This window comes from Nicotiana tabacum, chromosome 18, assembly GCF_000715075.1.
Source record: "Nicotiana tabacum cultivar K326 chromosome 18, ASM71507v2, whole genome shotgun sequence".
Classification (NCBI taxonomy): Eukaryota; Viridiplantae; Streptophyta; class Magnoliopsida; order Solanales; family Solanaceae; genus Nicotiana; species Nicotiana tabacum.
In genome coordinates this window covers 645550-717638 of record NC_134097.1, presented here as the reverse complement: position 1 = coordinate 717638, position 72089 = coordinate 645550, and the positions used below count along the sequence as shown (strand labels likewise).

The window sequence follows — 72089 nt, the reverse complement described above, 5'->3', positions numbered from 1 at the left end:
TGTTCATAATCAAATATTATTCAGGCACTACTTGTGTCATGTGTCTTCTAGACAAACAGTTAGCTTTTCAGGAGCTTTAGATAAATTTTGTACTACCAAATATCTCTCGGACACTTCTGGTATCATGAGAGAAAATTTCTTCAAAATGACATAAACAAAATAAATATAATAGTAAACATCATTATCAAAGCATAACTTTTATTTATGTACAACAATTACATAACTATACTATCTACTATAAACAACAAAAATTAAAATATTTATATTTCTACAGATTCATCACCGGTGGCATGACTTGTTTCTCCTTCCGGGAGTGCAAAATAATCGGCTACATCCAAATGCATGAAATCTAAAATTTGCTTCAGCATTTTTCTCTGTATTCTTCAGGGAGGCTTGATACAGCTCAACCAGGTGCTTTGGCGTACGATATGTACGTGACCGGTGGCCTTTTTCTCTACATCTATAGCATGCATTTTCTGCCTTTGCTGCTTGCACCGCTTCATGCTTTTGTTCCTTCCTTTTCCACTGCTGGTGGTGAGGAGGGTTCTTTGGTGCATTATTATTACCATGATTAGAGTTTCTTCCCCGACCACGGCCATGATCACAACTGGGGCCACGACGTCTTCCACGCTTAACTTGGTGGAAGTTTATCTAATTTACTTCAGGAAATGGACAAGAACCAGTAGGTCGGCTTTCATAGTTTTTCATTAATAGCCCATTATGTTGCTCGGCTACAAGAAGATGTGAGATAAGTTCAGAATACGTTTTGAATCCCACATCTTGATATTGCTGCTGCAGGAGCATATTCGATGCATGAAAAGTTGTGAAAGTTTTTTCCAACATATCATGATTAGTAATATTATCACTACATAATTTCAATTGGGAAATAATTCTGAACATAGCAGAATTATACTCACTGATAGATTTAAAATCTTGTAGCCTTAGATGAGTCCAATCATAACGTGCTTGTGGAAGAACGACCATCTTTAGGTGGTCATATCTATCTTTCACATTATTCCACTGTATGACTGGATCTTTAATAGTGAGATATTGCATTTTCAATCCTTCATCAAGGTGATGGCATAGGAATATCATTGCTTTGGCATGGTCTTGGTTTGATGCTTGATTTTTGTCCTTGACGGTATCTGTCATACCCATCGCATCAAGATGAATTTCAGTATCAGGCACCCAAGACATGTAGCTTTTGCCCGATATATCCATGGCTACAAATTGAAGTTTAGAAACATTTGACATTATTTAGAAAAAGAAAGTTCGTACCTCCGATACTTTCAAAGTATTTGCTCGAGATGGCAGAGTCTCGTGTTGATAACGTGTTATAAATTAAAGAATATTAAGTAAAGACAAGTATAGAGAGAAACTGATATATTATTCAAACTTCAAATTTATATTCATAATGAACTGAAATCTCCTCTATTTATAGAAGAAAGCAAGATGTTGTGTAAGTTGCTTCTGCAAGCTGCTGTGTAAGTTGCTACTGTATCAGATATAGATAATCTTCTACCGGAGGTAATGTTTATCCATAACGGAGTACCGACAGGATAAGCTCATTGTACGAGATATAGATAATCTTTTACCATGGGTGATGTTTATTCATAACGGGGTACCGAAAGCATAAGCTCATTGCACCATATATAGACAATCTTCTACCGGGGGTGATGTTTATCCATAACGGGGTACTGAAAGGATAAGCTCATTGTACCAGATATGGATAATCTTCTACCGGGGGTGATATTTATCCATAACGGGGTACTGAAATGATAAGCTCATTGTACCAGATATGGATAATCTTCTACCGGGGGTGATGTTTATCCATAATGGAGTACCGAAAGGATAAGCTTCTTCAGGAGACTTATTTCCAATAGAGTACTAAATAGATAAACATATTTACGGCAGAGTCTCATATAGATAAGTTTCTTCAGAAAGCTTATTTACAACATAGTACTAAATGAACATCCATAATATAATATATTTAAAACAAAAGTAAAGGAAAGTGGGGAATTTATTTTTTAAAAATAAGAAAAATGGGAAGTGAGAATTTTTTTTAATTAAAAAAATAATTAAAAAATTTAAAAATTAAAAAATAAAATATGAAAAATTCCGAATTTTTTTTCTATAAATAGAATAAAAAATGTGAGGAAAGAAGGAGAAGGGAAAAATAGAGGGGAGAGAAAAAATAGAGAAGGAGAAAAAAAAAGGGAGGAGGGAATTGAGAGAAATTTATTTTCTTCTTCTAGGATAAGAAAATTTCTACTCGTGTCATTCTTTTTTCGTCTTTCTTTCGAAAAATCCAGCAAAATCACCTTCCAAAAATAGCTTTAAACCCAGCAAAAACAAGCCACTAAATCACCGATTTTGCAAGGTCGATCGGGGTTGCAAGTCGCGATTTTTCGTTCGAGGTTCCGTGGCTGGTGAAAGCTCCAGTCAACACTCGTCGAATTGTTTAACACTCTTGTAATTTCAACTCTGTTAATTTATATCAAAGGTCTGTTGTTTCCCTTTCTTCACTGATTATTTTATCCATTTACCTTCTTGTCTGTTTGTGTGATTATTGGGTAGCATGAAGTAGTAGTTCACTCTATTGATATTTGGATCATTTGAATCTGATTGTTTCCTTGTTCATATGTTTATTGGACCATGATGTTAATTTTAGAGTTGCAAAGTTTTGTTCTGAGTTGATTTAACCGGATAAAGGGTCTATTTAACCAGATAATTTGCTTGGGCCACGATTTGTTTCTAAGGAAATTAATTTTTGGGCTGTTGGAGAAGAAACAATTTTGGGCCAAAAGATTTAGTCTCATTAGGCCCAAAGTAATAAATAACATAACTAGCACATCTTTCTCTAAGCTAGCCCACTTTTCTATAAATAATAAATTCAACTCTTCCACAAATAATTTCATAATTCATGAACTTACAACAATTTCAAAATAGTTTGAGTCAACAATCTTATAAATATCCGTAGCTTGCTTCAGGCGCGATTAATAAATCATTGTGATTATAGGTACGGTTCTCGTAGCATAGTCACGATACGTAACTCAAAATTCAAGTGCGTGTTTCACACGACTTGACCCCAACTTCAAATAATAAAAATCAACATGTCATAGATCGCGGGTGCGTTTCACGTGACGCGATTTACAATATGTACAAAAATAAGCGAGTGCGCGACATCGCGTCTTGTTTAAATAAATTCCATAATTGTTTAAAATAATAAAAAAAGGTAAAAGATAAAATGCACAAAAGGATTTTTAAACATGTAATAAATCAAATAATCGGGCCAATTATTAATAGTTGAGCGACCGTGCTAAAATCACGGAACTCGGGAGTGCCTCACATCTTTTCCTAGGTTAACAGAATTTCTTAACCGGTCTTTTATGTTCGCGGACCATTAAATAGAGTCAATTTCCTCGATTTGGGATTTTAAAATAAACTGGTGACTTGGGATACCATAAATATTCCAAGTGGCGACTCTGAACTAAATAAATAATTTTATTTCGAATAATGTCACTTTAATTGGAAAAACTCTCTATCCCCTCGGAAAAAAGGAGGCGTGACAGCTCTGGCGACTCTGTTGGGGACACGAACCCTGAACTTCTGGTTCAGGGTTCAGAATTCGAGCTTAGATGACTTTTATACTTGGCTTTTATTTATTATCTGATTTTTTACGTGTTTGAGCCTAAGGTGCTAATTGTCGCCCTTTAACGCTTTGATATTGCCGTGAATTGTATATAAACTGTTACGACACCCTTCTTCTCTCTGAGTCTTCTAAATCTTTTGGGAAGCGTGTGCTTCGCGTGGCTTCTTTTCTATTAGAGTCACCCCTAATTCTAGAATCAAGATCGGATAAGTTTCAAAGCCGGTGAAGCTTCTGTGTTCCCGGTATGCTGCCTCCTTCCCCCCCTCCCCCCCAATCTCGAGTTGTCCGCTCGAAAAAGCCAGGTCTAGAACAACATACCCAGAATTTAAACCTAGAGTAACATAGCCTCATGCCGGATCCCTAGTAGGAACATTTGTTTGCATCACATGCATTTGACTTTGGAGACTCAACACAGGGGTTGGGTCCGTCTAGGACAGGTGTACCCAATATAAAAGACCATCCTGATACATTTTTACGTGCTACTTGTGTATATGTTTGTTTCGGCTTGCATGTTGACCTGCTTCTAGAATAGGGAAAGAAAATCAAGAAAAAACCAAGAGTGAGGCAAGAGAGATAAATTTACCTGATTTTTGAAAATCCAGGTATTTGAAAATCCCAAAACTCTGCCGAAATTTTGAAAAACATGGAGTCATTTCAAAAATACGCCAAATATTTTCAAAAACAAAGTCATGCTTTTCTGATCAAACTACGCAGGTCTGATTCTCACAGGATGTGAGATACGTAGGCAAACCTCATCGGTTCCGGCCCCCAATTTTCAAAAAATCCAAAAATATTTTTCCTTTCCTTAATTCCTTCTTAGAATTCTCTCCTTAGAAAATTCAAAAAAACAAAAATAAAAATTACTAAATCCAAAAATATTTTCCTTCTTTTCCGAAGTCTTTCATTCGAAAAAAAAAAGAAAGAAAAAAAATTCAAATCAAAATCCAAAATATTTTCTTTCTTCTTTAGAATTCGTTCTTTTGGAAACTTAAAGGCAAAAATATCAAAATCCAAAAAATATTTTCTTTTTCATTAGAAGTCTTGTCTTTCAAAAATTCCCAAAGAACAAATAAAAATAAATAGCTTATGTACTTTGTTCCCGGTATCCTGAACTACGTAATGATCTGATTTATGCAACGCCATGATACGTAGGCAATCCCCATCGAATTTGATCATAACCATTAATAAACCGAGTGAAAAAAAAAGAGAAAAAGAAAAAGAAAGAAAGGAGCGACAAAAAATAACAAAGAAAAACAAAGAGCGAAAAAAAAAGAAAGAAAAAAAAAATCAAGAGTGAAAAATCAAAAAAAAAAAGAACTCTTTGTCTGCGAAAAAGAAAACCGCGAAAAACCTCTATGGGTATGCTGTCAAATGGCGCGAGCAAGCCTCCAGGGTAAAGCCACCAATGGGCGAAGCAAAAATGGTTACGGTCTTTCTACAGGCCCAAGAGGCGGACTACTTTCAGAACATGATGTCTGCTATGGGTAATCCGTTCGCCGAAGCTATCGAAATTGGAAAGATGGAAAATGGTTTTAAAACAGGCCGAATCTTGAGTCATGCTGTCTTTAAGGCCACATCACAGACCGTTCAGAATGGTTCGGGGTGTTTGATGAACATAAACAGGAAGGAAGAGGGAGCCATGATGGTTTCGAACTAGAGGGGCCCCCGCAAGTCATTCAACCAATCATATATGCTTCCTAAGGTCCCACATCACTATTATCCCTATCAAGATGATGCTTATGACGTGGCACCGCCTTCCTATGCAGTGATGAATATGCAACCTAACACGCGGCTAGAGCATTATACATAAAACTAAGCTCCACATCCCAGAAATGTTCGTCCCTACCAAGCTCCATATAATCCCCAACCAAATATTTCCCAATGCAATCCTCGCCCAAGAAAGCGCCTCAGAGAGAATCAGTTCACTCATATTAGTGAATCATATTCAAGTTTATTTCAAAAGCTAATCGGGCTAGGTCTGCTGCAGCCAGTGACCCCGAACCGGCCAAACCCCGAGTCCCCCTCGCACCAAGCTGATGCTAGATGTGATTACCACTCTGGAGCAGTGGGACATGATATTGAGGACTGTTTGGACCCTCAAGAGGGCATTTGAAGACTTGATTGAAGCCGAAAGAATCGTTCTTGGGGACGAAGAAGCTTTTGATATGACAAACAATCTGTTGCCTGCTCACAACACTGGGCCAGTCGTTAGAATGATCTGTGATGATGAGGAATTTGATCCGGCACTGAAGGCCATGGTTACCATTGCCGAGATAGAAGAAAATCCAAAAAACGGTCGCTAAACCTGAAAGTTCCCTGTCAGACGGGAGACTCGGTAGCCGGTCTTGCTATCCTTTCTGCGTACGGATTATTTGAGGGTGTAATACGGATATTTTACTTTATTGTCTTACTTTCTGATGTAAAACCTTCTATCTTAAAAATTAAAAAAATCAAATAAAATTAATATTATGTCTCTTTTCTTAATCTTGTCACTTTTCTTATTCTCTTTTCAATTCTGTTAATGCAGATTTTAATGACATGACATTCTTGCGAACTTCATGCCCAGATCCTAAAACGTTGTCAGGCCTCTAAATAATGAATCAAGAAAATAAATGTTTTGAAGACAAGGCTTGTAAAAAAATAAATAGAAAATTGGAATGAAGTTAAGATTCCCTCTCTTCGGATCATTGTTGAAGCCGAGATCGAGGATGATGAATGGGTCAAAACCTGTTTGGAACAGTTGACTATGATTAATGAAAAGCGGATGGCCGCAGTTTGCCACGGGTAGTTGTACCAACAAAGAATGGCATGTGCCTACAACAAGAAAGTGCGGCCCAGAAAACTTGAAGTGGGGCAACTCATTCTGAGACGTATCCTCCCGCATCATGAAGAAGCCAAAGGGAAATTTGCTCCAAATTGGAAAGGTCCTTACATTATAAGAAAAATGTTGCCAAAGGGAGCACTGTATTTGGGAGATATCGAAGGAAATGATCCCGAGACAGCTGTCAATGCAGATATGGTCAAAACATATTACGTTTGACTACTTTCATAGCTTTGACATGCTCCGATTGGGATGACGAAGGTTTTCTTTCTTACTATCCAAACACTACCAATCCTTTGCAAACCCTTTGAGTCGGTTCCCTCTCTTTGATTACCCTCTTTGGAACCTGAAAGTGTTATTGAAAAGAAAAATCAGAAACAAAGTTCATTGAACTACGTTCGATTTGATTCCGAAAGGATACGTAGGTAGCCTCTCTCTAGAGTTCAGTCACACCAAAATAAAAATCCACATTCCCCCAAAAGTTGAAACTGGGACAAATGTTATAATGGATCGGCGATGGTTTCGCCTAAAAGGTTCCAAAGTTGTAATTCAATCCAAATCCGTTTTACCCAAATCCTTTTCAAGTCTTCCGATCAGTCAACAAAAATGTTCAAGAATTGGATGATACAGTTACTTGGATCTGATACAACAAAATGAGAGAAATAAAATGAGAGAGTCTTATTGGTGAAAACTCTCACGGGCACTGCAAGGCGATGGTAAGTAAAGAAACCAAAATGAGAGTCTTGTTAGTGAAAACTCGCAAAGAGCACTATAAGGCGATGGTGAGAAGAGAAATGAGAGAGGTCAGCTGGTGAAAACCCGCAAAGGGCACTACTGATCGAAAAGAGGAACTTCACAGCCATTGGTATTGACAGTCATGGCCAAGGTTTCTCAGTTTCAAGGCAAAAGTTGTGATGAATTTCTGAGAGTCGGACGGTTTACGCAGGTCAGGCATCCAGTCCAAAAGGCATGTCATGTTCATTGAAATCCGCATGCACTTCAGATAAGTCCTTCTTTTCCTTTTCCCGAAAGGTATACCTTTTGTTTCAAAATCATTCTTCATTCCATTATTTGTTTTTTTTTTAATCCCTTTCTGTCTAACTCTGTTCCAAAACTAAGGCAAAGAAGGGATGGCAAGACTGATTTATAGGGCTCTCGTTTGATGCAAGCTAATATGCAAAAAAGGGCACCCAACCTCGGCAGGGACATCAAGTCGACCCCGACTGGCTGTGGCACCCGATGCTTCGAAATCAAAAGCTCTTGGAAAAAGGAAATAAAATTGATAGTTTTTACAAGGGAAAAATAAAATTGAAAAGGTTAAGTCCCACGCGACCAACCGTCCTGTAAAAGTTTGAAAAGTCAAAGGCTCTCTGGGGCCAGGAATACAAGTGGTATTCAGGAAATAACTAGTGGTAGGTTGAAATCATCATCAAAAGAAGATGTGCCATGATCAAGTGGTTGAAACACTCAAGGTCACAAAACCAACCACCGTTTCAAATTAACAATTGTTCTTTGTTTGAAAAAACAGGAAACAAGCACAATCCAAAAGCAACCTTGCAATAAGCAGGTGAAGAACTCCAAAAGAACAACTAAAAAAAAGGAAAAAAAAATGCGCGGGAGCTAGAAACAGCTCTGTTGCAACAACAACTCCAAAAGAGAAGTCTTCTTCAAATTCTTTCATGCATTTACTCATTCTCTAAAAAAAAAAAATTTAAAAAAATTCAAATGAAAAAATAAATAAATTAAAATGATGAAAAAGAAAGAAAGTACCAAATCATGGTAGTATAGGGTCTCCAATCCCTAGCTGCATTTTCCAACATAGGGTCTCCACTCCCTAGTCTCTTTTCCAATATAGGGTCTCCACTCCCTAGTTAATTTTATTTTAGACATAGGGTCTCCACTCCCTAGTTGATTTTATTTTAGACATAGGGTCTCCACTCCCTAGTCTCCTTTCCAACATAGTGTCTCCACTCCCTAGTTGATGTTTCCAACATAGGGTCTCCATTCCCTAGTTGAAGATTTTATTTTATACGTAGGGTCTCCACTCCCTAGTCTCTTTTCCAACATAGGGTCTCCACTCCCTAGTTGATGTTATTTTAGACATAGGGTCTCCACTCCCTAGTCTTTTTTCAAACATAGAGTCTCCACTCCCTAGTTTATTTTATTTTAGACATAGGGTCTCCACCTCCACTCCCTAGTCTCTTTTCCAACATAGGGTCTCCACTCCCTAGTTGATATTATTTTAGACATAGTGTCTCCACTCTCTAGTCTTTTTTTTAACATAGGGTCTTCACTCCCTAGTTTAGTTTATTTTAGACATAGGGTCTCCACTCACTAGTTGCTTTTCCAACATAGGGTCTCCACTCACTAGTTGGTGTTATTTTAGACACAGGGTCTCCACTCCCTAGTCGTTTTTCCAACACAGGGTCTTTAACTCCTTAGTTGATTTTATTTTAGACCATAGCATCTCCACTCCCTAGTCGCCTTTCCAACATAGGGTCTCCACTCCCTAGTTGAAATTATTTTAGACTTAGGGTCTCCACTCCCTAGTCTCTTTTCCAACACAGGGTCTCCACTCCCTAGTTGATATTATTTTAGATATAGGGTCACCACTCCCTAGTCTCTTTTACAACATAGGGTCTTCACTTCCTAGTTTATTTTATTTTAGTCATAGGGTCTCCACTCCCTAGTCTCTTTTCCAACATAGGGTCTCCACTCCCTAGTTGATTTTATTTCAGACATAGGGTCTCCATTCCCGAGTATTTTCCAACATAGGGTCTCCACTCCCTATTTGATGTTATTTTAGACATAGGGTCTCCACTCCCTAGTCTCTTTTCTAACATAGGGTCTCCACTCCTTCGTTGACGTTATCTTACACATAGGGTCTCCTCTCCCTAGTCTTTTTTATAATATAGGGTCTCCACTCCCTAGTTGATGATATTTTAGACATATGGTCTCTACTCCCTAGTCGCTTTTCTAACATAGGGTCTCCACTCCCTAGTTGATTTTATTAGACATAGGGTCTCCACTCCCTAGTTGATGTTATTTGTGACATAGGGTCTCCACTCCTTAGTTGAAATTATTTTAGACATAGGGTCTCCACTCCCTAGTCTCTTTTCCAACATAGGGTCTTCACTCTCTAGTTGATTTTATTTTAGACATAGGGTCTCCACTCCCTAGTCTCTTTCCCATAATAGGGTCTCTACTCCCTAGTTGATGTTTCCATCATAGGGTCTTCACTCCCTAGTTGATGATTTTATTTTATACGTAGGGTTTCTACTCCCTAGTCTCTTTTCCAACATAGGGTCTGCACTCCCTAGTTGATTTTTATTTTAGACATAGGGTCTCCACTCCCTAGTCTCTTTTCCAACATAGGGTATCCACTCCCTAGTCTCTTTTCCAACATAGGGTCTCCACTCCCTAGTTGATGCTATTTTAGACATAGGATCTCCACTCCCTAGTCGTTTTTCCAACATAGGGTCTCCGCTCTCTAGTTGGTGTTATTTTAGACATAGGGTCTCCACTCCCTAGTCGCTTTTCCAACATAGGGTCTCCAACTCCTTAGTTGATTTTATTTTAGACATAGGGTCTCCACTCCCTAGTCGTTTTTCCATCATAGGGTCTCAACTTCCTAGTTGATTTTATTTTAGACATAGGGTCTCCACTCCCTAGTCTCCTTTTCCAACACAAGGTTTTCACTCCCTAGTTGGGGCACCATTTTGTCAATCAAGGTACAACATTCCCAAAGAATCATGTTTTCTCCGGATACACCATTCCCGACCCTTTTATTGTTTACAATAATGAAATAGTATACAGTTTTTGTTACAATAACTCACGAAATTTTTCTAGTGCAAACTGGGGCAGAAAAATTTTGTTCGTTTGATTGTTTTGGTGTCTGAGTAGGTTTTACCTCGAGGCACAGGGTTTGAGACGACCAAAAGAAGAAGTCTCAATTCAGAATAAAAGAAAAGAAAAAATAAGTGAATCCAAAATGCAAAAAGATGTGGAATGCTCAAGACATGACTAAAGCCACGAGCATTGGAGTCCCGTTTTGATTAGAAGAAGCTATAGAATAATGAACTAACACCTACAACTAGCGAGCATCAAGGTTTAGATCAGAGTCTGCATGAAGAACAAGTCAAGACTCAAGATCAAGTTTAGAAGACTCATAGATAGGAATTTTGTAATTCATAACTGATATGCCTGTTTAGTTTCTTTTTTATTTTTGATATAATAGCAGGCCTGCGGATCGGAGCCTCGACGAAACCTCACTCGACTCCTCAACTCATCATTCCACCATTCTCCTTGAACTACACGCGACCTGATTCTCCTATAACCCGGGATATATAGGCTGTCCAAAATCAGGACTCGGTTGCAGCCTATCTTTTATTTCTTTTCCTTTTGATTACGGTTTGGTAAAAAATTAGTCACATGGCTCACCTAGTCATTGCCTGAAAACTCTTCATGTTTCCAAGCAAAGAGGGGTAGTTGTGACCACCTAATTGTTGACTATATTTGAATTTTTATCACCTTCTACTGTGTAATTATTTTTAGAAATTTAATATATATATTTTTTAGTTTTGTTACATTTTTTTATATAGGGTCAAAATTAAAAATAATTTAAAAGGTCAATTATTACTATTAATATTATTTTTCTATTTATCTTTATTTTAAAATAAAATTAATATTTTTTTAAAATTTTTGGATGCGAATAAAAAAATAAAAAAAGTAGAAGTATGGAATTAAAAAGCAAAAGTAAAAGTAGGTGGAAATTGTTTAATAAAAAAGTAAAAGAAAGTGGAAAATTAAAAAAATAAAAGTAAAAGAATGTGAAAATTTAAAAAATGAAAAGTAAAAGAAAGTGGAAATTAAAAAAAAAGTAAAATAAGTGAAAAATAAAAAAAGTGAGAATTTAAATATAATAAAAGTAAAAAGTAAAAAATTAAAAAATAAAAGTAAAGGAAAGTGGGAATTTATTTTTTTTTTAAAATAAGAAAGATGGAAAGTGGGAATTATTTTTAATTAAAAAAATAATATAATAATTAAAAAGAAAATCTGAAAAATTCCGACACTTTTACTATAAATAGAAGAGAAAATGTGAGGAAAGAAGGAGGAGGGAAAAATAGAGGGGAGAGAAAAAAGTGAGAAAGAGAAAAAAAGAGAGAGGAGGGAATTGAGAGAAATTTATTTTCTTCTTCTAGGATAAGGCAATTTTTACTCGTGTCGTTCTTTCTTCGTCTTTCTTTCGAAAAATTCAGTAAAATCATCCCCCAAAAATAGATTTAAACCCAACAAAAACAAGTCACTAAATCACTGGTTTTGCAAGGTCGATCGGGGTTGCAAGTCGCGATTTTTCGTTCGAGGTTCCGTGGCTGATGAAAGCTTCAGTCAACACTCGTCGAATTGTTTAACGCTCTTGTAATTTCAACTCTGTTAATTTATATCAAAGGTCCGTTGTTTTCCTTTTTTCACTGATTATTTTGTCCATTTACCTTCTTGTTTGTTGGTGTGATTATTGGGTAGCATGAAATAGTAGTTCACTCTATTGATATTTGGATCATTTGAATATGATTGTTTCCTTGTTCATATGTTTATTGGACCATGATGGTAATTTTAGAGTTGCAAAGTTTTGTTCTCAGTTGATTTAACCGGATAAAAGATCTATTGAATCACTATAATTTGGCTTGTTTACTAATTTTGTTCATGAGATTGTGGTGTCATTAGTTTTGTTTATGAAATGTACATAATATGGGATATTGGGTTGGATAATTTGCTTGGGCCACGATTTATTTCTAAGGAAATTGGTTTTTGGGCTGTTGGAGAAGAAAAGATTTTAGGCCAAAGATTTAGTCTCATTAGGCCCAAAGTAATAAATAACATAGCTGCCCCATCTTTCTCTAAGCTAACCCACTTTTCTATAAATAATAAATTCAATTCTTCCACAAATAATTTCATAATTCATGACCTTACAACAATTTTAAAATAGTTTGAGTCAACAATCTTATAAACAATCGTAACTTGCTTCAGGCGCGATTAATAAATCATTGTGATTATAGGTACGGTTCTCGTAGCATAGTCACGATACGTAACTCAAAATTCAAGTGCGTGTTTCACGCGACTTGACCCCAACTTCAAATAATAAAAATCAACATGTCGTAGATCGCGGGTGCGTTTCACGTGACGCGATTCGCAATATGTACAAAAACAAGCGAGTGCGCGACATCACGTCTTGTTTAAATAAATTCCATAATTGTTTAAAATAATAAAAAAGCGGTAAAAGATAAAGTGCACAAAAGGATTTTTAAACATGTAATAAATCAGATAATCGGACCAATTATTAATAGTTTAGCAACCGTGCTAAAATCACGAAACTCGGGAGTGCCTCACACCTTCTCCTGGGTTAATAGAATTCCTTAACCGGTCTTCTGTGTTCGCGGACTATTAAATAGAGTCAATTTTCTTGATTTTGGATTTTAAAATAAATCGGTGATTTGGGACACCATAAATATTCCAAGTGGCGACTCTGAACTAAATAGATAATCCCATTTCGAATAATGTCACTTTAATTGGAAAAATTCCATATCCCATCGGGAATAAGGAAGTGTGATAGCACATGTATATGAACTTTCAGCATATTATGCTGGACCAGTATATTATGCTGGAAGTTCACACGTAAAAAATTCAAACTCCAGTATATTATCCAGGAATATTTTTCGGATTTTAAACAGTGTTTTCGTTCGGATTTATCTTTACATGAAAAGTGGCTAAATTTCGATTACTTCTGAAACTGTCGCTATTTTTCAATTACCATTTATAAATCTGGCTATTTTTGAATTTCACCCAACATTTTGGTCCTCTTTAGAACTTAAAAGTTATTGGGCCATTGGGCCTAGAACTATGGTGCGTAAATGTTTTTGGGATATTTACATAAATAGCCGATTTTATTCAATTTACTTTTTTTTTAGCCATATATAGATTATATATTGATTATACATAATTATACATATATAATGCATATATTATACCTCCACCACTATTTCTAGTTTAAGCCGTTGGGTGGACGGTTATTTGGGTTAATTCTTCAAATGTGTTTTCTGGGGTTGAATATCTCATAAGCCCAATCCAACTGATTAAGGAATAATTATCAATCTTTTTTTACTTCATTTATTTCTTTATTTTGATTTTTTATTTGAACATTTAAACAGTCAACATACTAATGGCTATATCTCGGCAAAACAAAAAGACTCATGGTTATTTCAGTTAGACAAAAAGACATTTCCCAGAAATGTCACGTTAATGATTTCGGTAAAGTTTTATCATGAGCTAAGAAATATATTAATCAAAAGAACTTTGACGAATTTACGTATAGAAAATTTATCCTTCACTCTCAGAACAGTGCATAAATACTGCAGTTACTTGTATCTCTTTACGTGGAAAAAGGTCCAACATTGTCCTTTCGAAATTACTTAATTCATAACATTTTTGGTTCACTAGTATATTATTAGTTCGAAAAGAACCATGTATCATTCATCGACTTGCGTGCGCAGTCCATACAATTATCCAAAAAGTTTTTATATGAAAAATTGATTAAAATGTGAAAGAGAGCTTTAAAACTCAACTGAGTTGACTTTGGTCAACATTTTGAGCAAACGAACCCGGATCAGTATTTTGACAATTTCGGTAGGTCCGTATCGTGATTTGGGACTTGGGCGTATGCCCGGAATCGAATTCTAAGGTCCCTAGCCCGAGATATGAAATTTTGATGAAAAATTAAAAGTTTGAAAGCTTAATGATTTTTAAGAAATTACTGATGTTGGATTTATTGACCTTGGGTCCGTATTTTGGTTTCGGATCCCGGTATAGGTCCACTATAATATTTATGACTTGTCTGCAGAATTTGGTGAGAATCGGAGTTGATTTGATGTGATTCGGACGTCCGGTTGTAAAAATATAAGTTTTAAAGTTTTCTTAAAAATTTCCTTTGATTTGGTGTCCGATTCATAGTTCTAGGTGTTATTTTGGCGATTTGATCGCGCGAGCAAGTTCATATGAGATTTTTGGACTTGTGTGCATGTTTGGTTTGGAGCCCCGAGGGCTCGAGTGAGTTTCGGGTAGGCTACGGGATGATTTTGAACTTAGAAAATCTGATTTTTCTGCAACTTCAAGCTTCTGGTATTTCCCTCATCGCGTTCGCGAATGTACTCTCGCGAACGCGAAGAGCAAACTGGGCTGGCTGAATCTTCCTTCTTCGTGAACGCGAAGATTGGGTCGCGAACGCGAAGCTATGAGGACTTCACCCTTCGCGAACGCGACCAACTCAACGCGAACGCGAAGCTTTAGAGGCCTGGGGGAGGGGTCTGTTGTCCTTCTACGTGAACGCGAGCACTGGCACGCGAACGCGAAGGCCAGGAGGGAAAAAGCCTTCGCGAATGCGAAGGAGGACTCGCAAACGCGAAAGCCACAGGCTGCTATTCATCGCGAACGTGACAGGCTCTTCGCGAACGCGAAGAAGACCTGACGCCTGTGACTTAAAACAGAACCAGAATGAGATTTTTCCCATTTTTCACAAACCCTCAATTAGAACTCGATTTAGGGGCGATATCAAAGGAGTTTTTCACGATTTCGAACTGGGTAAGTGTTCTTTATCATATAGTAATTCTATTTCATAAATCTAAGTCTATATTCATCGTTTATTTCGGATTTAGATGAAATAAATTGGAATCTTTGTAAAACTTTTCAAAAACGAAAAAATTAGATTTGAAGGTCCATTTGACATCAGAATTGGATAATATTTGTATGGGTGGACTCGTCTCGAAATGGGTGTTCGAATTTCGTAAGTTTTTCCGAGATGAGATGTGGGTCCCACTGCCGAATATTTTAATGAATTTCATACTTTTATCCGAAAAATTTATAAATTCATATGAAATTAATTCATATGATTCGTATTGAGTATATCGAATTGTTTGTGAATAGATTTGAAGCTTTTGGAGATAAATTTAAAAGAAAAGGCTGTGGTCGAGTAATTGATTGGAATTTGCAAAGCGAGGTAAGTGTCGTGGTTAACCTTGACTTGAGGGAATAGAACCCTTAAATTATTTGTTATATAAATTGCATGTGAACGACGTATAGGCGAGGTGACGAGTGTCTATACGCCGTCAAATTAATTGTTTGTCTGCTTACTTGAAAAATCATAAATTATTTTAAATCATAAATTAATTATTATAATAATTGTTTCTCTCCTATTCTTTGTCAAATATTAATTCTTGAATTCCTGCATTAATTGTTACATGCTATTTGAATTATGTGCCTTAATTGTTATTTGACATTTAGCATATTAAATATTAAACTGCATATTTTCTCTCTGATTTCCATAATAATTTGCTATTTGCCTTTGTTTGTTTCATAATTAAATCATAATTATTGTATGCTTATTGTCTTATAATTTTATATTAATTATTACAATTACTGGGGAAATTTCTTGTATAAGAATTGGTTAATGAATATGTTGGAGGATCGGGTTGCACGCCGCAACAGAATTGAGTGTAATAAATATATTGGAGGATCGGGTTTCACGCCGCAACATAATTAATTATAATGAATATATTGGAGGATCGGGTTGCACGCCGCAACAAACTTATTAAAAAGTCTATATTGGAGGATCGGATTGCACGCCGCAACAGACTTATTTAAAAGTTGACATACATATATATATATATATTGGGGGATCGGGTTGTACGCCGCAACAGACTTGATTAAAATGAATATATTGGAGGAGTGGGTTGCACGCCGCAATAGAACCGAATGTGAATATATTGTGAGAGCGGGTTGCACGCTGCAACAGAATTGAATGTGAATATATTGTGAGAGCGAGTTGCACGCTGCAATAGAATTGATGGAAATGATTATTGGTTATGACTGCTGAGTTGGCTTCAATTATTATAAACGAGTTACCTGATTTATTTCAATTATTGTTGTTGTTACTAATATTGCGTACAGGTTATGTAGGTGACCCGCCTTATCCTTGTCACTACTTCGTCGAGGTTAGGTTTGCACTTACCAGTACATGGGGTCGGTTGTACTGATACTATACTCTGCACTTCTTGTGCAGATTTTGGAGTTGGTCCCAGCGGCGTACCATAGACTTGCTCGGATTTTAGCTACTCAGAGGAGACTTGAGGTATAACTGCACGGCGTTCGCAGTTCTGAAGTCCCTGTCTACTTTACTTTAGCTATGTGTTTATTTTCAGACAGCTTTATTTTATTCAGACCTTTATTTGTATTTATTCTAGAAGCTCGTGCACTTGTGACACCAATTGTAGGATGGTATTTAGACACCGTTATTTTTATGGATTAATCACTATATTTCAGACCTTACTTCCGCGTTTATTTCTTTATTATTAATAAATTTAAAGATTGTTTAAAAATTGGTTAATATCATTCTAACGTTGGCTTGCCTAGCAAGTGAAATGTTAGGCGCCATCACGGTCCGAAGGTGAGAATTTCGGGTCGTGACAGGTGGTCAGTTCGAGTTCGGAGAGATTTCGGAATGAATTGAGACACTTAGTCTCAAGGTTGAAAATGTAAGTTGAAAAGGCTGACCGGATATTGACTTATATGTAGGAATAGAATTTTAATGATTTCAACAGCTCCATATGGTGATTTTGGACTTAGGAGCGTGTCCAGAATTGTATTTGAAAATCCGTAGTTAAATCAGGCTTGAAATGGCTAAAATAGAAATTAAAGTTTGGAAGTTTGACAGAGGAGTTGGCTTTTTGATATCGGGATTGAAATCCAGTTCTTAAAATTTTCATAGTTCCGTTATGTTGTTTCGCCATCGAATATAAAAGTTGGAAATACTTAAGTTTCATTAAACTTGAATTGGAGTATGATTCATGGTTTTAGCGCTGTTTGATGTGATTTGAGGCTTCGACTAAGTTCGTATGTTGTTTTAGGACTTGTTGGTGTATTTGGTTGAGGTCCCGGGGGCCTCGGGTGAGTTTCGGATGGCTAACGGATCGAAATTTGAACTTAAAGAATTGCTGGAAATTTTTGCCTTATGGTGCAATCGCACCTGTAGAATTTAGCTCTCAAGTATGGATTGAGGCGGAGGTCTCAACCAGGCATGGGTCGAGGTCTAGGTCGCAGAAGCAAGCAGATGGACCGAAGAAGCGACCAGGCATGGGTCGAGATCGAGGTCGCAAAAGCGAGCAGATGGTCCGAAGAAGAGACCAGGCATGGGTCAAGGTCGAGGACGCAGAAGCGACCAGACATGGGTCGAGGCCGAGGTCGCAGAAGCGACTGCTCGACCGCAGAATTGGCTAAGTTAGTCGCAGGTGCGAAAAGCCGTGGACAGAACATATAAATTCAGGGGTTCACCATTTTTACCCATTTTTGGGTATTAAGAGCTCGGGTGAGGCGATTGCTCAAGAAAAATATTGGGGTAAGTGTTCTTAACTCAATTTTGGTCAAATTACCCGAATCCATAATTGTTTTTAACATTTAATTGGTAATTTAAGTTGGAAGATTTAGAAAACCCTCTTGGGTTAAATTGAAGATTTGAGGATCGAGATGATGTCGGAATTTTGTAAAACTAGTATGGTTGGACTCGTAATTGAATGGGTTATCGGATTTTATTAGTTTCGTCGGATTTCGAGATGTGGGCCCCACAGGCAATTTTTGGGTTAAATTTCGGATTTTGTTAGAAAATTTGTATTTTCATGTGAAATTTATTTCTTTAATTTGTATTGATTGAATCGAATTAATTATGACTAGATTCGAGCCGATCAGAGTTGGAAAATCGTGGAAAAGGCATACTACTTGACTGATTAAGCGTGGTTTGAGGTAAGTGACTTGTCTAACCTTGTGTGGGAGAAATTTTTCTTAGGATATGTATTGATATGATAATTGTGATTATGTTGAAAGTCATGTACACGAAGTGACGAGTATGTACACGAGCTAAATGTGAAAGATTATGTCCTTAAATTGTGTAGATCACTATTGCATATTAATTAAATTATGTTATTCTGTTATATTCATCATCATTGATCTATTTTTATATTTTAAATTTGCTTGATATTTTTCTTGCTAATTGCTTTACCTGTTTAGTTGAAACTTTGTTTCTTTTATTCTGTGCTCAATATTTGAAGGTTGGATTTCTTAATTTAAATTTTATTAAAAAATGAAGTATTTTATATTTAAAATTTTGATGTTAAGTCAAGATGTTAAATTTGTAAAATATTATTTTTGATAAATATTTTGTGAGATTTTTGTATTCATTGTGATTGAGCCGTGAGCTCCGTATTGTGAAAATAATGGATATTATTTTTGCTGAATATTTTATGAGATTTTTGTATTCATTGTGATTGAGCCGTGAACTCCGTATTGTGAAAATAATATTGTTGTTGATTTATTTTGGCAAGTTGAAATATTTGGGCACTTGAGGTGCAAATTATGATCTATTGTGATATTGATACGCATGCAGAGGTATAAGGTCTGGGTGTTGAAACGCATGCGGTGAGATAAGGAAGGCTTGATACTCGTGGCTAGTAGGGGAACTACTAGAAGTTATGCGGTGTGATATGGGTGGCTAAAACACGTAATGCTATTTCGGAAAAAATATTTTCTTTAAAATTAAATGTGAAGGCTCCTGCGGTAATATAAAGAAATGAGATATTGTGAATTTATTTATGATTTGGGACTATGAGGCCGTATCTCGGGAGTGCCCTTGTTGATATTTCTTTATGGCTGCATTTGCCTTTGGTTATTTTGGCGATTTCCTTAAAGTTGTAAATTTAAGTTTTTCCTACCGCGAGTTATTATTTGCCCTTATTCTGTGTAGTTAAATCGTGACATACTAATTACTTGATTCATTCTCTTTGTCATTTTTATTATTATATTGTTAATCTTTTTGCCATGTCTTTTATTATTTATAGTAGGGCCCTGACCTGATCTCGTCACTACTCTACCGAGGTTAGGCTTGGCACTTACTGGGTACCGCTGTGGTGTACTCATACTACACGTCTGCACATCTTTTTGTGCTGATCCAGATACTTCCTATCAGACCAGGTATCAATGAACTAGCTGCACGCAGAGACTTCAAGGTATATCTGCCAGCGTCCGCAAACCTCAGAGTCCCCTTCTATCCTTATTGTGTTGCTTCCCTTATTCTCTTTAGAGTCTGATGTATAGAGACACTTAGAATAAATTTTTAGAAGCTTGTGACTTATTTTTATCGGGTTTTGGGAGTTATGACTATTTGAATCGCGGTCTAATTTATTTTATATGTTGAGATTTGAGTTTCAATCTTGTATTCCGCATAATTGATAGGCTTACCTAGTCTTAGAGACTAGGTGCCATCACGACATCCTATCAGAGCTCTAGGTTCATAGGTGTTATGAGTCACAAGCAGGTTTAGTAGAGTCTCGCGGATCGGTACAGAGACGTCTGTACTTATCTTCGAGAGGCTATGAAACTGTTAGGAAAATGTTCACTTCTTTGATTCCTTATCGTGCGCATTTGTTGACTTCAAAATTCTAAACTCTTGTCCTTCTATTCTCTCACTGATGGTGAGAACACGCACAACTGGATCCGATGATCAGACACCCATGCCCTCTGTTGGAGCCGCAAGAGGCCGGGGCCGGGGCCGGGGCCGGGATAGAGGTCGAGCCAGAGGCCGAGGAAGACCACGTAGTGCAGCCAGAGCACCCGCATGAGCTACTGCAGAGGAACCACCAATAGCTCCAGTTGGAGAACAGGCACCTGAGACACTTGTTACTACCCTTGCACTTCACGAGACTCTTGCCCAATTTTTGAGCATGTTTGGCACTCCAGCTTAGGCACGGTTAATTCCACTTGCTCCTGCCACATCTCAGGCCGGGGGAGGAGCACAGACTCCCGCGGCCCGTACCCCAGAGCCACGGGCCCAAGTTGACCATGCTCCAAAGGTTATACCAGTGCATCCAGTTATCCCAGTTCGGCCCGAGGCTAGGGCAGCGGTTTTGGAGGGGGAGCAACTCAGGCTCGAGAGGTACAAGAAGTACCACCCTCCCACTTTCAGCGGGCTGGCTTCAGAGGATGCTCAGGATTTTCTTGACGAATATCATTGTATCCTCCGTACTATAGGTATTGTGGATTCCAGTGGGGTTTCTTTCATGGCATTCCAGCTTAGAGGAGCGACATACCAGTGGTGGCGGGCATACGAGTTGGATAGTACGACTGAGGCAGCTTCACTCACTTGGACTCAATTTTCAGATATGTTCTTGAGGGAGTATCTTTCTCAGAGTCTCAGAGATGCATGGCGCGTAGAGTTTGAATAGTTGTGCCAGGGTTCTATGACCGTGTCAGAGTATGTGGTCCGATTCAGTGATTTGGCTAGGCATGCACCAGCCTTGGTTGCTACTGTTCGAGAGCGGGTTCGTCGATTTATTAAAGGGCTCCATCCTAGTATCAGATTCAGTATGGCCCGAGAGCTGTAGATGGACATCACATACCAACAGGTGGTGTTAATTGCTAGGAAATTATAAGGTATGTGGTTTCGGGGGAGAGAAGAGAGGGAATCTAAGAGAGCCCGAGATTCTGGCACATATAACACTTCTCGTGCCCCAGCTGCAGCCCGTCATGGTAGAGGCTATGTGAGCCGTCCTATTCATTCAGCACTTCCAGCTTCCAACAGTATTTCGGCTAGTCCCAGACCTCAGGTTCCATATTATGCACTTCCAGTGTCTCTTGTACCTCCTGTACGGGGTACTTTCTGCGGGCAGTTCAGCAGATCAGGCCCGAGCCAGTCCCAGCAGCTACGTCCTCTGAGGGCTTGTTTTGAGTATGGTGACACTCATCATATATTGAGGGATTGCCCCAGATTTAGGAGGGGAGTACCTCAACAGATTTCTCAGGCCCCACCTATTCCACAGGGCCCTCAAGCTTCTCAGGACATAATTACTGCACCAGTTACCACTCCTCCAACACAGCCAGCTAGAGGTGGAGGTCGAACAGGTAGAGGTCGCCCTAGAGGGGGAGGCCAGGCCAGATATTATGCCTTTCCTACTAGGACGGAGGCAGTCGCATTCGATTCTGTTATCACATGTATTGTTCCGGTCTATCATAGAGATGCATCAGTCTTATTTGATCTAGGCTCCACTTATTCTTATGTGTCATCTTATTTTGCCCCGTATTTGGGCATATCCCGTGATTCTTTGAGTTCTTCTATTTATGTACCTACACCCGTGGGTGAATCTATTATTGTTGACAGCATGTATCGGTCGTGTTTGATTGTTATTAGTGGTTTTGAGACCAGAGCTAATTTATTATTGCTCAGTATGGTAGATTTCGATATTATTTTTGGCATGGACTGGTTGTTGCCCTATCACTCTATCCATGATTATTACGCCAAGACAGTGACGTTGGCTATGGCAGGTCTACCACGGCTAGAGTAGAGAGGTACCTTGGATTATGTTCCTAGTAGGGTTGTTTCATTTCTTAAGGCTCAACGAATTGTTGAGAATGGGTGTGATGTGTATCTGAGCCTATGTGAGAGATGCTAATATTGAGACTCCTACCGTGGAGTCAGTTCCTGTAGTAAGGGATTTTCCTGATATATTTCCAGCGGATCTTCCGAGTATGCCACCCGACAGAGATATTGACTTTGGCATTGATTTGTTACCGGGCACCCAGCCCATTTCTATTCCACCATATTGTATGTCCCCATCATAATTGAAAGAATTAAAAGATCAGTTACATGAGCTGCTTGATAAGGGTTTTGTTCGGCCCAGTGTATCGCCTTGGGGTACTCCTGTCTTAGTTGTGAAGAAGAAGGATGATTTTATGCGGATGTGTATTGATTACCGCCAGTTGAACAAGGTTACAGTGAAGAACATGTATCAATTATCACGCATTGATGACCTATTTGATCAACTTCAGGGTGCCAGAGTGTTCTCTAAATTGACTTGCGTTCAGTCTATCATCAGTTGAAGATTCGGGAGCCAGATATCCCGAAGACTACTTTCAGGACTCGGTATGGTCATTATGAGTTCCTTGTAATGTCATTTGGGCTGACCAACGCCCCATCAACATTTATGCGCTTAATGAATAGTGTATTCAGCCCTATCTTGATTCTTTCATCATTGTGTTTATTGACGACATTCTGGGGTATTCCCAGAGCCGGAAAGATCATGAGCAGCACCTGAGGACTGTGCTTCAGACTTTGAGTGAAAAGAAGTTGTATGCAAAATTTTCAAAGTGTGAATTCTGTCTTGATTTAGTAGGATTTTTGGGTCATGTGGTAACGAACAAGGGGATCCAGATATATCCGAAGAAAATTGAAGCAGTGCAGAGTTGGCCTAGACCGTCATCAGCTAATGGGATCCGGTATTTTCTTGGTTTGGCGGGGTATTATCGCCGATTTGTAGAGGGTTTCTCTTCTATTGCCGCACCTATGACCAAATTGACCCAGAAGGGTGCTCCGTTCAGGTGGACCTAGGAATGTGAGGAGAGATTTCAAAATCTCAAGACAACTTTGACTACAACCCCAGTATTGGTATTGCCTACAGGTTCAGGGTCTTATTCTGTAATGTGATGTGTAGCGCATTGGTCTCGATGCAGTGTTAATGCAAGACGGTAGGGTGATTGTCTATGCATCCATGCAGTTAAAGGTACATGAGAAGAATTATCTGGTCCACGACCTTGAGTTAGCAGCTATTGTTCATGCCTTGAAGATTTGGCAACATTATTTGTATGGTGTCCATTGTGAGGTTTATACCAATCATTGGAGTCTACAACATCCGTTTAAACAAAAGGATCTTAATTTGCGACAGCGGAGGTAGTTGGAGTTGCTTAAGGATTATGATATCACCATTCTCTATCATCCCAGAAAGGATAATGTAGTGGTCGATGCCTTGAGTCGTAAGGCGGAGAGTTTGGGCAGCTCAGCAGACTTACCGGTAGCAGAGAGGCCTTTAGCGTTGGATGTTCAGGCCTTGGCCAACCAGTTTGTTAGATTGGATGTTTCTGAGCCAAGCCGAGTTTTGGCTTGTGTGGTTTCTCAGTCTTCTCTATATGATCGTATGAGGGAGTGTTAGTATGATGACCCCTATCTGGTTGTCCTTAAGGACATAGTTCAGCATGATGGTGCCAAAGAAGTCACTATTGGAGATGACATTGTATTACGGATGCAGGGCAGGCTATGTGTGCCTAATGCAGATGGTTTGCATGAGTTGATTCTCCAGGAGACTCATAGTTCGCGGTACTCCAATCATCCAGGTACCGCGAAGATGTATCAGGATTTGAGAAATATTGGTAGAGGCGGATGAGGAAAGACATAGTGGAATATGTAGCTCGGTGCCTAAATTGTCAGCAGGTGAAGTATGAGCATCAACGACCGGGTGAATTGCTTCAGAAGTTAGAGATTTCAAAGATGAAATGGGAGCGGATCACTATGGATTTCGTTGTTGGGCTCCCATGGACTCAGAGGAAGTGCGATGCAGTTTGGGTGATTGTGGATAAATTGACCAAGTCAGCTCATTTTATTCATGTGGTTACTACTTACTTTTCGGAGCAGTTGGATCAGGTTTACATTCGCGAGATTGTTAGGCTTCATGGCATACCGGTATCTATCATCTTTGACCGGGGTACACAGTTTACATCACAGTTCCGGAGAGCCGTACAACGAGAGTTGGGTACTCGTGTGGAGTTGAGTACATCATTTCACCCTCACACAGATGGACAATCCGACCGTACTATCCAGATATTGGAGGATATGCTTCGTGCGTGTGTGATGGATTTTGGGGGTGCATAGTATGAATTCTTGCCACTTGGGGAGTTTGCTTACAACAATAGCTACCAGTCGAGCATTCAGATAGCGCCGTATGAGGCCCTATATGGTAGGCAGTGCCAGACTCTAGTAGGTTAGTTCGAGCCGGGCGAAGCTAGACTATTGGGTACGGACTTAGTTCAAGATGCTTTGGAAACGGTTAAATTGATTGAGGATCGGCTTTGTACAGCCTAATCTAGACAAAAGAGTTATGTAGATCGGAAGGTTCGTGATATTTCATTCATGGTTGGTGAGCGGGTCTTGCTCCGGGTTTTGCTCATGAAGGGTGTTATGAGACTTGGGAAGAAGGGCAAGTTGAGGCCTAGGTATATTGGGCCTTTTGAAATTCTCGAGAGAGCTGGAGATGTGGCTTATAGACTTGAACTACCACCTAATCTCTCTGCAGTTCATCCAGTGTTCTATGTTTCCATGCTCCGGAAGTATCACGGCGATCCGTCTCATGTGTTATACTTCAGCTTAGTCCAGTTGGACAATGATCTATCTTATGGCGAGGAGCCAGAGGCCATTTTGGACAGATAGGTTAGAAAGCTAAGATCGAAGAGCATTACTTCAGTAAAAGTACAGTGGAGGGGTCATCCGGTCGAGGAGGTGACTTGGGAGACCAAGCATGATATGTATAGCTGCTATCCTCATCTTTTCACCACTCGAGGTATAATTCTAAACTCGTTCGAGGACGAACGTTTGCTTAAGAGGGGGAGGATGTAATGACCCGGCTGGTTGTTTTGAGAATTGTAGCCCTATTCCCCCATTTACTGCTCATTTTGTACTTTATAGCTGCATTGTGACTTTTTGGGGTAGTCAGTTCAAGTCAGGAGAGATTTCAGAATGAATTGAGACACTTAGTATCAAGGTTGAAAACTTAAGTTGAAAAGGATGACCGAATATTGACTTATGTGTAAACGACTCCGAAATAGAATTTTGATGATATCAACAACTTCGTGTGGTGATTTTGGACTTAGGAGCGTGTCCGGAATTTTATTTGGAAGCCCGTAGTTAAATTAGGCTTGAAATGGCAAAAATATGAATTTAAGTTTGGAAGTTTGATCGGGGAGTTGACTTTTTAATATCGGGGTCGAAATTCAGTTCTGAAAATTTTTATAGCTCCATTATGTCATTTATGACCTGTGTGCAAAATTTGAGGTCAATCAGAAATTATTTGTTTGGTTTCGGCGTCAAATGTAGAAGTTGGAAATTCTTAAGTTTCATTAAGCTTGAATTGGGGTATGATTCGTAGTTTTAGCGTTGTTTGATGTGATTTGAGGTTTCAACTAAGCTCGTATGTTGTTTAAGGACTTGTTGGTGTATTTGGTTGAGGTCCCGGGGGCCTCGGGTGAGTTTCGGATGGCTAACGGATCGAAATTTGGACTTAAATAGATGCTGAAAATTTTGGCTTTCTGGTGCAATCGCACCTGCAGAATTTAGCTCGCAAGTATGGGTTGAAGGCGAGGTCGCGACCAGGCATGGGTCGAGGTCGCAGAAGCGAGCAAATGGTCCGAAAAAAAGACCAGGCATGGGTCGAGGTCGACGTCGTAGAAGCGAGCAGATGGTCCGAAGAAGCGACCAGGCATGGGTCGAGGTCGAGGTTGCATAAGCGACTAGACATGGGTCGAGATCGCAGAAGCGACTGCTCGACCGCAGAAATGGCTAAGTTAGTCGCATGTGCGAAAAGCCGTGGACAGAACATATAAATTCGGGGGTTGACCATTTTTACCCATTTTTGGATTTTAAGAGCTCGGGTGAGGCGATCTTTCAAGAAAAATATTGGGGTAAGTGTTCTTAACTTAATTTTGGTCAAATTACCCGAATCCATGATTGTTTTTAATATTTAATTGGTAAATTAAGTTGGAAGATTTAGAAAACCCTCTTGGGTTAAATTGAAGATTTGAGGATCGAAATGATGTCGGAAATTGGTGAAACTAGTATGGTTGGACTCATAATTGAATGGGTTATCGGATTTTATGAGTTTCGTCGGATTCCGAGATATGGGCCCACGAGCGATTTTGGGTTAAATTTCGAATTTTGTTAGAAAATTTATATTTTCATAAGGAATATATTCTTATAATTTGTATTGATTGAATCAAATTAATTATGACTAGATTTAAGCCGATCAGAGTCTATAATCGAGGAAAAGGCATACTACTTGACTGATTGAGTGTGGTTTGAGGTAAGTGACTTGTCTATCCTTGTGTGGGAAAAATTCCTCTTAGGATTGATATTGATATGATAATTATGATGTGTTGAAAGTCGTGTACACGAGGTGATGAGTGTGTACACGGGCTAAATGTGAAAGATTATGTCCTTAAATTGTGTAGATCACTATTGCTTATTAATTATATTATTTTATTCTTTTATATTCATCATCATTGATCTATTTTTATATTTTAAATTTGCCTAACATTTTCTTGCTAATTGCTTTACCTATTTAGTTAAAACTTTATTTCTTTTATTCCGTGCTCAATATTCGAAGGTTGGATTTCTTAATTTAAATTTTATTAAAAAATAAAGCATTTTACATTTAAAAATTTGATGTTTAGTCAAGATGTTAAATTTGTGAAATATTATTTTTGATGAATATTTTGTGAGATTTTTGTATTCATTGTGATTGAGTCGTGAGCTCCGTATTGTGAAAATAATCGATATTATTTTTGCTGAATATTTTGTGAGATTTTTTGTATTCTTTGTGATTGAGCCGTGAACTCCGTATTGTGGAAATAATGTTGTTGTTGATTTATTTTGGCAAGTTGAAATATTTGGGCACTTGAGGTGCAAATTATGATATATTGTGATATTGATATGCATGCGGTGATATAAGGTCTGGGTGTTGAAACGCATGCGGTGAGATAAGGGATGCTTGATACGCGTGGCTAGTAGGGGAACTACTAAAAGTCATGCAGTGTGATAAGGATGGCTAAAACGCGGAATGCTATTTCGGAAAAAAATATTTTCTTTAAAATTAAATATGAAGGCTCCCGCGGTGATATAAATAAATGAGATATTGTGAATTTATTTATGATTTGGGACTACGAGACGGTACCTCGGGAGACTCTTGCCCAGTTTTTGAGCATGTTTGGCACTCTGACTCAGACAGAGTTAATTCCACTTGCTTCTGCCACATCTCAGGCCGGGGGAGAAGCACAAACTCCAGCCGCCCGTACCCCAGAGACTATTTGCTAATAATAAACTTAATATTAGACCAAAAGCTTAACAAATAGTAAATGTGAGCAAATTTGACCTTTTTCACTTATTTATATGAACCTTCCCCATGTAAAGCTAGCACTATTCAAAACTAGTACCATTAGTTCACCAAGTTGTAGGTTTCCAGCTGTGTGGATTGACCAAATGAAAAGATCTTTTCTAGTAATATCCGAAACAACACTTACCTATGATTCTTCAACCAGAAAGTTACATGTGAAAAGCCAATGAGGAATGTACTAGATACGCGCAAAAGAAATTACTATTATACATTGGTGATTGGTGCATACAACTTGTTTGCCAAGTTTCAAAACTTAACTTATTTTGAGAATTATTTTTAGAAATAATTTTTAAAAAAGTACTTTTTAAAAGACTTAGCTTTCGTTTGACTATAAATTTTGTCTTTATATTTTTAAGAAAAAATTAAAATTATTGTTTATTTATAAAATATGTTCATGTTTTGGGGAAAAAAATTCAAGAATTTTCAAGTTCCCCAAAACTGGTTTAGGGCATTTTTTGGGAGAATTATTTTTTCACTCACAAAATTTTAACTTTTTTTCAAATAAAATATATGTCCAAACATAACTTAAACTTTCAAAAATTATTTTTCAATACAACTTCAAAAACTCTTTTTTCAAGTTTCAATCAAATCTATTTCCAAACGCTAGCTTAGTTCGTGTTTGGTTACATAATTCAACCCTTACCAAAGCTTGTAGCCAATATAGTATCGATGAAGTTCATCTTACACAACATGAGTAAATTTTCTTACTATATATCCCATTTCCCTTCTCTTTTCCATTCCCTTTGTAATTAAAAAGTCTTAAGAATATGGTTTCCTGAGTTCAATTTCAAAATCTATGAACTACTTAAGCACCTAAAGATAATACAAAAAGGAAAAGTTACACTTTTGGCCATTCGTTCAAAAATATTTATATTTGCCAGCCAATATACAGAAATTATACATCATTTATAATTTATGTATATAAATTATACCATATTTATATTTTTATATATAATTGTCGGTAATTATTTTGATTTGGGTGGCTATACAGTGTAAAAATCTCATATAAAAATGGTTAATCAAACTTTGTAAAAGTAATATTTATCACTAAATATGACACAAGAAAAGGTGTTTATGAAGACCAAAGAGTCTAAAACCGTGTCCACTGGTACAAGAATTTGTATTTTGTTTCCATGATATGATGTCTAATGATAACCAAACTATTTTATGGGTTCGCTAAACCATCAAATTGAGCCACGTCAGAGGAATAGGGCCCACCCACTGTTATAGTGGGAGTAAACTATTTGCCAGCTGTCCTACTCCATTACCAAAATGGCCCTCCAATTTCTAGGAACCTTCTTTTTGATCCCCAACAACTTTCATGCCTTAACCTTTCTCTCTATATATATATATATATATATATATATATATATATATATATATATATATATATATATATATATATATATATATATATAGAGAGAGAGAGAAATTACAATCCATCATCAAATCAAGAAAGATCACTAACATCAATTACCAAATGGCTTCTTTGTTAGTTCAATGTTTGAATTTTCTTGCCTTATGCTCTTTGCAATATCATATCTTGGCTTCTAGTAATTTTAATCAAGATTTTGATGTTACATGGGGAGATGGTAGGGCAAAGGTTCTCAACAATGGAAAACTTCTTACCCTCTCTCTTGACAAAGCCTCTGGTTCTGGTATTCAATCCAAGAGAGAGTATTTATTTGGAAGGATCGATATGCAGTTGAAACTCGTACGTGAAAACTCAGCCGGCACAGTTACTACATATTATGTAAGTATTATATCATAGTTAATATTATGTACTTGGAAGGAAAGTTTTGGAGCAACGATAAATGTGTCCCTGTGTGACCTATAAGTTATGGGAACAAGTCGTGGAAGTAGTCACTAATGCTTGTATTAGGGTAGACTGTCTACATCATATCCCTTGGGATGCGATCCTTCCCTGGGCTGCCTTATATCATAGTTATATTGGTGATGCTGTCATTTAATCTACACCAAGAATTACGATCATATGGTAATTTTTCTTCTTATTTTTATATCATATGATTATTAAGATCTTATTTTATTTTAATTTTCTACGCAGTTATCATCACAAGGGGCAACACACGATGAGATAGATTTCGAATTCTTGGGAAATCTTAGTGGTGATCCATATATTATTCATACAAATGTTTACACTCAAGGCAAAGGTGACAAAGAACAACAGTTCTACTTATGGTTTGATCCCACTGCTGGTTTTCATACCTACTCCATTCTTTGGAACCCCCAAACAATTATGTAGGTATCCCTTTACTATACAAGCCATATCATTATTCATTAGAACCATTACTGCTCCATCAATTTTATTTTATTTTGAAATAAAATTTACACAATTTGAAAACTACGGAAAAAATTACGTAAAATTTGCTAAGATAGTTAATAATCAAAGTATATTTGAAAAAAAAAATATGAGAAAGTAAAACAAAAAACAGTTTAACTCCTCAAATAGTAATAGTATCACATAACCATCCAAACTTATATCTCTCTCTTGGTTTTTGCTCCTAAAGTTCTATAAATCTAACTTTATCTTTATTTTGACTTGCTCTATTCGTCATTTCTTATAAAATTGACCAATATACTAGAATATTATGCAAACTATAAGCTGAATAATGTTCATAATATTGATGTACCTAGTTAGAATCATGACGCACAAGAAGTTAATTAAGGCCTCGCTTGGCCATAATTTGTTTTTTACTTTTTTTCAGAAATTTTCAAATCAGTATTTCCCATGAAAATTTCAAACTTCACTTGAAGTTGAATTTCGAAAGTTTTCAAAAATTTAAAAACTCCAAAAAATTATTTTTCAAAATTTTCACTTCAAATCATTCACAGAAACTGAAAAAATAGCTCTAAATTGTATTCATGTCTAAACATAACTATGATTTTTAAATACCACTTCATTTGATTTTTTTTTATTTTTTTCGTAATTTCACAATTTTTATGTCCAAACTCCCACTAAATCTATTAAATTATTGTTAATCCTTTATATTTGAATATAACAGCAACAACAATAACTATTACTATCACGTCTCAGTCCCAAAATAAGTTGTGTCCGCCTAATAGTTGAATATGACATTATTTTATTTCTTCCTTTACAAATTGACAAAGACTTATACATGTATTTTTATGTTTGGTTTACAAATTTTCTAGATTTTATGTGGATGGTACACCAATAAGAGTGTTCAAGAACATGAAGTCAAGTGGGGTACCCTACCCAACCAACCAACCTATGAGGGTATATGCAAGTCTATGGAATGCAGATGATTGGGCTACTAGGGGTGGCCTTATTAAAACAGATTGGTCCAAAGCTCCATTTATAGCTTCTTTTAGAAATTTCAAAGCCAATGCTTGTGTTTGGGAATTTGGAAAATCATCATGCAATAGTAGCACAAATTCCACAAAGCCATGGTTTTTTCAAGAACTTGATTCCACAAGCCAAGCTAGGTTACAATGGGTGCAGAAAAATTATATGGTTTATAATTATTGTACTGATATTAAAAGGTTTCCTCAAGGTCTTCCTCAAGAATGCAATTTCAACTCCACGACTAGTTAATTTTTTTTATATATTAGTCTTGGTAATTATCATATTCCTCTTGTAATTGACGGGGCTCATTTTTCACAGATAATAATTTACAAATAGAATCATGTAATAAAATGTAATGCTACATCAGTATGACAATCGCAGCGCAGAAACAATATTTCTTGTCTTGTAAGTTTCTTGAGTTTTGTGATAAATGAAGTTTGATTCGGACGTCGTATACGTTTATTGTAATAGGTACTCTGTCTTACTTTATATGTGACAAAGTTATTAAATGAAAGGATCCAAATGAGTTTTTATTTAACCGTAATTTTTTCGTATATTCTTTAAATATTTTGAATTATTAATTATTGTGACTTATAGTTTTATTTATGTAAATTTTGGATATATAAATTATATTTCAACAAACGTGAAGATTATATGTCTGAATTCCCATCGTTAAATCATGCCATATAAATTTGGACGGAATTATATATATAGAGGCGGATGTAGAGTTGTAACACCGGGTTCAACTGAACTCAGTATTTTCAACGCATAACATAAATTTATGTGTAAAAATTTACTAAAATTATAATATTTAGTAAGTTTGAACCCATAATTTAAAACTACAATAGGTTCATAGCAAAAAACTTTCAAGGTTGAACCCATAAAGCTTAAATCTTATATTCGTCTCTTGATAGAAACTAAGAGTCTACCAAACTATATGGAGAACCTGATTCTCTATCAGTTCCCACAGAACACACACACATCGGTAAGTAAATAACACAACAATATTTTACGTGAAAAACTCCCAGCTCACGGGATTAAAAACTACGACCTACACTCGTAGGATTTCAACTTTACTAACCGAGCAACTTTAGATTACAATCTATTATAACCTAGGAATTAAACTCTTAATCCCCCACCTACTTGCAATAACTATATTGCAAGCCTCTTTATAATAACTCTATTACAAAGTAATAAACCTTGACTAAATCTAGTCAAGAAACTAAACCAAACAGTGGTTTAAATATGTCCTACAAAGACACTTCATGAAAGTAGTGTAGGATTACAAATGAAGAACAAATAACAAAGACTCAACAAACCTAAGGACTTAAGATATCTTCAATCTTTGGATCTGGTCCTTGAGGTTGCAGCAACTTTGTTCTTGAGAGAGGTGGTGGCTAGCACTTGAGAGGATATGATTTTTTGGATTTTCCAGTGTTGGAGAGATGAAATCCCTTGCCTCATGTTGATAATATGTATGTGTGATGTCATCAAGGATGATGTAATAAAGTGTCCTTTATTTTGGCCTTAACAAGCTACATCTGTGTTGTTGTACTGCTGCCAGACGGTACAGTGCAGTAGCTTTTACAACTGTAGAGTTGACTGCACGACAACTAGGGGAACTGATCCATATTTGTTCCCTCTGTTGTTCCCTTATCTGATTTCACTGAGAATTAAACCAGACATCTGACTAGTTACTCTGAATGCAAGAGAACTAATCATATCAGGTTCCTTATCTAGTTCTCTCATGAAGTTTGTCAATCATCAAAACAAAAGACATATAACATATCAATTTTCCCCTTTTTGATGATGACAAACTTAGAATTGATATTCCCCCTGAGAATTTGATCTCCACATTGTTTCCCCTATGAATCAGCCATATTCTCCTTGAGAACCAAAAGTAAGGAACTGATCAAAACGGGTTTCTCGAGACTGTTTGGAAAATCATTAAAATACAAAATAGCATAACTTATTAATTTCTCCCTTTTTGATGATGACAAACACAAAATTGATACCCCCATTGAGAATCGCATTTCTTATATGTACTGATCACATCTGGTCCGTACCTGGTTCCTTGAGAACGTTTGGCAAATCATCAAAACATGAAATAATAACTTAAAGCAATTTCCCCCTTTTTGATGATGACAAACCCAAAATTGATGTTCCTCTTGAGAACCACATTCCTCATATGTTTCCCTGCGGATCAGACATATAATCAACATGTTATTAGCAACGTTCCCCCTACGAAGCAGAGCTATCTTTCATGCACAACACATCATATCAATTCGATTCTGTTCCTGCCCCTGTTGACACCTATGTAACTTCCCCCTTTTTGGCATCATTGAAAAGAATAACAGAAGAAGCACAACCAAAAAGAAGTTCAGCAATATTAACTCATGCCAATTGGGCAACACAACATAAACAATAACAAGTGAATGTCATTGCACAAAATAGAGTGATTGCCCATAGTAGAGTAATTATAACAAAAGCACAGTAGTTTCAATAATACAGAATATGACAATTTAAACAACTAAAGTACCAATATCATCAAACATAGGGATCAAAAGAAGATAGGAATTCTAGGTAATTTGGAAGGAGTGAAAGACATGGATCACTGGGCAGGATGAAAATTAAGGGGCTAAGGTCTTGATAAGCCTGTCCATTCATTCATTTACAATCCTTTGATCAATGATCATCTGGTCTCTCAAGTCCTCAACCTGTTTTCTTAATCTTTCATTCTCACCCTTCAACTTAGAATTCTATTCTACCAAGGGTCCTTGGGGACCTGGTTCTCTACCTATCTAAGCAGGCTGAAGCATCAATCAGATCACCAAGAATCTCCCCAAGCTTCTCCTCATCAAGAACAAACTCAGTCTCATGCACATATAGTATCAGAGTATCACATACAACATAGAAGTTTTTACTTCTTCTTCATAAATGTTGAGACTTGGAGGAACAAAGAGGTGATTCTATTTTTGGAATTTAACAGTGTCAAGAAGTTCCTCCATTTTTTAGCAATATCGGAGTCAACACTCTGTCTAACAACACTTTTTGAGACTTTAGAATCTTCTACCTCCGCAAACCCGATAACTCAACATTTTTCTTCTGTAAGGAAGCAGGTTCCTCATTCACACTACCCTTTCTTTCCCTGAGCGGCCATGTCTCCCTCTTTTTCTTCTCAATCTATTAACCCTTATCATCTGCTGCATCTTTCTCAGCCAACTTTCTTTTCTCCATTTTTTTTTGAATTCTTTCTCACAAGTGAAGATTTTTCCACTTCACTCTCTTTTTCACAGTCACCACATCAGCAGGTCACACCACTTCATCATCAATCAACCTACTTTTCATCGATCCTTTTTACTGGATCGGAGGTTCGTTTAAGCACAAAACTCAAGATAAAAAGATCATCATCTGAATTAACATCCTAAGAAGGATTTGAGAAACAAGGTCCCTCATTCAGTTTCCCATTTTCCAGCACATTCATTAATTCCTCCACCCTTCAAGGCTTCTGCAAACCCAACAACAATTTCAGCCTCACTCTCTAGAATATTAGATCAACCCCGTTCCTTTTCAGTTAAAGTCCCATCAAAATATACCAAAGACTTATTGGGTTTCGATTCATATGGAGTTAGGATTTTGGAAGGTGACAGAGTTGGGTTCACTTCTAACATATTTGGAGAGAATGATTCTTTTTGAGATAAGGTTGATTTGGTTTTGCAGAAAAGAATCAATTTTGGTTAGGTGTGAGAGAAGGAAATAGTTTTTTTTGGGGAGCAACAAGTCAGTTCAGAAAGGTTTAACATTTTGGACTTCAAAAATTAAGAGAGAGAGGTGGGAATAAATTAATGACATGACACTAACAGTTTAAAAAAGGCACTTAAGTATTTAAGAGACTACTAACCTGAGTCAAAGGAACCAGGTTCCTTGACGGTTTTTGAAAATTTGAGCAAAAACTCCTAGAAGTGCAATGTCACTCATACTTGTTTCCTCCTGAAACTGCTATGTGTGTATACCTGTAACAATATAGAATTAAGTTAGAGGCCACCGAAAAAACACTTTTTAGCATTGTACATTTCCTTCTTTACATAGCCAATCATCGAGAGACCAGGTCCTTAGTTGATCCTGATCAACCCCAACTCTAGACGACCTCTTTCAAAGTGTTCTCTGCTCAGTTCTTTGGTGAAGATATCTGCTACATGATCCTCTGTCTTGCAAACCTTCATACAAATAAGTCTTTTTTTCAACATTGTCCCTCAAAAAGTAATATCGCACATCAATACGCTTTGTCTCCTTGTGCTGTACCGGTCCTTTGCAATGTTTAGAACACTTGTATTATCATACAACAATGAAATAAAATTTATAAACACACCCAAATCTTCTAGTTGTTGCTTGATTTACAGCAGTTGAGCACAACAAGAAGCAGCAACTATATATTCAGCTTCAGTAGTAGAAAGAGCCACACAATTTATTTCTTCGTACCCCATGAGATCAAGCATGACCCCAGAAAATGTATCGTTCCATATGTGCTTTTTCTATCCACCAGATATTCAACATAATCAACATCAGCATATTCCACCAAGTCAAAAGCATCTCCTGAAAATAGACGAGGACCAGGTCTTGCGTTCCCTTAGGATACCTCAAAATTCCTTTGGCAGCCTTCAAGTGAGGGCGTTTTGGTCCAGGTTCATCTGAAGGCCTAGGGACCAGGTGCCACATTTTGTTCCTCTCAACTGATGGAGTTCTTCTTGCAAAGCAGCTATCCAGTTAGCATTTTCTAATGCTTCTTTGATGTTATTAGGCTCGATTTGAGATAAGAAGGCTGAGAGGGCAAACATGTTCCTTGCCTTAGAACTAGGTTGAATACCAGAGTCTAAGGGTGTGATTACATTTGGAAGGGATGTGAACTCTTTTGCTTCTAGTTGGATACTTGATCTTCAGAATTTGAAGGACCAGGTTCCTCCATATTTGAAACATCAGTGAAATCAAAAGAATTATGACTTCCACTCCTTTGTTCTTCATCAGGAGTGCCTAAAATGCAACATCAACAACCCTATGTTCAGCAGCCGAGGTAATAGAGGGACCGGGTTCCTCTGAGCCTTTTGGAGATTCTACTACATCTCCTTCATCGCTTTGCTTGACTGGACTCATCAAATTAGTCTTTTCTATTTGCAATATCTATAACTTCACCGGAAACATTTATAAATTCTCCATCTTCATCTTCTTTGTTATGTGACCATTTGCCACCATTGTTGAGAACAAAACATTTTGCATCCAATGGCTCTCGGGTAAGTTAGCTTGGGTTTTCTCCCATTGAGCAGTTCATAGAGAGACTTCTCGAGAAAGGACCTGATCATGCACTTGTTAATCAAGTAGCAGGCAGTGTTGAATGCTTCAGCCCACGAACCAAGTTCTCCATAACCGACTTTTTTAGCAAATAAAAACTCGCATGTCTCGGTCGTCTGTGCCATAACTCTGTATCATCATCAATGACACTTAGGCATGTTATATCACCACCATTCAGTGAATCAAGGTCTGCAACATAGATGTTCTTGAATCTCTTGGCTCTCAATACCATTTCACCAGTTTTAAGATTGGTGAAAGTGCAAGATTTGGACAAGAACTTCACTTCATTTTTCCTTATCATAGATTTAAGATACACTCAACAAGCTATATTTCAAGCCATTCACATAGTACACATTTTCAATTGCATGGGAGAGTGTTTTGTTAATTTTTCCAACACCAAGAATATAGCCTTCTTACCGTTTTCAAAGAACACACACCTTGGAAAGCCTAGAGTGAGAGGAAACCATTCATTCTTCTAGTCATATGCTTAGAGCAGCCGCTATCCATATACTATTTTTTGACTGCTACCTCTCACTCCAGCTTGCACACGAAATTACTGATTAGCCTTAGGAACCCAAGCCAACTTGGGTCCCTTATAATGATATAACGAGCGGATCAAACTTCTTTTCGCCCACGCATGCAACATATATTTTCCTCTTATAGGACCAGGTTCCTCAACAATATGCTTATTTTCAACATAAAACTTTATTTTTCTATAGAGACTGAATTTTAACTTTACAAGAGTCATTGTAATGATCAGTTTGACCACAGTGAGTACACAGCCAAGCCACAGTTGCATGCTTGCTATGGGGATTATAGGAGGTTTTAGCCTTTTGGAACCTGATTCATTGCATGTTTCCACCATTACTTTTGTACAAAGACGTTATTACATCAGAGGACCATGTCCATTTAAGTGACTTATCAAGATCATTTTTAACCCTTTTCATATCCTCTTGAAGTTGTCTATTTTTTTCAAGATCAACAACAAGACTTGTTTTAACTTTCTTAAGGTCACTCTCAAGCTCAAGTTGAGCCTCACTAGCCACTTCTTTACCCTTATGGTTGTCCATCCATTTTTTTGTTTGGTTTTTCTACAAGTTATTTTCTTTAGTTACTTCTTCCACTTGTTCCTTCAAATCTACAATGGAAACTACCATATCATCCCTCTTTTATTCCATGTCACCAATTTCTTCTATTAAAGCATTTTTCTCATTAATGAGACTATGATAGGCATCAATCAACACATTTACTAAGGGCATCAATTTTTTCTTAGAGTAAGTTTTTAAATTTCTTTGAACATCAAGAAAACTTACCCCATCTTCCTCCTTGTCCTCATCATCATCAGATTTGGCCATGAGTGCAAAGATTGACTCATATTCTGAAGATTCATTGTCAGCAACTATCATAAATGTATCTCCTTGGTCATCTTCACCTTTAGATTCACCGGAGGAATCTCCCCAGTTAACCGGGACTTGCTTCACCATGTTTTCAACATCATATCTTCTTTTGAACTTTCTGTCAGGGACCTGGTTCCTCTTAGCTACCTTTTCAGTGTTGGTTTTGTAATAATCCTGCTTATGAAGAGGACAGTCTTTAATGAAATGTCCAGGCTTTCCACACTTATGACAACAATCATTTCCTTTGAAGTTCCTGCTGCATCTTCCTTTCTTTAGGATCCCACCATTTTTACGAATCATCTTTAGAAACCTTTGAGTGAGATATGTCATGTCAGATTCATCACTACTTGAGTCGCTGTGGGCAGCTTTGAGAACCAGGTTCTTCTCCTTCTTGGACTCTCTTCTTTCAAGATCTTTCTTTCTCTTCATCTCATAGGTCTTGATATTTCTAATGAGTTCATCAATGGTCAGTTTCTGCAGATCCTTGGCTTCAGTGATAGCATTCACTTTGCTTTCCCAGGAACCTGGTAAAACACCGAGTATTTTTCGGACCAGCTTGTTTCTTGGGATGACTTCTCCAAGTGAGTGAAGCTCATTGATAATGGAGGTGAAACGTGTGTGCATATCTTGAATAGACTCATCCTCCTTCATCTTGAAAAGCTCATACTCAGTAGTAAGCATATCAATTTTGAACTGCTTAACTTGAGTAGTTCCCTCATGGGCAGTTTGAAAAGCTTCCCAAATCTCCTTAGTAGATTGACAAGCTGAGATGTGACTATATTCATCTGGCCCGATGCCACAAACAAGAATTTTCTTTGCCCTGAAAGTTTTCTCTATAACGTTTCTATCATAATTGTTGTACTCTTTTCTTGTTTTTGGGACTGTAACTGTTCCCTCACCAACAGTTTTCATGGGAACAAAAGGTCCATCACAGATTACATCCCACAACTTTGAGTCCTCAGCTATGATGAAGTCATGCATTCTTGTTTTTCACCAACCATAGTATTGGCCGTTGAATCTTGGTGGTTTGTAAGTTAATTGTCCTTCCTCGAAGTTTGGTGGAGCAGCCATGTAGATACCAACTGATAGAAACTAAGAGTCCACCAAACTGTATATAGAACCAAGTTCTCTCTCAGTTCCCACGGTAAACAACAGACTGTAATACAAAACAATATAGGGAACCAACTTCTCTATATGTTCCCACAGTAAATCGGCAGTAAATAAAGAACACGCAATATTTAACGTGGAAAACTCCCAACTCACGGGATTAAAAACCACTACCTACACTCGTAGGATTTCAACTTTACTAACCGAGCAACTTTAGATTACAACCTATTATAACCTAGAAATTAAACTCTTAATCCCCCACCTACTTGCAATAACTATATTGCAAACCTCTTTGTAATAACACTATTACAAAGCAACAAACCTTGACTAACTCTAGTCAAGAAACTAAACCAAACAGTGGTTTAAATCTGTCCTGCAAAGACACTTTTTGAAAGTAATATAGGATTACAAATGAAGAACAAATAACAAAGACTCAACAAACCTAAGGACTTAAGATATCTTCAATCTTTGGATTTGGTCCTTGAGGTTGCAGCAGCTTTGTTCTTGAGAGAGGTGGTGGCTAGCACTTGAGAGGATATAATTTTTTGGATTTTTTAGTGTTGGAGAGATGAAATTCCTTGCCTCATGTTGATAATATGTGTGTGTGATATCATCAAGGATAATGCAATAAAGTGTCCTTTAGTTTGGCCTTAGCAAGCTACAGCCATTACTAGAAACATAGCATTTTCCCACAAAACAATTATCAGTGGCAATTCCCACCGAAATGCAATGGAAAAATTAAAATTTTCGTTCCATAAAGAATAAATAACATTTCCCATTGACTCTTCATGGGAAAGTTTTGGCGCAAAAATGCACGCGTTTTAATTCCCTTTCATTCAGCGGGAAAATTCATTAAAAAAAAATTATATAAAACTAAAAAAAAATTTCCAGAGTAGATAGTGGGAACTTAAATAATAAATAAAAAAAGGTTTTTAAATATTCCCACAGACTTAGTGTGTATGAATTTTTTTGAATTTTTAATTTTTTTTTATAATTATGAAAAATATTTCCAACAGAACTTTCCCACGATAGTAGTGGAAACTTATTATTATTAACGTTTTACAAGTTTTCTCTTCGTCTTTAGTATTTTTCCCCTATGTCTCTCTCACTCCACGCACAGACCACGAGTTTTCACTCCATTCCCAGGTAAGTCTCTCTCTCTCTCCCTCCCTCTCACTCACTCACCCGATCTCCTTTTTCCGTTTTTGATTTCCCCCAAAACACTTCGATTTTTAGGAATTTTATACTGTTTCAAACCCTAGGTTTAAAAAATTAATGTTGTTCTATTGATTTTATACTGTTTCAAATCTCGATATATACTTTACTGAACTTTACTCATTATAACAGAAGACATCAACCTACCTAGAAGGGCTTACAGTCTTAAGGATCCAACACTGCTGTGTTACACCAGTCAGGGCAAAGTTTTCAACCATCATTCAGAGTGATATACTTCATATCTCCTATCTATAAATAGGTGAGTAAGTTCTCAGTTAACATGTTATAACCTGAGTAGTTGTTGATATATTTAGCTTGACATCTAATATTGTTGAAAACGTATGTTGTACTGTAAGTCTTTACTTTTTTATTTATGAAATAGATCTCTGTTGTTAGAGTATGCGGGGTTTTGAGATTTGTGTCTTGTGTGTGTGTGTGAATTAAGTGATGGGTGATTTGGCATTGTGGATTAAGTTGATTGTTTGTGAAAAAGATGATTTTTTAAATGTAAATTGTGAATTTTTGTTTGGTTTTCTTTAGTTAGATCAGATGCACTCTCAGTAAAATGGGTTAGCTTGGTAGATTTTTGTTTAATAATGTGTAAATTTGTCTTGTTGGTAGTAATTTAAGGTGAAAGGTGCTATGGAGCAAAGGTCAGTGGTTTCTGTAGAGTAAATAGATGGATAGATTAATGATTTTGTGCAAAGTTGAGGGTAAAAGTTCTATCATGGAGTAAAAGTTCAGATTTTTGTCTAATAATGCTGTAGAAAGCAAATCTATGGTGGAATTAGGAAGAAGAAAGAAGAGGAGTCGAGTTCTTTCTAGATATCACTGACTAGATATAGGATACGAATTCTTAGGAAAAGTGAGATTTGCAAGGGTGAAAAGTTGCTCAGCCCTTCTAGTCTCCTTCTACTTTAAAAAGCATGGCCTGCTCAGCCTTCTTTTTATGAGATTTACATTTGCCAAACTTTTTCTGCTCCAATCAACCAAAGGAATACATCTTAATTGAATCAGATCCTTTTGCGTATAACTTTTATTAGTAATATGGAGAATTCTCAAGAATATAAGCAGTTGGCAGTGATCAATTGGATTTGTTTGCTTCCTTCATGTGTGTCAGACTATTTGCTGCTTTCCACTTTTGTTTATGTCTTTTTCAGAAATGTGAAGGGAACTCCTCTCAAGTCTCAAGATATAACTTTTTTTTTAGTTTAACCATCCGATATCCGGAACTTAATAGCCCAATTAATCTGAATCACTACAACGTAGAGCCCATTAAAAGGAGAAGCGTTCCCTAAGTTATTCACTACATATTTAAGCATCTTTTCTGTAAATTTATTTGCTGCTTTATATATGTGCAGCTAAAAACTGAGTTATTATGGTTCTAACATGAGATTATTGGTAACATTGTTTTAAAGTGCCTAAAAGATGCATAAAGAGCGAATCTAATGGCAGAGATGGGAAGAAGAATAACGAAGATGATTAAGTTCTTTCCAGATGTAATTGGGAATATATAGGGAGAGAAGTCCTCACCAATTTCTTAACTATACTCCTGCTAAGTAGTCACATAAAACTGGAAAAGTACAATTGCCATATACTGAGAATAATTACTTTGCAGATAAATTGATTCTATCTTCCTAGGTTTTACTTTTTCACTTATCTCCTTCCAAATGTAAGTGGCCAAATATAGTGAGAACAGTTATCACCAATATCTTAACTAGACTTCTGCTAAATAGTCACATACAACTGAAGAAAGACAGATCTGCCATATCCTCAAATTAGTTACTATGCTGATAAAATGATTGTATCTCCCTGAGTTTTACTTTTTTACTTTTCTAGGTCTGATTAATGATATATCCAACTGAAATCTATTTTTAGTAGTTGTTTGGAAATGGATTTAAACTCTATTCTATAGTATGAATACAGAAAAGATCAGTTCAACCAAATGTCAATTTTTATATCTCAAAGAGGGATGGGGGTGGGGGAAGAGAATTTAATCTGACAAAGTTAAAGAAAAAGGAAACAGATTTGTATACGGTCGAAATAGATTTTGGCCCTCGTACGATTGATCGAGTTCGAGTGGTAAGCGACCGAAGCGAGACTCCGAGATGAGTTCCGAAGGTAGTACAAACAAGTTTCGAGCTCCAAGACCGATCGAGGAGTCGACTCGGTATCATTATCGAGCCCGTGACCAAATCGAACCGCAAGGCAACGTGAAGGTAGTTGAAGACGCACAGACTGATTGACACTCACCCCAAATGTCGAACTCGAACCAAGGCCGAGGGCTCGACCCAATAACGAGCTCGAGCCAGTATCGAGTTCGCAGACAAGAGCCGTTGCAACCGCACTAGGGGAGAGAATCTTGACGGGAATCGAGGAAGAGACAATTTATCATGGGTTTTCCACTGTATATTTTTTATTGTAAATAAAGTAAGATCCCTCTGCTATAAAAGGGGAATCCCTAGAAGCACAGGGCAGGTGGAAGAAAAGACAACTTCTCCTATTCAAGAATAAATCTCTTCAGCTCCTCATTCAATAATTCATATCCCGTTTTTATAGCCAAGAATCTAAACATTTTCATTTCTAGTACGATTTATATCAAGGTATATCACATATCCCTAGAACTACTAATAAATTCAACTATATCCGATCTTCCGGATAAACAAGATTAACATTCTATTCTGTATTTGAGTACTTACAATTCTGTTTATTTTTCTGTTACCTTGGGCAGGTTCAGTTCATTTATGCATAGCTGTGAATTTAGCATCTTTTTATCTGTTAGGGAAACAGACAAGAAGAATTTAATGTTTTTCAGTGATAAAGAATAAGCTAAATGCCCAAAGGAATAGAATGGTTCATTATTAACTATAAGTGCCGAGATGGACTGCAAGTAAAAAATGTAATACAGTACTGATTAGTATATATTGAATAAAATAAATTATGTACTTCTTTATTTAATATTTTATCTTTGTTATTGTGTAATAGATGGAACGAGTTCGTAGATGGCTGTACGGTAGAAATCATCTTAACCGTGAGGGATTGAAGGAAGAATTTGTAGAAGGTGTTAAAGGATTTATTGCTTATGCAAAAACAATTCCTGAATTCCGTAATGAAGGAACGATTAGATGTCCGTGTGCTAAGTACAATTGTATAAAGTTATTGATACCGGAGAATGTTAAAGTTCATCTTTATAGAAAGGGGTTTAGACAAATATCTGATATTCATTAAGTTCGCACTTGGACTAAATATCTGATATACATTAAGTTCAGTGATTCTGTTAGCCACTTTACTGACCATAACTTATGATATGTTCTGTTCTGCTAGTGTTTGATTATGTATAAGGTTTCTCATCTCTTCCTTGTTATCTTTACTGGTCTATTTTCTACAGGTCTTTGGTCTATTTCTTGGAGAATAATACTCATTTCATAGTTATATCACTGGGCCTTTCTTCTAAAATAGGGAAATCTGTGCTGAACTATTTTCGTGAAGCTTCTTGAAGTGTTAATTTTGTGTGCTTAATTAGGCCATACATGGGAATGAGTGTATTATGAAGAAAAAGAAAAATACATGGGAAAACAAAAGGCGAAAGTTGTTTTGTGCATTAAATGTTGCCTACTTATTTAAATACATCACAACACTTATTCTCATGTTTACTTTAAAGTTTGTGAAATAAAGATACTTACTTGCATAATTTTCTTTAATAAAATTTACTTTTATAATAATTGTAATATTTTTACAGAATAATTTCAAACAAATCTTGGAGGAGTTTATTCAAAGTCAGCCGATTGATGATCAAGGTAGGCCAATCCAACCAACCCAAAAGGAGCTCATGGACATATGGATTAAGGCAGCTGGTGGCATGCATAAGGGGAGAGTTTACGGCCTTGGTAGGTTTGATTTCGGAGTAGTTTTGGAGTGAAATGAACACTTAGTCTTTTAGTTAGTAAGCTAAGTTAGAAAAGTCAACCGGAAGTTGACTTATGAGTAAACGAATTCGGATTTGGATTTTTATGATTCGATTAGTTTCGTTGGGTGATTTTAGACTTAAGAGTGTGTCCGGAATGTAAGTTGGAGGTCCGTAGTAGAATTAGGCTTGAATTGGCGAAAGTTGGAAGTTTAGAAGTTCTTAGGCTTGAATCTGAGGTTGAGTTGGTGTTTTGGTGTTGTTTTGGGTGTTCCGAAGGTTCGACTAAGTTCGGGTAGTGATATATGACTTGTTGGAATTATTGGTTGAGGTCCCGAGGGCCTCGAGTGAGTTTCGGATAGGTTTGGGTTGTGTTGCGCTCGTTTTTCTTATGTTTCGACGCCGTTTCTTCAAGCATAAATGATATCATATTGAACACATGAGCTCCGATTTCTTTTTTGATTGAAGCATTAGATCCGTATCGTAATTTCGGACCCGTAGAAAAAAGAATCGTCGAATTTGGACATCGTATGAGGATTTTATGGTCATTTTACTAAGAATAAGGTTGCCAGATTTTATGGTCCTTCATTATAAGGTCAAATTGAGTGATTCAAAAACCTAATTTGACTACAATTTCACAAGAAATCCATTGGAGTCATAAAAAGCGAATTTCGGGATCTTTTGGTACGAGAAACGAGGCAGAATAGCTGGTAAAAAAAATATATAAAATGAGTATTTGTTCATTCAGTCATATTTTGAGTTGGGAAGCTCAGATTTGGCCGATTTTGGGGGCGATTTCCACCATAAGGATTGGGATAAGTGTTCTCTACTCAGTTTTAGTTATATTTCATGAATTCATCTTCGTTTTTGGGATTTGATTGATGATTTCAAAGTGAAATTGAGGGAGTTAGGGTTTGAGTTTTGGAGAGTTTAAGTGAGAATTTGAGGGACCAAACGGAGTCCGATTTTGATGAATTTTATATGGTTAGACTCGGGAGAGGACGAGGTTTATTATTCTGCTATTTTTTTACTAATTTTGAGACGTGGGCCCGGGGGCCGGGTTTTGGCCGATTTCGAATTTTTGGCATATTTATGTAGTTTTTATTGTGGAATTTGATTTTTAGACTATGTTGATAGTAGTATTCTGATTTTTGGTTAGATTCGGAGCTTTTAGAGACCGAGTTCAGAGACGAGGGCATCCCGGAATAGAATTTTACGCTGTTAAGGTAAGTAACAATTTTAACTCTGCCTTTGAGGGTATAAACCCAGAGAATTTGATATCGTGTGACTGTTTAGAGGTGATAACCACGCTAGGTGACATGCGTGTGGGTGTATACCTCGAGGGATTGAGACTTGGTCCGTCCCATGAGGCCTCATGGCCATCATCTGTGTTTACGTAGTTACTTGTTGTTGAACTTGTCTGCCTTCATGTTAGAGATCATGCTTTGGCTTTATTCATGCTCACATTATTTGTACTTAGTCATAGAAATTATTGTACATATTTACCTCAGTCTCTATTATTTGCTAATATGCTGTGATACTTGATGTGGGTTGTGTTCCCTTATTTGTTGATGATGGTGAGGCTGAGGCTAGTGAGGTACATGATTGAGTGAGGCCGAGGGCCTGGTTGTGAGGATATTAATACCATAGCGCGTGAGTTGTCCGCGTAGCACGTGAGTTGACCGTGCAGATCCAGGTATTGATATGATGGCACGTGAGTTGTTCGTGCTTAGCGCTTGGGCTTTAGGAGCCCCTCCGGAGTCTGTACACCCCCCAGTGAGCGCAGCGCAGAGTGTTGAGCGTTGAGTGCTGAGTGCGAGTACTGAGTGATGGAGTGACATTGCTGTGAGGTTGCATTTACTTTTGCTGTTGCTGCATTTAACTGTTAATTTTTCCTTGTAGTCTTACTGATTTATGAAATTACATGTCTACTCCTGTTTGTACTTAATTGTGGAAATAATAATTGGATTATTCTGCTTAGCTCGTCACTACTGCTCAGTTCATTAGTTATTTATGTTACTACTTAGTCGGTTGTACTCATGCTACACCCTGCACTTTATGTGCAGATCCAGGTGAGTTAGAGCGCGGCGATCGTTGAGTTCAGGCCGACTATCGTTGGAGACTGCAAGGTAGCTGCTAGCGTCCGCAGGACCTTGTTACTCCTTTTATCATTTCTTCTTTTGGACTACATTGACAGTTAGACAGTTTTATTTCTTAGTTCATAGATTTAAACGCTCATGACTTAGTGACACCCCGATATTTGGGGCTCATTTCTATATTTTCTATAATTATATTTAGAGTTGATTTAGTTTATGAAAAAAAAATTTAAATATTTTATTAAATTCTTATAATCGATTTAGTAGTAATATTTTGGGAAATAGGCTTGCCTTGTAACACGATAGGCGCCATCACGACCATGGTTAGATTTTGGATCGTGACAAGTTGGTATCAGAGCCTAGGTTACATGTCTCACGAGTCATGAGCGAGTTTAGTAGAGTCTTGCGGATCGGTACAGAGACGTTTGTACTTATCTTCGAGAGGCTGCAGAACCTTTAGGAAAACTTCACATTCTTGAATTCTTTTCGTGCGGTATTGATTCAGCTTGAAGTGTAACTCTTTGAATTTCTTACACGCATTCGTATGCGCACATGGGCGCTCGGTATCAGTTGTGCATCGACGGCTTGTGATTCCTTGGATGAGGTGCGAGATGTGATTTCTGTGTGTTGATGTCGGGCCAGTCTGGAGGACATGAGGCCGGGTTTTGACTATAGCTTGAGCACTGAGGTGTAGATTGTGTGAGCGCGTGCTTGTGGTACTTTTGGGAATATTTAAGAGAGTATTCAGCGGCCTATGAGCCTTAGGGCGGTGCGGTTTTATGCTTGGGTCTCGTGTGGTGAGCCTGGGTTGAGGATTGTAGTGTTATGGCGGGGCGAAGTATCAATTTGAAGGTAATTCAGAAGGGACTCGGATAGATAAGACATCTCGGTAGTAGGTTGGATCGGTAAGGTAATGGGTATGATTAGTTCTTTGGGTGTGTATGAGGTAATGAGTTCTACAGTGTGTAGGTTGCAGGATTCAAATTTTTTTTTATAAGAAATTTCAGATGAGTAAAAAAAATTGAATCCAAGGCTGGTGGGTTTGGTTGAATTGAGAAATTTCACTTATGTTGTGTTATCGGACCTACATTGGATAGGGGTGGCATGGGATCACCCCCGGGTATGTGGAAGGTAAGGTTATGCGGTGGTTTGATGGTTTTGAGAATAACTCTTGCCTCGTTCGAGGACGAACGTTTGTTTAAGAGAGGGAGGGTGTAACGACCTGGTCGTTCGTTCTGAGAGTTATAGCCCAATTTGCCCCATCTATACTTATTTATGTGTTGTTCAGCTGTGTTGAGTTGTATCGAGTTGGTAGGTTTGGGTTCGGAGTAGTTTTGGAGTGAAATGAACACTTAGTCTCTTAGTTAGAAAGCTAAGTTAGAAAAGTCAACCGGAAGTTGACTTATGAGTTAACGAATTCGGATTTGGATTTTTTTGATTCAATTAGCTTCGTTGGGTGATTTTAGACTTAGGAGTGTGTCCAGAATGTAATTTGGAGGTTCGTGGTAGAATTAGGCTTGAATTGGCGAAAGTTGGAAGTTTAGAAATTCTTACTCTTGAATCTGAGGTTGATTTGGTGTTTTGGTATTGTTTTGGGTGTTCCGAAGGTTCGACTAAGTTCGGGTAGTGATATATGACTTTTTGGAATTATTGGTTGAGGTCCCGAGGGCCTCGGGTGAGTTTCGGATAGGTTTGGGTTGTGTTGCGCTTGTTTTTCTTATGTTTGGACGCCGTTTCTTCAAGCATAAATGATATCATATTGAATAAATGAGCTACGATTTCTTTTTTGATTGAATCATTAGATCTGTATTGTAATTATGGACCCGTAGAAAAAAGAATCGTCGAATTTGGATATCGTATGAGGATTTTATGGTCATTTTACTAAGAATTAGGTTGCTAGATTTTTCAGATTAATTACGACATTGCCACTAATGGCGTATTTAAAAATCTGCACGATTTGCAAATATTAAAACCTATATATCACCTTCATTATAAGGTCAAATTGAGTGATTCAAAAGCCTAACTAGATTAAAATTTCACAAGGAATCTATTGGAGTCATAAAAAGCGAATTTCGGGATCTTTTGGTACGAGAAACGAGGCAGAATATCTGGTAAAAAAAAATATAAAATGAGTGTTTGTTCATTCAGTCATATTTTGAGTTGGGAAGCTCAGATTTGGCCGATTTTGGGGGCGATTTCCACCATAAGGATTGGGGTAAGTGTTCTCTACTCAGTTTTAGTTATATTTCATGAATCCATCTTCGTTTTTGGGATTTGATTGATGATTTCAAAGTGAAATTGAGGGAGTTAGAGTTTGAGTTTTGGAGAGTTTAAGTGAGGATTTGAGGGACCAAACGGAGTCCGATTTTGATGAATTTTATATGGTTAGACTCGGAAGAGAACGAGGTTTATTATTCTATCATTTTTGACTGATTTCGAGATGTGGGCCTGGGGGGCGGGTTTTGGCCGATTTCGGAGTTTTGGCATATTTAGGTAGTTTTTATTATGGAATTCGATTCTTTAGACTCTATTGATAGTAGTATTCTGATTTTTTGTTAGATTCGGAACTTTTGCAGACCGAGTCCAGAGACGAGGGCATCCCGGAGTAGGATTTTACGCTGTTAAGGTAAGTAACAGTTTTAACTCTCGCTTTGAGGGTATAAACCCGGAGAATTTGATATCGTGTGACTGTTTGGAGGTGATACCCATGCTAGGTGACGGGCGTGCGGGTGTATACCTCGAGGGATTGAGACTTGGTCCGTCCCGTGAGGCCTCATGGCCACCATATGTGTTTACGTAATTACTTGTTGTTGAACTTGTCTGCCTTCATATTAGAGATCATGCTTAGGCTTAATTCATGCTCACATTATTTGTACTCAGTCATAAAAATTATTGTAGATGTTTACCTCAGTCTCTATTATTTGTTAATATGTTGTGATACTTGATTTGGGCTGTGTTCCTTTATTTGTTGATGATGGTGAGGCTAGTGAGGTACATGATTGAGTGAGGCCGAGGGCCTGGTTATGAGGATATTAATACCATAGCGCGTGAGTTATCCGCGTAGCACGTGAGTTGATCGTGCGGGTCCAGGTATTGATACCATAGCGCGTGAGTTGTCCGCGTAGCACGCGAGTTGACCGTGCAGATCCTGGTATTGATATGATGGCACGTGAGTTGTTCATGCTTAGCGCTTGGGCTTTGGGAGCCCCTCCGGAGTCTGTACACACCCCCAGTGAGCGCAGAGTGTTGAGCGTTGAGTGCTGAGTGATGGAGTGACATTGCTGTGAGGTTGCATTTACTTTTGTTGTTGCTGCATTTACCTCTTAATTTTTCTTGTAGTCTTACTGATTTATAAAATTACCTGTCTACTCCTATTTGTACTTAATTGTGGAAATAATAATTGGATTATTCATCTTAGCTCGTCACTACTGCTCAGTTTCTTAGTTATTTATGTTACTACTGAGTCGGTTGTACTCATGCTACACCCTGCACTTTATGTGCAGATCCAGGTGAGTTAGAGACTGCAAGGTAGCTGCTATCGTCCGGAGAACCTTGTTACTCCTTTTATCATTTCTTCTTTTGGACTGTATTGACAGTTAGACAGTTTTATTTCTTAGTTCATAGATTTAGACGCTCATGACTTAGTGACACCCTGATGTTTGGGGCTCGTTTCCATATTTCAAAAATTATATTTAGAGTTGATTTAGTTTATGAGAAATTCAAATATTGAAATGTTTTATTTAATTCTTATAATCGGTTTAGTAGTAATATTGGGAAATATGCTTGCCTTGTAACACGATGGCGCCATCACGACCATGGTTAGATTTTGGGTCGTAACATTCGTACTTCTAGATTGTGTGGTTCTTATTCTTCCTCACATTGCTCTGTTGATGTGGATGAGTTTGAGCAATTGAATAGGAAGGTGGCGAACATTACTGAGTTGTATATGCAAGAAAGGGATGCAAGGGAGGAAGAGGCGAAGCGGAGGGAGGAAGAAGATAGGCGAAGAGAGGAAGAGGAAAGGCAAATGGAGGAAGAAATGAGGCGAAATGACGAGGCATTAAGACTTGTCACTAGTGATGTTGAAAGCCTCAAGTCTCGCATAAACTCTCTCTTAGCATCTGGTACATTTCCTCTGCCCCGTTCTCCGGCATCATCTGATGATAATTAAGGAGTAGTTTTTTGTATTAATTTATCTTGGATGGTACTTTGGATGTTGAATATTGAATGTTGGGTTTTTGAGTTTTTGTTCTACTCTGTTTAGTTGGATATTGTTTATGAAATGGATTGAATTAGATGTTTTTTATGAAATGACTTGGATTGAATGTTGAGTTTGGTATTTGAATGCTTAATTGTATTTAGTCTTGTATTGTTGGTTATACATTCAGTTTGGCAAGTGGTGTAGTTCTAAAAAGAGAATTGGCCTTCAAAATATTTTTCAGATTTCCCACGGATTTTCCACTGATGCTGTGGAAAGTTTTATTCCTTTTTCCCGAAATTTTAATATTTTTCACTGATTCTCCTGGGAATGTTCATATATTTATTTTCCGATTATGCATACTTCCCACTACTGCCATGGGTAATTAAAAAATTGTTAAATTAATTTTAATACTTCCCACAGAGTTGGTGGAAAATTTAAAAAAATTAAATTATTATATTTTCTTACTCTTATCAGTATTGTCGTGGAAAATTCCACTATGTGACCCCACCAAAATGCTTTCTGGGAAATTCTATGGGAATTACCCACGACGGTCCTTGGAAATTATTTTTTCACTAGCCTTTTTTTCCCACCGAGCATCTCCCCTAGGAATGTCGTGGGAATATTTAAATTTCACACGGATTTTCCACCGATATGTCAGTGGAAAAAGACTGTGTTTCTAGTAGTGAGCTGTGTTGTTGTGCTGCTGCCAGATGCTACAGTGCAGTAGCCTGCCAGACGATACAGTGCATCAGCTTTTACAGCTGTAGAGTTGACTGCGCGACGAACAGGGGGAACTGATCCATATTTGTTCCCTCTGTTATTCCCTTATTTTATTTCATTGAGAATTGAACTAGACATCTGACTAGTTACTCTGAACGCAAGTGTCACGACCCAAACTAACCCTCCGTAATGTGTCGTGATGGCGCCTAGTCTTTACGACTACGTAAGCCTAATATTACGAAAATTATAAAGAAAACACAACATCTTAAAGATAAACAGCATGTTGTGAATAGCCAAGAGTAGTACCACTCGACATATACAAAATAATTTCCCAAGACTCGGAATATCACTAAGTCACAAGCTGCTATAATCTATGTAGCTCTATACAAAAGTCTGAAGATAATAAAGAAAATCTCTAGGCGAGGGAGTAGAAGGGGACTCCAAAGATCTGCGGACGCAAGCAGTAGTACTTTGAAGTCTCCTAAAATCAGCAACATGCACTAACCCCGAGGCTGATAGCTCGCACCTGGATCTGCACACGAAAATATGTGCAGGAAAGGGCATGCGTACACCACAATGGTACCCAGTAAGTGTCAAGTCTAACCCTGATCGAGTAGTGACGAGGTCAGGTCAAGGCCCTACCGGAGTAAATATAATAAATTAAAACAGTAAAAGATATAAGTAAAATTTACGGTAACAAAGTTAAAGAAATCCTTGAAAATTTAACAGTTAAGGGAGCTCTCGGTTCAGAACAAGGTAAACACAGTGGAAAATCTCTCGGGATACCGTCCCGTAGTTTTAAATGAATATGCAGTGCTGGGGGATCTTCCGAAATATGTCTGTAGTCCCAAAGTAAATATGCAGTGCTGGGGGATCTCCCGAAATACGTCTGTAGTCCCAAAGTAACTATGCAGTGCTGGGGGATCTCCCGAAATACGTTTGTAGTCCCAAAGTAACTATGCAGTGCTGGGGGATCTCTCGGAATATGTCCGTAGTCCCAAAGTAAATATGCAGTGCTGGAGGATCTCCCGGAATACGTCTGTAGTCCCAAAGTAAATATGCAGTGTTGGGGGATCTCCCGGAATATGTCCGTAGTCCCAAAGTAAATATGCAGTGCTGGGGGATCTCCCGGAATACGTCTGTAGTCCTAAAATAAATATGCAGTGCTGGGGGATCTCCCGGAATACGTCCGTAGTCCCAAAGTAAATATGCAGTGCTAGGGGATCTCTCGGAATACATCCGTAATCCCAAAATAAATATGCAAGATAGGGGGATCTCTCGAAATACGTCAGTAGTCCCAATTTAAATATGCAACGCAAGATGAAACGGTAGGTATGACATCGAGTTATACGGTTTATACTGAACACAGATAAGGAAAATAGGGACTTAACTAAGCATGGCGCACAAAATGTCAAATAGGCAGTTAAAACACGTAAGCATGCTCCCCTAATCTAAGCTAAACAATTAAACGTATTGGTGAAATTTAATAAGGGAAAACAGTTTATGAATTAGAAAGGGAAAAACGGGATTTTTGCAATAATAGCCCATGTACGTACTCGTCACCTCACGTACACGGCGCCCACACATCAATTAATATCAAAAATCTTAAGGGAAAAGTCCCCAACACAAGGTTAGGTAAGACACTTACCTCGAACCGCTCAAATCACCTCAATATCACATTCTTCCCACGAGTATCCGACTCCAAATGGTCCGAATCTATTCAAATTAATTTCATAATCTAAATATAACTACAAGTAACTAATTTAGCTAATTAATTCTAAGCTAAGGCGTGAAATTAGGAAAAACGCCCAAAAAGTCTCCCCGACCCACGTCTCAGAATCGGGTAAAAATTATAAATTATGAAGACCCATTCACTCACGAGTTCACTCGAACAAAAATCATCTAAATCTGACGTCAAATTCCCATTCAAATCTCAGATTTTCAATTGGGGAACCTTTTCCCCCATTTCCAAACTTCTACCCTCATTTTCCTTAATTAAATGAGGAAAACAACAATATATTAATGTATTATGATCAAAATAGAGTTTCAATTAGTTACCCAATAGTTCTCCTTCAAAATCCCTCGAGAAATCGTCTCCCACCGAGCTCTAAATCGAATTTTGTGTTATGAAATTTCAAACCCTCGAAATCCTCTTTTCTGCCCAGCGATTTCCGCACCTGCGGACCTAGGACCGCACCTGCGGACAATCCATCGTAGGTGCGAAGTCCACTTACTTGGGCTGGGTCCGCACCTGCGCGCATGAGTTCGCACCTACAGATGCGCTTCTTTGCGGAACCTTGGGTCCTTCTCACCTCCGCATCTGCGACTGCCCTTCCGCAGATGCGGCTCCGCTCCTGCGGCTCACTCGTCGCATCTGCGACCACTGTCTCCCTGACCTAAAAGCGCACCTGCAATCCCAGCCTCGCTTCTGCGAGGCCGCACCTGCGGACTCCCCACCGCAGGTGCGAAAACACCAGAACCAGCAACTCCAAAAATTCCTCTAAGTCCTAGTTCATTCCATTAAGCTTTCGGAACACACCCGAGGCCCCCGGGACCTCAACCAAATATACAACCAATCCTAAAACACCATACGAACTTAGTCGAGCCTTCAAACCACATCGAACAACATCAAAATCATGAATTAAGCACGGATTCAAGCATAAGAATTTAAAATTTTCCAAATTTTACAAACGACGCCGAAACACGTCAAATCTAGTCCGAATGACCTTAAATTTTACACACATGTCACAAATAAAACTACGAACCTATAGCCACTTTTTGAATTTCATTCCGAGCTCGATATCAAATTTTTCACTATCGGCTGAAATCGCCGAAAAACTAACTTTCGCCAATTCAAGCCTAAATCTACTACAGACCTCAAAAACACATTTCGGACGCACTCCTAACCCCAAAATCACTCAACGGAACTAACGGAGTCGACGGAATTCTATTCTGGATCCGTCTTCACACAGTTTCGACTACGGTCCAAACTCTAAGGCTTAAACTCACAACTAGGGACTAAGTGTCCCAAAACTCTCTAAATTCCATAACAAATCACTCCGGTAAGTCCCAAAAGCAGAAACATATATGGAGAAAGCAGATATTAGGGGATCAGGGCTCTAATTCTCAAAACGACCGGCCTGGTTGTTACAGCAAGAAAACTAATTATATCGGGTTCCTTATCTGATTCTCTCATGAAATTTGTCAAATCATCAAAACAAAAGACGCATAACTTATCATCTCTCTCTCTCTCTCTCTCTCTCTCTCTCTCTCTCATATATATATATATATATATATATATTTTCACTCACGCCTCTTTCACAGATTGGGGGGTTGGGGGGGGGGGGCGCTAAAATAGTGTACTTATGATGACCCCCTCTCCCCGGGTATACACTCTTAGAATTGACTGCTAGAAAGCCAAATAATTACCAAAATTACTTTATTTTTAATTCATATTCTGTCCCTCTTGGATGTTGAGCCAACTTAGACCTCATTTGTTTGCACTTAATAAGAGTCTGAATCTATATCAATCAGATCTCAGCCCATTAAGTGTATTTATTTTTTTATTTTTAAAAAGTATGAATAGGTCTGATTGGGTCTGTTTTGGTTAGACCTTTAATTGAGTCTTAATTCCGTTCAGAGGCTAAAAATACAGAAAATACACGCCTCTCTTTTCGGTGCTCCTTTTCTGTCTCTTGAAATCAGACTATTTCTTCTAAATCCAAAACAACTTTCATCCTTCATGCGTCTCTCTCTTCAACGATCAAGCAGCCACCGAATCTTTTTCTTGGTAAGATTTTGAAAATTCTACTTGAAATTCTCCATCTTGTTTCCACTTTTCTAATGGTAAATTTCAGTTTCGAGTTTAGGGTTTAAAAATATCCCTTTTAAAATATGTTTGACTTGTGGCTAAAATAAAAGGATGTATTGATAAAAATTACGGGTATAGATGGGATGGGTTAATTTCAATACAAAGAAGAACATTGTCGATAGTTTGACAAAGTGTTACTTTGAGTATTCTTTCTTGGCCTTGGCTTCATTTTGTTTGGGTTTGTTGGAATTTTGTTTGATGAGGAGTGGTGAAATCTTTGCATATATATGGTCTGTATTGAATTTTTAGGCTTCAATTCTTTTCACTAAAGCAAAACTTTGTATGTATATATACACATAGAATAATTTTTTAACCAAAGAAATTAGAAAAGATAAGTTTTTAAGTATGAACTTCTGGAAATAGCTGTGATGATCTAGTTGTCAATGGTCAAGTTTACTCTTTTAGTTCACATGTAGTTCACATCCTGCAATTGAAGTTCAAGTTTATAGTTCACATCCTGTAGTAGAAGTTCAAGTTTATAAAACAGAAGAAAATCCCATTCAAAAAAAAAAGAAAGATAAGAAATAGTTTATGTATGATCATATAAAGCAAAGTCATAATAGCAGCTAGCAGTACATCTATCTCTTCCTTGAGAGAAAATGTCATTCGTCATGTATACATATCTTTTTTGTAAGATTTATATCTCACTGCTTTATGAATATTTGTATGCTATTGCTCTTGAATTATTCGTCATATGTTACATGTTCTATAATTGAACCATGCTTTATTTTGTTTATTCAAGAAAAGCTTCGTTACTTTCTCATTTGTTTCCTATTTTATGTTTAAGATCATACCATTTTCTACATCTTTGCAATCTACATACAGATTATTTACTTAGAAATATACAACTTATCTTTTTGGCTTTTTACTTTATTTCTTGATTGTCTCTGTTTTTTTTAATATTAGTCGATGTTTTTTAATCACTATAATCTTATATTTCAGATATGGAATCTAATAAAAATGTAAGAGTGAGTTAGAGAAATATGGATATGGTAAAAACGTTTTTAGAAACTTGTATTCAAGAAGTATCTTTAAACGGAAGACTTGGAAGTAGTTTGAAGCCGGATTCATGGAACAAGGTTAAGTTAGTTCTGGAGACTTTTCATGGTTTTAAAGTTAACCAAAAGCAGATGAAGAATCACTATGATTATCTAAGAGAAAAGTATCAAGCTTGGTTGCCGATAACTAAAAAGACTGGCAATATTTATGATCCAGCAACTAATACCATTCTAATGTCTAATAGTGAGTGGGATGAGTACATAAATGTTAGTTCATTATCCATTAATGTTTTCTTTTTTTCTTTGTAGAAAATGGTTTGACGTGTATATTAGAAGTATGATCTTATATATTTGGATATAAGCGCATCCAAAAGCCAAGACATTGATGAGTTCACCTCTACCCTTCCCGAATCTTTGTACTGCACTTTTCGAGGGTTCTACTGCAACCGGCATTCATGGTTGGAGTCCAAGTTGTTCAACTCCCCGACCTGGTGTCTCATCTTTATCTACTAATGTAGATATAGATACCCTTGATTATGTTGAAGATCTACATGGTGACAAAAATGATGGAACTTCTATTAATTCTCTAGTTTCAACAGAAAGGAAAAATACGGGAAAGAAAAGAAAAACCACACTGTCTCGAGTAGAAATTGATGATAAGATGAGTACTGCTTTGGAGCTATTGATTAAAAAAAATAGTGCGCCTAATGTTGAGGAATGTATGATAAAATTAGAGGGACTTGGATGGGAAGAACCGTTATACAGTGCAACTGTTAGTATACTTTGCGAAGGTGATAGCTATAGACACGCATGGATGCAAATGACAGAGGTCGACAAATTGGAGAGTTGGGTCAAAGCTATGGGGGAAAAATAGGAATGCTTTAATTTTGCTAATTAATTAGCTGGAATATGTTTTAGATGTTGATTTTATGCAATATTTTCTTTATTATTTTTCAATTGGTATCTATTATGAAACTTTGTGATACTATATTATGCTTTGAATAAATTTATTCGTGAAATACACTTTTTCAGTATTTGTTTATGCTTGATGACTATATAATAAACTTTTATAATGACTTTGTTGTGCTTCTGTAATTTCTTGTGCTTATAGAATATATTTCATGTCGTGCTTACTATTGCTTATTATATTTTTCTCTTTGTTAAAACAGGTTGGACATGGATATCGACGATCAAATATTGTTGTTGATGTGCTTGTATTGGCATAGAAATAGTTTTAGACTGGAGTATGATCAAAGAAATAAAGATCTAACTTCATCTTTATTTGGTCAAAAGTATACGTTGGAACTATTGTCAGACAATAATCGACAATGTATAGAATTGATGCGCATGTCACGTGATGCATATGTTAGGTTATGTCAACATTTTAGGCACAATGGATAGCTCACAGATAGCAAACATATATTTGTCGAAAAGAAGATAGCAACATTCTTAACAATTATAGGACATAACGAGCGTTTTGTGGTTATTAAGAGAAGATTTCAACATTCTTCGCAAACAGTGCATAAGTACTTTCATGAAGTTCTTGACGCAATGATGAAATTTGCAAATGAGATGATAGAACCTACAACATTTGATACGAATCTGAATATTCCTTGTGCTAATAACAGGTTACGAAGAATTTTTAAGGTATTATTTATTATACTACTATCTTTATAGAATTTCACAAGAAATATTTTTTTCTTTACTTTTAACTTAAATTTATATATTGGCAGGGAGCAATAGGTGCACTAGATGGGACATTAATACATGTTGTTGTTCCGGTTAATCAACAGATTATGTACAGAGGAAGAGGAAAGGGTAAATGTTATCAGAATGTTCTGGCAATGTGTGACTTCAATATGGTCTTTACTTATGTTTATGCTGGATGGGAAGGGGTAGCACATGATGCACGTGTTCTAACAAAAATTGTATCTAACCCAGAAAATAGCTTTCCATTCCCCCCCAGCTAGTAAGTGATACAACTTAAACAACTGAAATAATATTTTAGCTTTTCAATATGATCACGTAACTCGTTTTTCTTAATGTCAGACAAATACTATCTATGTGATGCGGCATATCCTAGCACGGGTAAGGCCTCATTTGTTTTTTTTAAAGATTAAGACGTCTGAATCTGAATGCACGTCTGAATATTAAGATGTGGTATGTAGATCTGAACACTGAATGATTAAGATTGTTTGTTTTTCAACATCTGAATACGTATAATATATTTATATTTCAACATAAAAAAATATACATTTCAAAAAAAAAAAGTGATTAAATACTATATCAATTAGTGAAAATATTAACTTGAACAAAAAAGTTATTATTTGAGATAAATTGAAATATTATAAGATATAAATCAATATTTTATGTTTGATCCAATTGTTAAACTATTTGAACTATAAATGAAAATTATATATCAATAACAACAATTGTAGTAACGAAATGTAACCAAAACAAAAATATTGAACGTAAATTTATCTTCTAATCAAACTTATCCAACAAATTAAAACAATAAACTCAAAACTAGTTATAATTTAGATGCACAAATATTAGAATATTTGAAGATCTAATTGATAATTAGATCAAGTTTTAACATTCAAACACTGAAAAAAATACTTTAAATGACTAAAATAAAAAACTCTCAAGTATTTCCTCTTCTTTGTACTAGTTTGAGTGCGAGTTGCTCGTGCATATCATTCATCATCTGAGAATCTTCAACTGTCCAGCTAGGTCCATCAGTTTCACTCAATACTTCTTCATGTTGCTGTTCTTCGTCAAATATTACTTGAGGCAAATCAAACTGATTAAACAAATCATCATTGATGCGCTCCTTTTTGATAAAATTATTAACCGCAAAACATGCAATAACAATATCTCTTTGGATATCATTAGGATATGGAGGCATCTTATCCAATATCAGGAATCTTGCTTTCAATACTCCATAAGCACGCTCGATGACATTTCTAAGTTGTGCATGCGCATGATTAAAGTTTTCCTCCTTAGTTATAGCACGCATGCGATGATAATCTCAACACGTGCTTCTATAGTGTAATTGAAGGGCAGGGCACGTGAGAGGCATTTGCACGAATTAAATGACATTCGTCGATTGACTCATTAAATAGTTAGCTCAAACTTTCGTTTGTTTTGTGACCTAAATTTCATCTTTAACGGTAATATTATCGTTGTGCTATATATATCACTACTAAAAAATAGAAATTAGCGATATATGAATTCTTTAACATAATAAATCCATCGCTTATCCTATTTAGCGACAGATTATCAAAAACTTTATTTGGTACGAACGATTTAGTAATAAATTAGCAACAAAGTTCGTAGCTAATTTTAATTTTTTTGTTATAGGAACTTCCGTCCAAAAATATTAAAGGCAAACATTTTGTTAAAGCATAAGGTAGAACAAATTCAAGTATAACCATCATACAAATAGCTAGCTTTACCCGGAAGGAACTTGCGTACTTTATATTAACATTAAACGACATGCTAATTTGTATCATGTGTAAGAAAACTTTAAATAGTTGAAGCTTATAACATGGTAAAAATAAGTCAAAGCATTCTAATGTGGGGAAAATCCTTAACAAATCATGAAATTTCATTTAAAAATACATTTTAAAATGTTAGTAAACAACAACAACAACCCAGTATAATCTCACTAGTGGGGTCTGGGGAGGATAGTGTGTACGCAGACCTTACCTCCACCCTGGGGTAGAGATGCTGTTTCCGATAAACCCCGGCTCCCTCCCTCCAAGAACTCCCCACCTTACTCTTGGGCTGACTCGAACTCACAACCTCTTGGTTGGAAGTGGAGGGTGCTCACCACTAGAGCAACCCACTCTTGTCTAAAATATTAGTAAAAAAAAAAGTAAAAAAAAATCACATAAACTAAGAACCCGTTTGGACATAAAAAAAAATTTACTTTTTTTGGAAAAAATTTCACTTTTTTTCCAAAATCAGTGTTTGGCCATATTTTTTTAAATTTTCACTTGAAGATGGATTTTGAAATTTTTTAAAAATTTGAAAAACTCCAAAAAATCTGTTTTTCAAAATTTTCACTTAGATCACTCACAAAACTTCAAAAAACAACCCAAAATTATATTCATGTCCAAACACAACTCTAATTTTCAAATACCATTTTCACTTTAAAAAAAAATTCCACTTTTTTCCTAAATTTTACAATTCTTATGTCCATTTTTACAATTCTTATGTCCAAACGCCCACTAAAACAGTGGGAACGAAGGAGTACAATTTTTTTACAAAAGAGAATATAAAAACTAATATTAATATATGTATTCAATATTTTTACTTCTTACAACATTGTTATATGTCTAATTCATAGTAAAATTTTAAACAACATTCTTATCTGATATTAATCCAAATATTAATAAAGAGTGTAAAAATTGTACAAATTAGAAATGATTTATAAAAATACAAAAAGAAAATAAACAAATCGATGCGGAGAACACTTTCATACAAAATTACTAACACGTTACTATATATTTACACAAAATACTTCCAATAACACCCAACATAGAATTGCAACACTCCTCCCTTACCACTTAGCTAAACCACAACATCAATTAAAGGAGAAAAAAATAAAGGGACACATAAAGAGAGGAGGCTATTAATACAGACTAATTAAATTTCCGACATATTTTTTTATTTTTCCATAACTTTTCTACACATAATTAATTAAGTGTTACTACACTCTGGAGGAAACCCCTGAGGAAATCTCTTAGTATCAGCACAATAATTATATATCATGAACTTCTGCTGCACCCATCTTAATCTTTCTTGGCTCACAGGATCCAATTTTGCTGCTAAAATTGTGCAATTTGAATTAGAATTAGAATTAGAAGTGCAAGTGTGGGCATTGAAGTTTCTATAAGAGGCAGAGAAAGGGGCATTGCTCCAATCAGTCTTGATTAAACCACCCCTCGTTGCCCATTGATCAGCATCCCATAAGCTTGAGTATAACTTCATTGGTTGTGATTTTGGGAATGCCACACCTTTATCTTCCAAATTCTTGAACTCCCTTATTGGTACATTGTCCACTGAAAAACTGAAATCATTTTGAAGTTGGAGACAAAAGAATGTCAATATGTGCAGTTTAAATTCAATATACTGATAGTATGTAAGAACAATTTTTGTGTTATCATGTCATCAAAAAGATAACTATTATTAATTGTCCTTCAAAGACACGAATAATAATGTGAAAAATAATGCTTGTTATAATAAACGGAGCGAGGAATCAGGATTTGAACCGTATGTGTTTCTAAATTATATGGTAATAATACAACTTTAGCTGATCGAGAACATGAATCTTGATAGAAGAATGTGAAAGTCGAGAATTAGAGTAAAATGTTAGGTTACTAAACGTTTTTCTTTTCCATACCGATAATATTCGCATTGCTCTTGCATTCCTTTAGGCTTAGTTTTTACCATATGTTGTTCTGTTTCTTACTCCTATCCACTTTATTGTCTCTTTCACTTCGGTTTACCCAATATCGTGTTGTTGGTACTATTTATTGTTATTGCTTCTTTCTCATATTTTATTGTGACTTGGGTCTATAAAAAATATTCTCTCTATCTTCACAACAGTAGAGATAAGGTCGCATACATCCTATCCCGACCCCATTTGTAGGATTCTCACTGAGTTTGCTGCCAGACATAAGGTGATAGAGTGTTAATAAATGAGTTCAGAATTAATATTTGAAATGTCAATTTAGATAAGTTAAAAAAAAACACTTGGCCTAGTTACTATTTTCGTGGTACGCAAAAACATTTTTAGAAGTAAAAGAAATACGCAACTCCTTAAAAAAAATTGTTAGACTACTTACACAATCGTCTGTGGATTCCAAAGGACAGAGTAAGTGTGGAAATCAGCAGTAGGATCAAACCACAAGTGGAATTGCTGCTCTCTTTCACCTTTGCCTTGTGTATACACATTTGTATGCACAGTGTATGGCTCTCCACTCAAATTCCCAAGAAACTCAAAGTCTATCTCATCATGGTTTGATCCTTGTGATGACAACTAAATTTAAAAAAAAAAAAAAAAAAATCACACCCACATTAGAAAAATAACAAATAATATCAATAACCATATCACAACAACTTTACCAGTTACGCCAAGACTCCATTAATAATAATCTAATACAAAAAAACAAAACAAAAAAAATTACATAGTAAGCAGTGACAGTGCCAGCAGAATTTCCAGGGACTAATTTGATCTGCATATCAATTTTACCAAACAAGTATTCTTTCTTTGATTCGAAGCCAGAGCCAGAAGTATTATCAAGTGTAAGAGTAAGAAGCTCCCCATTATTTAGTATCTTCCCCCTACCATTTCCCCACGTAATACCAAAATCTTGGTTAAGATCACTAGCAGAATTTTCAACAAAGAAAAAACTTATGAGTGTTACTACAAGCAAACTAAGTTTAATATTAAAAGAAGACAAAGAAGCCATTTCTAGAGTATATATTTTGTAAGCTGTTTAAGTGTTATTAGTGGAATGAGAATGAAAATGGAATTGCATTGCCTTTTTATAGAGGAATGAAAATGGAAGAGACAAAATTGTGTCCTGAAAAGGAGGTTCAATGGATGCCATGTGGAGGTAAAAAGGAACAAAGAGTTGTCGACGTACAGCTTGCATATAAAATGGTTGAATAGATAAAGGTAAGTTTGTGAATATAAAATGGTTAAATTAATAAATAGCTCGGTTTGTTCATTACTCCATTATTGATGATAAGAAATTTGTAAGTATATTACAGTTAAATTTTTTTATAATAATCTCTTTGTTCCGATATTTTTAATTATTATAATAAAATATTATTATAGAGGACATATTTTTTTAATATAATATAAAAATTAATTTCAAAATAAATTTAACTTTTATTATAAATGACTATTATATAAAAATACTGTTACAGAGAAGTTTGATTCTATATTTATTTAATTATTACACATTTGGTGCACTAAAAATTACGTTCGGTTACATTTTTGTCATTGTAAGAGTAGATTTTGTAATTAACACTAGTACTAAATTTCATCAAATATTTAACTTTCTGAAGTATTTCACAGTGATGATGATACCTTTTTGTTTATCTTAAAACTCAATATTTACTTTGTAAGTAGTTTCACGAGAAGGGGTTTAGAATTTGTCTTCGTATAAATGAGATTACTTGTTCGAATCGTGAAAGCAATTACTAATATTTTATATTATTTAAAGATATAATTTTCCTCCAAATTTTACGTAAATAGCGAATACTTTATACATAGATTTTTTACCGGCAGTCTTTACAAAAGTGACTATTTGACTTTTTAATAATAGAGAATTAGAGTAAGAAACACTAAAAGAGGAAAGGGGTTCTCGATATTGGGAAAGAAATGATTGTTTTGTGCCGAGTGCCGACTGAGTAGATTTTATTGATTCATCTGCCATTCTGCCATTTAGATATTCCTCTATCTCTGAGTTTTGCATGCAGAAGCAGTCAAGAGAGTGAGGTCATGACTCATCAAAATTTAGGGTACGTGTCATCACCTGTGACATTCCTTACAACTTACGTGATAATGTGATATAAATAATGAAAAAGAGTCGTCTCTAACTAAAGGTTTGGTTCTTCTGCCTAGGTTCTATTTTTTTGTTTTTTCTCGTTTATTTGATTGGACCTGACATTAATTGGGTTAAGATATAGCAGCATATTGTGAAAGTTTTCTTCGAAAAATAATTGAAGTTAACTTAGATCAACAAAGATGTAGTTGTTTTGGGCTTTCAATTAAATATTTATACATATATTTTAAATTTTCTAGTACAATTGCAAAGTTCAAACAAAAGTAACTTGATTCGTTCAAACTCATAATTAGGGGTGTCAATTTGAGCTCAAACTCATCTAATCCGGTCAGAGATTAATGGGTTGGCTATAACATTTTAGTTCATGTATCTATTTGGACTGAGCCCAAGTTAACTCATTATTTTTTATAGCTCATTCTGACCCATGAAGTAACTTAATTACAACCCATGAAACTCTTCCCAAAACAAAGGGATTTCAGCCCAACTTATCTAGAAATTTACTTAGTTACCACCTGTGAACAACTAATTTTTGACCGCACACAAAGTTGATAATATTTTGGTGCAAATATTTCTTTTAGGTTTAATCTTGATATTTTAAAACTTTTATCTTACTCTAAATAGGTTTTATTTGAAAAAAAGGAAATTAAAAAAAAAAATATTACAACAAAATAAAAAATATATTCACATACTTATAGAATATATTTCATTTCTATTTGTAAAGAGAAAAAGATAAATTACAAAAAAAATATTTTTTGTAATTTTTCTTTAATTAGAATTTTAATAAGTTATGATATTTTTCTAAGTATCATTTAAAGTACATGTAAATATTTAATTTTCTTATATTGTACGAAATGTTGGTTAATCTTCTTATCTTTATAATTTAATTTATATTTTAAAAATTAAAATTAAAAAAGAAAAAGAAGGCAAAATGAAGTTAACGTGAAAGAGATAAAGTTTGTTATCAAACTTTTAACTCAAAAAAAAAAAAAATCTGATTTTGTTTTTACTTGCTAACAACTATCCCATAATCCCCATATAATTTCCAACTAAAAACCCACGATTGCCTCCTCCCCAGCTCCATTTTCCCAAATTCTCTCAATATTTCCTAATATATCTCTTCCTAACTCCTTAATCCCCATCCCCTAACTTCCTCCCATCAGCTCACGTCTCTCACCCCTACTTCCCACTTTTCTATTTTTTTCTCATCAGTTAGACATCACACACATATCTGTCACACCTCCTTTTTCCCGAACGGGGATATTAGAGTTTTTTCAATTAAAGTGACAATATTCGAAATGGGATTATTTATTTATTTCAGAGTCGCCACTTGGAATAATTTATGGTGTCCCAAGTCACCGATTTATTTTAAATCCCAAATCGAGGAAATTTGACTCTATTTATGGTCCGCGAACACAGAAGACCGGGTAAGGAATTCTGTTAACCTGGGAGAAGGTTTGAGGCACTCCCGAGTTCCGTGGTTTTAGCACGGTCGCTCAACTATTAATAATTGGCCTAATTATCTGATTTATTACATATTTAAAATCTATTGTGTATTTTACTTTTTAACCGCTTTTAACTATTTATGAAATTATTTCTGGAACAAGTCACGATGTCGTACACTTGTCATTTTGGTACACATTGCAAACCGCGCCACATGAAATGCACCCGCAATTTACAACATGTTAAATTTTATTATTATTTTGAAGTTATAGTCGAGTCACATGAAATGCACACCCGAATTGGGATTTACATATCGTGACCATGCCGCGGAAACCGTACCCATGACCACGATGAGATTTATTAATCGCGCCTAAAGCATTTTCTACGAATTTTCATTAAAAAAAACGTACTCGTGTCAAGCGAACGTCGAAAATCCTAAAGATTGCCTACTCGGGTGAGATCGGCTTAAGCATACTCCTAGCTAGAGCAATAAAATAAAATAGTGAATATGTAGTTCTCAAATTTCAATTATGTTTCCTTAAAATCCCAACTCCACGGCACATTTCAATCATCAATAAACATATGTTGCATCTAAAACATTAAAAACCAACCAGACACGACATGAAGGAAAGAAAATTAACAAACAAACAAAATAAGGGAGAGTAAATAAAAAATATGGTAAGAGCTATTTAAGTATTCTACTAATTCCTCTTCTGCCAACTAAGGACACTCATATTGCTCACTTAACTCGCACAATCACAGTCTTTACACATCAGATGCTTAGCTAGATGAATAACCTTCACAAAACTCATTATATTCTCTAAATTTCTCCAAAATAGTGTCCTCCTTTTAAAATTTGAAATTTCAAGAATGAAATAAGGGACTATGGTAAAGCATGAGAAACAGAGACTAAACCAACTTTTAAATCTGAAGACAATACCTCTACAATATTCATGGGCTACTCAATATAGCAAAGATAATTCCTACGAACGCATCTAAATTAAAATATCACGAAAAGATTCAACAAATCTCAAACAAGAAATCAACCATTGAACCAAAGGCTAATACCATTCTCCAAATCATATTGAAAATCAATGCTAAAATAGAAGTAAGAAGGGGAAGAATGAACCTGTTAGAGCCAAAGAATTTAATAACGGCAGAAGAGATAGCAATTCCAAAGTTCGACTCCAAAAATTTGTTTGAGAAGCAACAGTACAAACGAGTAGGAACCGCGAGCCAAATTGACTGCGAACCCCGGACGGGATCTCGAATCGGCACCGAAATTTTGAACCCAAACCCGAACTCAAACACGAACTTCAAACAAATTCCATCTAAACAGCAAGAGAAAGTGAGATAGACCAAATAAAGGTCTGGAAATATAGAAAATAGAGCTCAGCAACTTGAAACACCCAAATTCAGCAATGAACAGCAAAACAACTTCAGTTTTCAGCTTGAAAATCAGGAAAATAGGGTAGAAGATCTCCTTGAATCAAATACATCAGCTGATTGTTTTTAGTACCAAAATCAAACTAAACCATTTTTGCTTTTAATTTCTGAAATTAGAACTTTCAAACTTCAGCAAGGAATTTCTTTTTTTGAATTTTCCAAATCTGTTTTCCAGATGCCTCTACGTGTGTAGACGAGTGTGAGTGAGAATAGATGAGCATGAATAAGAAGAGTGTGTGAATGTATGTGTAGTGTATGAGAAAAGAGTAGAGATGAGTGTAACAGCCTGTGAATTGCGTGTGTGTCTGTGTAGGTGCGAAAAGCGTGAGACTAAATGCTGTTTTTTCCTCTTTTTTTTTGTGAAGTCGGGCATCAGCTTTTGGTAGGGAGAAAGGGCTTAGGGTTAAGGGATTGGGTAAATGGGCTGAAGGGAGGAGTGGGCTGTCAAAAATTGGGCTCAAGTTTAGGCCAAATTTGCCTTTAAAGGTGGCCCTTTAACTCTACAAAGCTAAAATATTAATTTCTTTTCCTAAAATATCATACCATAAAAATGTAAAATCAATCCTAATTAATTAAAATATCTATATTATGACATGAAACTATTTTTGTCGTATTTTCAAGGATTATACTAAAATAAAAATGAGTTAAAAGTGATATCTTTCTAAAAATACCTAATACATGTATTAAATAGAAAAAATGAAACTATTTTTGTATTTTCAAACATATGTTTTAAAATTAAAACTAAAAGTTAACTGAAATCCTATTAAAAATAAAAATAAACAAATATTATTTTGAAATATTCCTTTTAAAAGTTACGCGGGTCAAAAATTACGTGCTTACAGCTGCCCCTCTTTGCTTGGAAATACGAAGAGTTTTCGGAGCAAAGAACAATAAGCAATGTAATTGATTTATGACCCGACGCTTATTCAAAACGAAACAAAGACGGATAAAAGATTGTGACTGAGCCCTGGTATTTGAGCTGCCTACATATCCTTGGCTTTAAAGGGATCAGGTCACGTATAGTTCAGAGGTGACTGAAATGATGGAATGTGTGGAGAGGATGACAGAGTCGAGTGAGATACCGTTCCGTCGAGGTTCCGGTCCGCGGTCCTGTTATTACATCAAAATCAAAAAATGAAAGAGACTAACTAAGCCTGCCAGTTATGAGTTACAAGATTCCTATCTATAAGTCTTCTGAAGCTTGATCTTGAGACTTGAATGGTTCTTCATGCAGACTTTTGATTTGAACCTTGCTGCTTGCTAACTGCAGGTGCCGATTCATTCTTCTACAGCTTCTTCGGATCAAGACTGGACATGCAGTGCTTGTGACTTCAATCATGTCTTGAGCAGCCCATATCTTTTCATTTGCTTCTGCATTTTGGATTCACTTCTCCTTTTTTCTTTTTATTCTGGATTGAGACTTCTTCCTTTGGTCATCTCGAACTGTCAGCTCGCATTCTTGAGGCGAGCTTCTGCTACTTCTAACTTGAATTGAATTCTTAAATGACTTCCCTCGTTCTCCAGGTGGGCGCCTGATGACTTAAAACTCGAAATAAATTCCCTCATTCTCTAGGTGGGCGCTTGCTGACTTAAAAACTTGAAATAAATTCCCTCATTCTCCAGGTGGGCGCCTGTGCTGACTTAAAACAGAAATGAATTCCCTCATTCTTCAGGTGGACGCCTGATGTTGACTTAAAACTTGAAATAAATTCCCTCATTCTCCAGGTGGGCGCCTGATGACTTAAAACTTGAAATAAAATCCCTCATTTTCCAGGTGGGTGCCTGATGTTGACTTAACACGTGAAATGAATTCCCTCATTCTCCAGGTGGGCGCCTGCTGACTTAAAAACTTGAAATAAATTCCCTCATTCTCCAGGTGGGCGCCTGTGCTGACTTAAAACCTGAAATGAATTCCCTCGTTCTGCAGGTGGGTGCCTGATGTTGACTTAAAACTTGAAATAAATTCCCTCGTTCTCCAGGTGGGCGCCTGATGACTTAAAACTTGAAATAAATTCCCTCGTTCTCCAGGTGGGTGCCTGATGACTTAAAAACTTGAAATAAATTCTCTCATTCTCCAGGTGGGTGCCTGATGACTTTAAAACTTGAAATTAATTCCCTCGTTCTCCAGGTGGGCGCCTGCAACTACAACAAAACGGAAACAACAAAAGAAACTTTTTCTGCCCCAGTTTACACTAGGAAGATTTGTGAGTTATTAGCAGAACTATAAATTACCTATGCTATTGATGAAGGATGCAATGATGAGAGCAAAATTGAAGACTCGACTAGGATGTGCCTCTCCTAAAGAAATAAAAATCTGAAAAACCCAAACTAGGAAGTGCGTCTCCTAAATTTGAGATTAAGCTTGCGAAAAATAATAAACTAAGCTTGACTAAACTAAAAACTGACCCTATTCTCCAGGCGGGACCCCTGATTTCAAGAAAACTAAAGATTGATAACTTAAGAAAACTAAAATTGACCTTTGTTTTTTTTTTTTTTCAGACTTCCCCTTTTTTTAAAAAAAACTTATTATCCTAGGAGAAAATTCATCAGACTAGGTCTTTTTTTTGTTATTGGTATCTTAGGAGAAAAATTCCTCAGACTAAGATTTCTATCCTAGGAAAAAGTTCATCAGACTAGGTTTTCTATCTTAGGAGAAAGATTCATCAGACTAAGGCATTTATCCTAGGAGAAAATTCATCAGACTAGGTTTTCTATCTTAGGAGAAAGATTCATCAGACTAAGATTTTGATCCTAGGAGAAAGTTCATCAGACTAGGTCCTTTTTTGTTGTTATCTTAGGAGAAAGATTCATCAGACTAAGATTTTGATCCTAGGAGAAAATTCATCTGACTAGGTCTTTTTTTTTAGTATCTTAGGAGAAAGATTCATCAGACTAAGATTTCTATCCTAGGAGAAAGTTCATTAGACTAGGTCCCTTTTTTGTTATCTTAGGAAAAAGATTCATCAGACTGAGACGTTTATCCTAGGAGAAAATTCATCAGACTAGGTTTTCTATCTTAGGAGAATGATTCATCAGACTAAGACTTCGATCCTAGGAGAAAGTTCATCAGACTAGGTCTTTTTTTGTTATCTTAGGAGAAAAATTCATCAGACTAAGATATTTTTATCCTAGGAGAAAATTCATCAGACTAGATTTTCTTATCTTAGGAGAAAGATTCATCAGACTAAGATTTCGATTCTAGGAGGAAAAATGTGAAGAGCAATGGCAATATTTTATGCACACTAGCAAGACAAATAAAGGCAAAGATTTGAGAAACTTCCCTTTTGTCGGCTCTTCTCTTCTTCTTTTTTTCTTTTTCTTTCCTTTCTTTTTTTTTTTTTTTTTTTTTTTTTTTGAAACCCAAATTCCTTGCACTGCTTTGTTCCTGTTTCAAACAAAGAAAATTTTGTCAGTTTTAAAAGTGGTGGTCGGTTTGCGGCCTTGAGTCTTGGGTGGCTTGGCTTTGTGATCATCCAACTTTTGGAAGACTGACTGCATTGGTAGTTGGCTGCACTGCTGGGAGACTCTGTTGTTCCTTACAAAGGACCTTTACTTTCTGTATCAAACCTGATTGTTTCGCTCCCAATGCCATTTGTGTTTTGTGGCTCAATTAGCCTTATCTAAAAAAAAGAGATTTCTTTTCTTGGATAACCTTTTCAGATATCTTGAATGGCTTTTGCTTTTGGAGCAATTTTGTCTCTCAGAGAGAATCACAACTGGTAAGTGTCTTTTTCACAATGTGCCACTTCATAGTCCTTGTTCGGTACTACAGGGAATCCCTGATTAACCTTGAGGTTATCTTTGCTTGCTTTAACCAAATAGGCTGACAAGAGTCTTTTGGGGGAAACCTTCGTATTGCACGAATCCTCAAGACATGTTGGCCGTAACAACTGAGTGTGCTGGCCAAATTTACTTTGTGCAACTGAAAAGCTGGTAGCAGATTTTGAAATCTTTTCTTGCTTGTTTTGACAAGGACTGACTCAGAGCGAATGACACAATGATGCGAAGAAACAATATTAACAAGAAATACCCCTGTCGGGAAGGAAAGGAGGAAGATTTTATTTTTTTATTTTTTTGGGGCAGCTAACCTTTATGATCATGACATGCATTTTGGACTTAGCGGCCTGATCTTTCAAACTGATCAAATCTTTCCTTTTACCATTCCTATGACATTTGAAGTCGGGCTTGTTTGTGCCAATTTTTTGCATCAGCTTCATGACTCACTTTCGACTAGTGGTGCCCCGAGGGGTTTTTACCAACAAGTCTCTCTCATTTATTCATCTCTGCTTACCGTCGTCTTACAGTTCCCGTGAGGGTTTTCACTAGTAAGACTCTCATTTTTTCTTCTTTATTTTTCTTTTTCTTTTGCTTTCTTGTATGAGCAACTTGACAGTGTCCTATGTCGCGTGACAACCATTGCTCATTGTATGCTTCTCTTGACATTCTTGAAGGCATATCGGAAGGTCTTTATTTGGAAGGTTTTTGGATAGGGTTGGAAAGATGGGTCAGCATGGAGGCTCTAAGTAGACTCAATATGATGGGTTGTACACTTTACAACTCTTGGAATCGACTCTTTCAAAAGTGAAATAAAATGTTTGCCCCAGTTTCTGATACTGGGGATTTTTACCTTTTTTTTTGAATTCTTATTTGGTTGGACCGAACCGTGTAAGGCTGCCTACGTATCCTTTTTTTAAAGGAATCAGGTCTAACGTAGTTCAAACATCTGACCTAACTAAATTTTTTCATCTTTTTTTTTGTCTCTTTTTTTTCTTTTTTCTTTTTTTTTCTTTTTTTTTTCAAAACAAGTTGCCCAACTTCTATTTTCTGGGACATGGACCTTTGACTATTCTATTTTTTTTTCACTTGTACTTTCTAAGAGTCGTCCCAGTGTGTACTCTTGGGACATGGACTTTTCCTTTCATTTTTCTGTCATTTCATCATTTGTTTTTACTTTTGACTCTAAACTTGATTCCAAAAGAGGGTGGTCAAAGAAAATAACGCAGGCTCAAAAGGGGTAACAAAGAGTATAAAGTGTTTGGGTAGCAGAAAAATGGCCTCCTAGCCTCGAGAATGCCAAACATGGTTTCCTTTCGCGACACAACATTGATGAACATGTCTGTCTTCTTGGTGTGTCGTGATCGGAAGACACTTTTCACCCATTAATGTCAAACTTACCAATAAACTTCAATTGATTCTTCCTCAAACCCGACCTTCACAATGATTTGAAGGTAAAGATCATTAACCTCCACGGGTCATTTTATTTGAGCTTAATACCAAAGTGTTTCAACTCTTTATTCATCCTCAAAAGTTCCATTTTCTCATTTATCCAATTCAAGCTTAAATCAGTTTTCTAAGATCTGGCCAAAAATTCCGCATGCATGTCATATCACTAAAACTAGCGGGAAAAGAACTAAGCATGGAATAACACAAAAGGACAAACTGTATTTCATTGAGTAAACAACAAGACAAACAACCTAAAATCCGAGTTACAACCCTAAAATAACCCGGCTAATGAAAATAGCAACAAAACGGACAGACAAGACTCACACAAACAAAATAGAGGGATAGAAGGGTTTGACTCAATAAAACAAATAAAATATGGATCACACCCTGGAATAACCCAGATAATAGAAAAAACATCAAAACAAGCTACCAAGATTCCTTCCTAGTGATGAGGGAATGACTTTTCAATTGCTAAGCTTGACATTTAGCCACAAATTTGCTCATCAGAATCACCATGGCCTTCTCCAATTTCAGTCGGCAAGTTTCCAAGAGGATTCTCATACTCCATGTCACCACACATCATCCCTACAAAGTGTGCATCATCATGTGCATGTAAAGGATTCTGCGTGATATTCTGGGTGTCATTATCTTGGATCACAATCAGTTT

The 72089-nt window shown here is 36.6% G+C and overlaps 3 protein-coding genes and 1 long non-coding RNA gene across 12 annotated transcripts; 2 read left to right on the top strand and 2 right to left on the bottom strand.

The window, feature by feature from the left end:
• The first annotated feature begins 28985 nt into the window (after nt 1–28985).
• LOC107813936 (xyloglucan endotransglucosylase/hydrolase protein 24) lies at nt 28986–31329 on the top strand. The gene is made up of 3 exons (XM_016639261.2): nt 28986–29303; nt 29616–29809; nt 30722–31329. The coding sequence occupies exons 1-3, from the start codon at nt 29031–29033 to the stop codon at nt 31122–31124; spliced, it is 870 nt and encodes a 289-aa protein (XP_016494747.1). The 5' UTR covers nt 28986–29030; the 3' UTR covers nt 31125–31329.
• A 6058-nt stretch (nt 31330–37387) lies between these two features.
• On the bottom strand, nt 37388–38596 carry LOC142173016 (uncharacterized). The gene has a single exon (XM_075237595.1). It carries the CDS (start codon nt 38594–38596, stop codon nt 37388–37390), a length of 1209 nt encoding a protein of 402 aa, XP_075093696.1.
• Nucleotides 38597–39756: 1160 nt separating this feature from the next.
• Nucleotides 39757–57745, top strand: LOC107813937 (uncharacterized). 9 transcript variants are annotated; one of them, XR_012701817.1, is made up of 7 exons: nt 39757–39868; nt 40070–40196; nt 43677–43824; nt 45001–45067; nt 45908–46203; nt 49703–50061; nt 56037–56769. It is a non-coding gene; the product is annotated as an uncharacterized LOC107813937 (long non-coding RNA). The 9 variants fall into 9 exon arrangements; XR_012701819.1 differs by lacking the exons at nt 49703–50061; nt 56037–56769 and adding exons at nt 48514–48563; nt 49441–49629 and having other exon boundaries at nt 45908–45970; XR_012701818.1 differs by lacking the exons at nt 49703–50061; nt 56037–56769 and adding exons at nt 48497–48563; nt 49441–49629 and having other exon boundaries at nt 45908–45970.
• A 2463-nt stretch (nt 57746–60208) lies between these two features.
• On the bottom strand, nt 60209–62271 carry LOC107822212 (putative xyloglucan endotransglucosylase/hydrolase protein 25). The gene is made up of 3 exons (XM_016648729.2): nt 61925–62271; nt 61583–61776; nt 60209–60804 (listed from the first exon to the last, which is right to left on the bottom strand). Exons 1-3 carry the CDS (start codon nt 62207–62209, stop codon nt 60435–60437), a joined length of 849 nt encoding a protein of 282 aa, XP_016504215.1. The 5' UTR covers nt 62210–62271; the 3' UTR covers nt 60209–60434.
• Nucleotides 62272–72089: the final 9818 nt, after the last annotated feature.

Excerpts from the sequence above, each read along its gene's own strand:
- LOC107813936 (XM_016639261.2), top strand. The coding sequence starts at position 29,031 with ATGGCTTCTTTGTTAGTTCAATGTTTGAATTTTCTTGCCTTATGCTCT. Across the intron at positions 29,304-29,615 it reads GCACAGTTACTACATATTAT|TTATCATCACAAGGGGCAAC; the intron begins GTAAGTATTATA and ends TTTTCTACGCAG. Across the intron at positions 29,810-30,721 it reads TGGAACCCCCAAACAATTAT|ATTTTATGTGGATGGTACAC; the intron begins GTAGGTATCCCT and ends CAAATTTTCTAG.
- LOC142173016 (XM_075237595.1), bottom strand. The coding sequence starts at position 38,596 with ATGCATGACTTCATCATAGCTGAGGACTCAAAGTTGTGGGATGTAATC.
- LOC107822212 (XM_016648729.2), bottom strand. The coding sequence starts at position 62,209 with ATGGCTTCTTTGTCTTCTTTTAATATTAAACTTAGTTTGCTTGTAGTA. Across the intron at positions 61,777-61,924 it reads GCACTGTCACTGCTTACTAT|TTGTCATCACAAGGATCAAA; the intron begins GTAATTTTTTTT and ends TTTTAAATTTAG. Across the intron at positions 60,805-61,582 it reads TGGAATCCACAGACGATTGT|TTTTTCAGTGGACAATGTAC; the intron begins GTAAGTAGTCTA and ends AAATGATTTCAG.